At 39.6% G+C, this 72089-nt stretch overlaps 1 protein-coding gene across 1 annotated transcript; it reads left to right on the forward strand.

Moving 5' to 3' along the window:
- The first annotated feature begins 19884 nt into the window (after positions 1-19884).
- On the forward strand, positions 19885-48947 carry LOC127661808 (mothers against decapentaplegic homolog 6-like). Its single transcript, XM_052152704.1, has 4 exons — positions 19885-21437; positions 24768-24824; positions 25531-25608; positions 48199-48947. The coding sequence occupies exons 1-4, from the start codon at positions 20630-20632 to the stop codon at positions 48738-48740; spliced, it is 1485 nt and encodes a 494-aa protein (XP_052008664.1). The 5' UTR covers positions 19885-20629; the 3' UTR covers positions 48741-48947.
- The last annotated feature ends 23142 nt before the right edge of the window (positions 48948-72089 follow it).

Raw genomic sequence — 72089 nt, forward strand, 5'->3', positions numbered from 1 at the left:
TATGTTGTTGTGACATGAGCTCATTACGTTAATCACATGGCCTCATCACGTTGCACGTTGTTCAGCGAGTGCCGTCCAATTATCAACGTGGACATAAAATAATTTTTTATCCAGCTTTCCATAAAAATAGTCTTAACATTTGGCAGTCCATTCAAATAATGAGTAAAGTATCGAGATGCTGAAAATCACCACTGAGTGATTTTACTTCATTCATCACACTACAAATGGAAGGTCAAGTCAAACACTTTGCTCTGTAAATACAGAATTGCATGCTGTGTGCTCTTTTGTATGCTGCAACAGTAGATCATCTGGATATTCTATGCAAACATAAAATGTATATTTGTGGGCCTGGGTAGCTCAGCAAGCAAAGACGCTGACTATCACCCCTGGAATCGCAAGTTTGAATCCAGGGAGTAAAGCAACCAATTGGCCTGGTTGCTAGGGTGGGTAGAGTCAAGTGGGTTACCTTCCCCTTGATTACTGTAAGGTGGTTCTCACTCTAGGTGGGGTGCGTGGAAACTTGAGCCTGGATGCTGCGGTGAATAGCGTGAGCCTCCACATGTGAACTTGCAAAACTTATGAATATTAATTAGGTTATGTGCAGATAATGTCAAACAATCTTTTTTTATTAATAAACGAAGAGTGCATCTGTACATCGGTAGATGTATATTATGAGCGGGGACACATTTGTTTGCATTTTGTTCGGGATTTAACTGGAAAAGAGCACACATCTGGATGCAAAAGAGAACATTGCCGCTGAAGAGGAAAATATATCTCGTTCAGCTGCTGCCTCGCATTCTTTCACCCATCTGTGCTATTTTTAGTTGGTGTATGAAAACATGATGGTATGATACTGAACAGGGCTCAATGCTAAGAATTTTTCTACTGGCCCAGTTGAGCCAGTGCTTCAGATTTTTACTGGCCCTCCCACAATTTTCACTGGCCCCAACACAGAAATGACTAATAGCTGTTTTTACCTCATGGCTTTAAAAAATATGTCCGAAGATAATAATTTTTTGCATATCTTATGTTTTTAATACAATGACCCCCAAGGGCCTGGTTAGCTCAGCGAGTAAAGATGCTGACTACCACCCCTGGAGTCGCGAGTTCGAATCCAGGGCGTGCTGAGTGACTCCAGTCAGGTCTCCTAAGCAACTAAAATGGCCCGGTTCCAAGGGAGGGGAGAGTCACATGGGGTAACCTCCTTTTAGTCGCTATAATGTGTGGTTCGCGCTCTCAGTGGGGCGTGAGGTGAGTTGTGCGTGGATGCCGTGGAAAATAGTGTGGGGCTCCACACACGCTACATCTCCGCAGTAACGCGCTCAACAAGCCACGATATGATAAAATGCTTGGATTGACAGTCTCAGACGTGGAGGCAACTGAAATTCGTCCTCCACTATCCAGATTGAGTCACTACGACACCACAAGGACTTAGAGCGCATTGGGGTTTGGGCATTCCAAATTGGGCAGAAATGTAATCCCATATATGCACTTTACCGATATAAATTAATAAATACATCATATTAAACTCAGCCGTCCTGCTATTTACACATGTGCTTTTAAGCCAAGAGTTTTGTGGAGGAGATGATGGGGTTTCGGTTACCCGTTTAGTCATGCTGTCATGCAGCTTCTGCCCATGTGTAGTGTTTTCACAAGAAGGATCAAAGATTATTCACTGAGTTAAAGATTTGATTATTGGCTGAGAGAACAGACTTGCTACTAAATCGGTTGTGATGTGTGTAATATACAGATGGTAGATATTAGGCCTGATCTGTGAATGAACAATGTGTATATAACATGAAATCAGACAACCCAAACAAGACCAACACTGACTGATATACAAAGAACAAAAACAAAAATACCTGTATGGTCCAGAAATGAGACATGTGACAGGTGTTTTATGAGGATGACATGAAATAGACTTTCAAAAATACATCTTCACCCTGCAGCTGAACAGCTCTGATAATAAGCCTAATAGCCCATAGTGAACTTTCTTCTTTTCATATCAAACACCATTATGATGTCAAATTAATATTTATGTTTTGAAAAATTACCAAATGAAATGTATACTTACATATTGGATATTGAGCATCTCATGATTTCCAGATACGTGTATAACTGGGGTTTACAAAGTTTAATATATCTCATTCTGCGCTTAATCTCTAAAGGCGAATCAATGAAACAAAATGTATTCTCTCGCTTGTTGTTGTTTGCTTGCACTAATGTTATAAATGCAGCACTGGCACGATTGGGCAAGTGACAGTTCTAGCAACTGGATGTGGATGTGTCTTCAGCATATTTTAGAGTGGATTGTATGTTTGCCTCATATCATACCAGTCATAGTACGATTCAAGCTTTGCAAAGGAACTGTTATTGAAGGATGGGGCAGTTAAAAACACTTGGACGCAATCACAAAAAACATGAGTAAACATTATCATTCATGAATATTTCATATGTTATGACTGTGTGATAGATTATGGTGCTGACACCCTGTTTACACCAGGTGCGTCGACACAAACTTTCTAAACCTTTTATTTGTGTTGTTGGCAGTAGTAGAACCACTCCATGCAGCGCAAATTGGAACTGGACATCTGTTGCAAAAGATGCTTCCATGGTAGACAGCATCATTGATTATAATGGGTTCTATTGCTTTCACATGACTCTCACATCCTGTGTAGACAGGGTGTGAGTGTTAACAGTTGTGCTTTAGATGAACAGTTTAATATATTCGGATGCAATGTGTTGGATTTGTGTTATGTGTAAACCCTGACATTTAATTTTATTTTTATACAATTTATTTAGATTGAGTTTCAAAAGCATCTGTGTTTGAGGGACTGCACGATGTTAGCCAATCATAACAGTGGGCATTTAAGTTGAAGTTTAAAGGAGGCACTTAGGTCAAAACAGAGTGTTTCAGACAGAAGGCCAGAGACAGGGTGGAAAACGTATCATATATTATTAAATTATGACTATTTTAATGCAAATAAAACAAAAAAACTTTACTATCATTATCAGTGGACCTCAGAAGATATTAGAAGATATCTCAGAAGATATTAAAAAAAGAGCATTTTCATGTTCCCTTTCAAAATAACAAACTTCAATGCTGGGTAGCAAATTCAAAAAGTGGTGGGGACAAAATTGGCAAGGGCAAAAAGTTGTAGGGACATGTCCCGACTGTCCCACCCGTAAATTACATTATTCCAGACATAGTTAGATTCTGTGTGTCCTAAAAGAGTCAGACTTCTGACAGCTCCTTAACAGAAAGCATGGGAGGAAATATGTGGCATGTGGAATGTTTAGAGGTAATTTTGGGAAAGTAATATAGTATTACAAACCTAAATTTTTGCCAGATTTATGACTCAATCCACTATTCCAAACTCAAAATCACATTTCATCTTAAACCTTTGCTCTTATAAATCTAACCAACATTTATTCAGTCAGTATGTCATAAATCAACATAAAATATACAAATCTAAGATTTTCTGATTTAAGGACTTGGGACTTACTCAGTCCTCAAGAGGAGGTGTTAACTGTCTAGTGCATTTGAGGAGCCTATATCCCAGGCATATCTAGTAGGTTACTCAAATTAACCAATCCCAAGGTGTGTATATGGGGACTATCCCAGCCACAGTCCCTCACTCCCTGGTGTTCCCCAGCTTCCTTCAGTGGCAGAATGGACCCATAATGGGCCAGATCAGCAGGAATGTGATCATGGAGCCTAGCCACTGACAGCCTGCCCCTAGGGGCATGAATTACCCTGACTGGTACAAAGAGAAGAGGACACACGCAGCTTCAGGCCCCGTCTGCCTCGACTACCCGTCTCCACTGCTAGCGAGTGAATCAGATTGCCTCCAATTAAAGATTTAACCATATCTCTTTCTTTTCCTTTTTTTTTCTCAGTCCCTATTTTTCTCAACATGCTTTCTGTCTCATAATATAGACATGGCATTTACAAAGAATAGAATGACTGTACAGTATTGAATATACAGGGAAGGGGAGGGTGGGAGGTTACATTTTTTTCTGTTTTGTGTCATGATTTTGGTGTAGCAGATGTATTGCAGAATCCCCTTAACTCCAGGGCCCTCCATCCCCACTTTGTCCACAGTCCTAAGTGTGTGAGCATGTTTTTCATTACCATCTGTCCATACCAAACTCGCAATTTCCTTTTGAAGAATTAAACGCCTCTTGCTCTTTGAATATATGGTTGCTGTCGCATGCTGGTACATTTTATTGTTGTGCTGTCTGTACTCTCTCCACTGATTTTCTTCATACAAAAGCCTTACATCTACTCCCAGGGATGGGGAGTAATGTAATACATGTAACAGCATTACATATTTAAAATACAAAATATAAGTAACTGTATTCCACTACAGTTACAAATGAAATCATTGGTATGGTTTAGAATAAAGTTACATTCAAAAAGTATTTTGATTACTGTGTTTACTTTGCATTTTATTGTCATTTGTTTCATTCAATATTTAGTCCTTTCAGATGGAAAAAATTATACATATAAATGATTATGTGGTGAAACACTTTCTTATGAAAAATATCTAAAAATCATTCAAACAAGATCAATTAGATTGATCTTTGTGGCAGCGGGGGTGTGGTCAAGCGCCCGTCCGGAGAGAGAGAGAAAGCGGTAAGGGCGCTTACACCTGAGCCAAATTAACACCTGTTTCTAATTCCAGTAAGCATGTGGAGAGTTGCATAAAAGCAGCGACAGCAGTCCGGGGAGAAAGCCTGGGTCCAGAAAGTGTATTATTGTGAAGCTGAAAAGTTTATTATTGTGAAGCTGAAGAGTTCATTATTGTGAAGCTGAAAAGTTTATTATTGTGAAGCTGAAGAGTTCATTATTGTGAAGCTGAAAAGTTTATTGTGTGACGCTGTGAGCACTGAAGTGCGGACATTAAAATCCTTACCTGTGAGTGGAACAACCTGCCTCCCGTGTCCTTCTTATTGACAACTCTCACACTGGTGCCGAAACCCCGGAAAACCGAAACTGGAAGTACGCCCCATGGAGCCCTCCACCCAGTTGGCCGAAGTCCTCCAGTCCCTTGCCGGCCTATATCAAACTCACCAACAAACCCTGCTTAAGCTGCGCCAAGAAAAAGACAGCCGGTTCTTTGAAATTCTGCGAGCCCAAGCAGAGAACCGGCCCACGATCCGGAGCCTCCTCAGCCAGGAGAGAGCCCCGGTCACGACCCCGGACAGCTACAGCCCCCTTCCCCCACTCTTAAAGATGCGGGCGGAAGATGACCCAGAGGCCTTCCTCAATCTTTTTGAGCGAACCATGGAGATCTGGGGCTGCCCACGTTACCAGTGGGCAGCCAGACTCCTCCTATTGCAGTCCTGGTAAGCCCAGCTTGCTGAGCAACAACTGCTGGTAGCTAACCTCCTGGCTTAGGATGATCTAAAGAAGGCCATTTTGCAATGGGTTGGCCACAGTCCATAGCAGTACCGCCAGCTCTTCAGAACCCTGAAGCTGGAGAGGACCGGCCACTCATTTGCGTTCTCCCAACGGCTCCGAGAGGCATGCTGGAAGTGGCTGTAGGCGGGGACTCATGATGTCGAGGGAGTGGTCGACCGAGTGGTGCTGGAACAGCTGATCCGTCGACTGCCAAAGGGAATGGTGGAGTGGGTCTAGTGCCACCGCCCGGCGTCGCTGGAGGAAGCAGCTCAATTACCATCCAAAAAAACAGATGGCCTGGTTGAGCGATTTAATAAAACCCTTAATAACATGATTCATAAGTTCGTGCACGGGTATGCCAGAAATTGGGATAAATGGCTCGACCCCCTGTTTTTTGCAGTATGAGAGGTCCTGCAAGCCTCTATGGGGTTTTCCCTGTTCGAGCTGCTGTATGGGCGGCACACGCGCGGGGTGCTTGACGTCATCCGCAAAGCTTGGGAGGAGGGACCTTAAGATAGCAGAAATGAAATCAAGTACGTTCTTGATCTTAGAACAAAACTCCACACCTTAGGACAACTAACACAGCAGAATTTGATCCAAGCTCAAGAACGACAGAGCCGACTGTATAACAGGGGAACTCAGCTGCTGGAATTTGCACCGGGAGATAAGGTACTCATATTTCTCCCCACATTGAGCTCCAAATTACTTGCCAAGTGGCATGGACCGTTTGAGGTCACACGACGAGTGGGGGATCTCAATTATGGGGTAATTATGGGGCAATGCTCGATATGGGGGTAATAGAGGAGTCCCACAGCGATTGGTCCAGCCCAGTTGTTCTAGTTCCTAAGAGAGACAGGTCTGTATGGTTCTGTGTGGATTATAGTAAACTCAACCTTGGTTTCTAAATTTGATGCATACCTGATGCCCCGCATTGATGAGTTGCTTGATCGATTAGGTACTACTCGTTATTATTTGACATTGGATTTGACAATGGGTTATTGGCAGATCCCCTTGACACCAATTTCCCGTGAAAAAAACAGCCTTCTCCACAGCGTTTGGATTGCACCAATTTGTGACGCTTCCGTTCGGTTTGTTTGGGGCCCTGGCTACGTTTCAGCGTCTCATGGACTGTATCCTCCAGCTGCATTCGGGTTATGCCACTGCCTATCAAGATGACATCATCATCTATATCAATGATTGGCATATGCAGCATCTGAGGGCGGTTCTGAGATCGCTGCGATGGGCGGGGCTCACCACAAACCCCAAGAAGTGCACGACTGGGCAGGTGGAGTTACGGTATCTGGGGTTCCATTGGGCCACGGGCAGGTGCGTCCCCAAAATGACAAAACTGCGGCAATTGTGACCTGCCCGAGTCCCAAGACCAAAAAGGGGGTGAGACAGTTCAGTGGTGGCTCAGTGGTTGAGGCTCAGGGTTACTGACCAGAAGGTCGGGGGTTCAAGCCCCAGCACCACCAAGATGCCACTGTTGGGCCCTTGAGCAAGGCACTTAACTCCAGGTTGCTCCGGGGGGATTGTCCCTGTAATAAGTGCACTGTAAGTCACTTTGGATAAAAGCGTCTGCCAAATGCATAAATGTAAATGTATTCGGACATCACTAGCCTGCTGACTGATCTCACTAAAAAGGGGGCTCCAGACCTGGTCCAGTGGACGGAGCAGTGCCAATAGGCGTTCACGCAGTTTAAAGCTGCACTTTGCAGGGGGCCGCATTTGCATGCACCTAATTTCTCTCTCTCTTTTGTATTGCAGACGGACGCTTCAGACAGAGGACTGGGGGCTGTCCTCTCGCAGGTAGGTGGGGGGAGCACCCGGTGCTGTACATCAGCCGTAAGCTCTCCTTAAGGGAGACAGAGTACAGCACCGTGGATAAGGAGTGTCTGGCCATCAAGTGGGTGGTCCTCACTCTCCGGTACTACCTGCTGGGGTGAGCCTTCAAAATTAAAATTTTTACTGTATTATTTACAGTATATTATGAGTCGGAAATATCATAATTATGAGTTCCAATATTCATTTGTGATATATAACAGATCTTAAAGTCAACTTATAAGTAAGGATAATGACTCAACCTTCATGGTTTGTTGTATTCAAATTAATTAATAATTTGTTTGATACCATGCATCAATTAATCATATGTGTAAAAATGCTAAAGGTGTATTTGCGTATGCTTATCCACTGGTACAAAAGACAATTAACTTTTGCTGTGGTTCATTATGAATTTGTTTCAGTTTGACTTCTTCACAGTTTTTTTTCTGACTTAAATGCATAATAACAAATGCCCATCTTTCCCAACTTGAATGTAGGAGCTTCCCAGGTGCACTTGAAGGTAGCATGTGTTATGTCACTCCCTAATATGTGTCATTTTAATTAAGTAAATTTCACAAAACAAGGGTTTAAAAGTACTAAAAAATATCAAGTTTAATATTGTTGCCTCTTCTTTAAAATAAATATCACATATTACTTTTAACAGTGAAGACCCACTAATTTAGGTCATTTTACATAATTTGATTAAGCAGATTACACTTAACAAAACACACACACACACACACAAGGCTTTAAAAGTACTCAATATATAATATTGTTGAATATTGGGTGTATTTTTTCATGTAGAATTCACATATTACATTTTAAGATATAACAATTATTTCTAGCAAGTCAGTCCTAAATAGTCTCATAAATAAATGCATTACAATATGCATCTAATATCAGTTTTGAATGTCATACAAACTGAGCTTATTTTATTGCTGCAGACAAAACCAAAGGCTTAGAGCAGCTCTTCAGTGACTGAATACTTCTTGTATTCAGTGTGATGCGGGAAAAACTCCCTGTAACTGATCAAAGAAAGTTTATATTTCAGCTGTGCCCTGTTACTAAGAAAGGACATTAATATCTCAGATGCTTCTCTTCAGATCCCATTTTTCTTCCTGATTCCTGGGGCTTTTGTCTGCATGTATCTCTGTTATATTTAATTTGATTTGCTATCCTCTCCTTCTGAAGTGTCAGTCCTATACCAAGCTTGCGTGACCACTGGATTATTACCGCAGGGTCTCCAGGGGTGCGGACACTCTGCCCTGCCGGTCACGGAGAGAGGAGTAGAGCAGGGGAACAGTGTGTTTGTGAACAGCTGGGCCCTGTTTTCAGCCCTCTGACTCAATTACCACCTCCTCTTTGAAGAGCTCTTTCCTTACACACTTTCTCACATGTAGCACACATAAGGGTCAATAGAGTGGACTGGATCTTCAGGACAGGGCTTACAACCCTTAACATCAAGGATAAAGGAGGAGCTGCTCAGAGACACCCCAAGGAAGAAATAAAGATGTGAATAATCCAATGTTATGTGATATTATCTTAATGATTAATATAAAAAGAATGCAACAATGTGTCAATGGCATTACATTTGTGTTTTTTACTTGTAGCAAGGAAATTTATTTTTTATGGACAAAAACATCATCTTAATGTTATTCCTTGTATGCTTTATGCAAAACCCTCACTCTTTTAATTTATCAGCAAGCCGCTGGAATTGAGAAACACAATGATCAGTGCCAAATCTCTCAAGGCTTACATGGTGTTGGACAGAAAACAAAAAATCATTGAAATCACAGAAATCCTTCCCAATGCTTCAGAAAACAGCCTAGAGTAAAACACAAGAGCCTGTGCCTGGTCATAATGAAAATTAAATGTAAAATATTGTCAGAATAAAAACTTTCTCAAATAAACAGGAGGCCCTATAACTCAATGCATGGTGTCATGTTTCTTATTTCCTAGCTAAACTACTACCTGTCAGAGAATAGGTGGGTGAAATGGCTACTATTACCATGAGAATAGGTGGGTGAAATGGCTGCTATTATCGCTATTACAGTGAATGGCGCTTCCACAAATCTTTCAGAAAAGTGTAAAAATTATTGAACATGAAGTGCTGTGCTGCAATAACAGTTTTCTTTGCCCTGTCTGACGTGTTATTAAGTTACAAAAGAGAATGTATTTGCAACAGGTGCCTCTAATACAGAGCAGGCATGAGGGGCTCCATGCTCTCTCTCTCTCTCTAACCTCCATGAACCCGCCAGGGAAATCCGATTCCCGCTTACACACAGGCAAACACCACTCTTACTCGCAGAGCAAGGGGCAGAGGGAGAGGACAGGTGTTTGTCGGTGTGTAAATCGTACTGTGCATTTCTCTTCTAGTGCTTTTAGATCTTAGTGCTGCCTTCGACACCACAGATCAAAACATTCTCTTGAATAGGCTTGAGAATTATGTTGGCATTTGTGGACTTGCATTAGTGTGATTTAGGTTCTATAAAGCAGACCGCAACATTTTTGTCTCTGTAAATGAGCAATTGTCAAATCAAACAAAAGTTAAGTATGGAGGGCCACAGGGATCAGTTTTAGGGGCTCTGCTTTTCTCCTTATATATGCATTCCCTTGGAGATATCATCAGGAATTGTGGAATACATTTACACTGTTATGCCGGTGATACCCAACCCAATGAAATTTCTAATGAAAATTCACAATGGCCAGAAATGTCATTCTACTCAATTCCGACAAAAAAGAAGTACTAATTATTGGACTAAAAACCTCTAAAAAACAGCTAAAATATAAGTTGACTCTCAATGGATGTACTGTTACATCGTCTTCTACAGCAAAGAACTTAGGTGTTATATTTTATACCAATCTGTCCCTTGAAAATCAAATTTCCAATGTTTGTAGAACAGCATTATTCCACCTCAGAAATATTGCTCAGTTATGACATGCTCTCTGTTGCTGATGTCGAAATACTAAGTAATGTGTTCATGACCTCAAGACTAGATGTTTGTAATGCTTTACTGGGAGGATGCCCAGCAAGTTCAATAAATATACATCAATTGGTTAAAAATGCAGCAGACAGAGTGCTGACTAGAACCAAGAAATATGATCATATTAGCCCCATTTTATCCTCGTTACATTGGCTACCTGTTAAATTCCATATTAATTTTAAAATGTTATTAACAACTGTGACAGAGCAGAACTACGTACTGTCCCTTTAAGAATACACCACCACCACCACCACCACCACCATCTAAAATCCAGTACCAGGTGTCATCAATAAAGGCAATATATAAAGGTAACCAGGAAGATGGTTGTTGAGGTAAAAAAAAAAAAAAAAAAAAAAGAAAGAGAGTGAGTAAGCTGAGGTTTTGGTGTGCCAAGCTGTGAAAGGAGAAAGAAAGTTTGCTGCTTTGTACTGTGATGTAGATAAGGACTGTGATTGGAGAAGAGAGGAGACAACAAAGGGACTAATTTGACAAGTGCTCATCACCAGAGTGTGAGGCTTGGATTTTTCGTCACCGTAGTATGCACTTCTTGAAAGTGGAGTGGCATGAGTTAATTTGATCTTCAAGCGCCGAAGAGCTATATGGTTAAGGTGTGATGGTAAACATTTAAGGTCTAATGTGGAAGCGCCAGGTGTGTCCATGATTCTTCTGACCTAACTTTATTCCTGTTTGTCGGACTCTCACTCTGCGTCCTGCAGTATTGCCCACAATCGCCTTTCAGGTACATTGCAAACTCTTCATGACCCAGCGTGCACCTTTCACAAACACTCCTACTGCCTTAACTCTCAACTACACACACACACACACACTTGGAAATATTGTTATGTTATATTTGTATTATTATATTTGTTCTGTTGGGATTTGTGTATTTAATTATTTCTGGTATTTTGTTATTGTTTTATTGTGTGTAATTGGTGGCTTTTAGAGCTATCTGGGGCAATGTATTCATTTTGACAGGCCTAAACTGGTCTGGCACCAGAATTTTGTCATTTAAAATGTATTTAAATTTAGTACAGGGGCCGCCACCATTACACTACATACAAAGCTTTGATTGGTCTAGCTCTGCAGTACTTAAGTGACCTTCTACCACACTACATTCCATCTCGTTCATTAGGATTGTAAAATTCTGGCCTACTATAACTATAGAATATAAACTATAGAATAGTCTCCTTAACACTGTCTGTAATGCAGACACACTCACTCAGTTTAAGTCTAGACTAAAGACTCTATTTAGCCAGGCATACACCTAATTTATTCATAAACTCATAATAAGGCTGCTTTAGTTAGGTCTGCCAGAACCAGAAACATTTTTCATGATCTATAACTTTGCAAAACAAATTAATGGCATCTATGCTAATATTATTCTATTTGTTTCCCTGTCTCAAGGTTATCAGAGCCAGCCGGATCCAGCTCCATTCCTGCTTTGTGTCGGACTTAAATTCTATGTGTCTCTTGAATGATATGACTGAATGCAGCCGGTGCCAGACAGACATCACATTAGTCTGTTACAATGAACTTCAGGGGATGAACTTATGCCAACTCCAACCATAAGACATGGAATACTACATATGCCACTGCCTGAAACTTGAATTAGGAGAGACCTCACCGAAAAGACCTGCCAGTTGAACTGCAATGCCAATCACTGATATCTGCCTGCATCACCTTTGTCTATTGATGGACTACACTCTTATAATGAAATGCATAGCCTATCAATGAACTGCCAACAAAAGCCTTCATCAGCCAACTAACAAAGGACAATGCATCTATGTGAACTTCTGCAGTTAATACAGGATGAACTTTAAAGACATTAGTCATTAATCATAGAGTTACAAAATCTTTGTTTAAACACTGGCCCTTAATACTTACTTGGTTTACTCATTTTAAACATAACTTGCACTATACATGATTAATATTGATATTATATTCATGATGTTAGCCAAAGGGGAACTGGCCCGCACAGTGAGCCTGGTTGCTCCCAAGGTAATTTTTCTCGATTAACCAACATCTTTTTTTGAGTTCCTTGTCACAACAATTGTTATTTAATTATTCATTTTTATACACCTATTTAATCAAACTACACCATGATCAATCTAAGACTTTATAGATATTACTGTTTCATTTTCTGTTAATGCATGATTTTCTGTAAAGCTGCTTTGAAATTGTGTTGTGAAATGCGCTATACAAATAAAAATGACTTGTTTCATGAATACTTTATATTTCAAAGTGGTTGTAAAGCGGTTAATCTGCAAGGAGGAGGTGAGAACCGGCTTGACAATATAAATCATAGATTAATGAAGAAATAAACCAAAACACACAAACGCACACATCTGCCCGTAAACTTTCTCTCTGTCGCACCACCATCTGCAGTCGGCCTTTATCCTTCCCGGAGGCTTGATTAGCCTGAGAACGGACCAGGTGTGTAAAATCACGACCCCTGCCCTCCACCCTGTCACATTCCTCTCTCAGGCTGGGGAGCCCCCAGCATGATATACACCCACCCCCTTTCCCTGGAGGAGGTCATGCCTTTATGCCCTGTCAGCCGGCAGGTCATCCCTGCCTTCCAGAATCTGGGAGGGGACGGGGGTAGGGAAAAATAGGGGGGTACTCCCAATAACAGTGCAGTACCCCCAAACAAAAAAGTAACATTAAAAAGAGAGAGAAAAGGCCACGAAGAGCGGCAGTGGGGGAGAGAGAGAGAGCGAAAGATTAAAAAAAAAAACACTTACTCGCTGGTTCTTTGATATGCTGTAGCTTGGTCCTCGGCCACTCCTCCACCCTCTAGTGTACACCAGCCGCGCCTCCCTGGGCGGATCGGAGGCAGTCCTCCGGCCCCTAGCAAACGGAACTCTCCGCCGTGTTCTCTGGGTACTGAAGGGGTCTCCTCCAGTCCTAGCTGCTGTTCTTCCACCCCAGGCGGTCGGCTAGGAGCCCTATCTCTCCTCACGGTCGGCGGCAGGGAAAAAGTCACTGTTGATTTTACTTCCTTCAAAAATACTAATCAGCTACAAAAAATACCACAACACATTCCAAAACACTTGTCCTGATCCATGAGGTCATTGTGTGCAATATCTAAAGGTTGATTATGAGGTAATTTGATCTAACATTTAATAATTTGAAATATTGCAAATTTTTGAGTGAATGAGAGTCCCTGAAATTTTATTCCATTTATTTTGAGACAAAATATTTATTTGGAATTTTCAGTTTTGTTCAAGGTGATCATGTTTTTCAAACGGTCCAAAAATTGAAAGGGTAAAAAGTGGGTGGGGTGAAGCTAAAAAAGTGGGGAGAATAGATTTCTTATGAAGAATGTTCAAAGTGGGCTCACATTGACTGATCCAATCACAGTGGAGATTAATTAGTTTATAGAAAACTTGAGATGTTATAACATGCAAAATGTGAATGAAATTAACAGGAAATGGTGCACCTTTTGTGAAGTGGTTATTTTAAATAAGCATTATGTTAATGTGTTTCTCAAAAAAGCAACAAATTTGGTTTGGTTGACAAATTTTGCCCTAATTTAGCTTTTTTCAGTCAGAAAGCTTAGATAAGTAAACACAGACAGACAGACCGTCTGACCGACCACAACATTAAAACCACCTGCCTAATATTGTGTAGGTCCCCCTCATGCAGCCAAAACAGCAGTAGCCTGCATCTCATAATAGCATTATGAGATTATATTCTTCTCACCACAATTGTACAGAGTGGTTATCTGAGTTAACGTAGATTTCCCTGTCAGTTCAAACTAAATTCTAGAGACTTTTCTGTGTGAAAATCCCAGTAGATCAGCAGTTACAGAAATACTCAAACCAGCCCATCTGGCACCAGCAATCATCCATGCGATTATCTAATCAGCCAATCATATGGCAGCATTGCAGTGCATATAATCATGCAGATACATGTCAGGAGCTTCAGTTAATGTTCACATCAACCATCAGAATGGGGAAAAAATCTCAGTGATTTGGACTGTGGCATAATTGTTAAGTTCAAGTTCCAGTTTATTTATAAAGCACTTAAAAACAACAAACATTGTAACTGTTCAATTTTTTACAAACATTAATACTAGAATAAAATAGAACTTCCAAAATGTTAAAAAGAACAAACTAATAAAACATTGTAAAACCTACACATAAAACCATTTTAATTCTCAAACAACATTATAGGCTAAAGAGAAAAAATGTGTCTTCAATCTAGATTTAAATATGGGCAATGAGAAAGAAGACCTAACAACAAATGGGAGTGCATTCCCCAACCTGAGGGCCGCAACTACAAATGCCCGATCACTTTTGGTTTTCAAACGGGATCAAGAAATGTAGTTTAAGTAAATCAGCAATGTACTAAGGGGTTAGACCATGCAAGGCCTTATAAACATACAGCAGAACCTTGAATTTAACTCTGTAGCTAACTGTAAGCCAATGTAGGGAAGCGAGAACAGGGGTGATATGCTCTCTTTTCTTGGTACCCGTTAGAAGTCTAGCTGCTGCATTTTAGACTACTTGCAGATGTGAAAAAGAAGATTGAGACAGACCCACATATAAGGTGTAGGGTTGCAGCAGTATACCGGTTTCACGGTATACCACGGTTTGAAAATAGATGGTTATCATACCATGTACATTTGCTTATCTACGGTATTGAGAAATAAATGCAACCGGACGGAGAATCTCACATGTGCTTGCGCATCTCCTTTCCTCCTTGTCTGCCTGTCAGACTCATTAACTTGTGTCACACACACACACACAAATGCAGCGGAGAAAATGTCAGAGAGAAGCGAGGGGGTCTGACATGAGTGTGTGTGTTTGTGTGTGAGTGAAAGCAGTGTTTCTCAACTGGTTTATTCAGACTGGGAACAGCAGGGAAAGAGCAATGCCATGGTTCTCCCATTGAAGAAATTTCAGCGGCCGCCCAAGTGATAGACTATTTAGGACTGCCGAAGCAGATTTAATGATAATCTCGCAAACAGCTAAAGCAGACATGGGCAATTTACAGCCTGCGGGCTGGATCAGGCCCTCCACATGGTTTAATGTGGCCCGCGGCTCATTTATCGTAAAAGCATTTTTATTTTTCATTGGATATTTCAATTAACTTGCATTGGGACATAACTCATGGTTGCCAGATAAGAGACGCAACACCCCCAGTTTTAGATTTATACTTGCGCAAATTGGAAAGATTCCGCCTAATGTTATACTTATTTTGTGCAATCTGGCAACCATGTACGTCTCGCTTTCCCCTTTGAACAAACTTAGTGATCTGTAGTGCAATATTCTGCTCAAGGAAAAGTGTTATACGGCTACTATGTCCATTCTTGAGGCTGCTTGTGATATTTGGTGCTACTAATTTTGCAGGTAAAACTTCTCAGTGATTAAATTAAATATAAAAGTAGATCTCGGCATCATTGACACATGGAGGAGTAATCATTGACATGCGAGCAAAAGCAAACCAAAGACAAATATGTATTTATTATTCGTGCAATTTAGAAATGTTGAAGTCCCTTCGTGCCTGTATGTTAAAGGGGTCATATAATGGTACATGCACTTTTTCAAGTTGATTGTACTGAAATGTGTGTTGGCTGTGCCTGTACACAACCATCCTATTATGATAAAAATCCATCGAGTGTTTTTGTTTTAATCTCCCTATATATTTTACCCTGCCTCAAATCGAGCCGTCACACGGTCGGACGCCCCTCCCAGGATTGTTGATTGACAGCAGCGTTTCAACACAGACCCGCCCTCGCTCGTGAGCGAGCTGTCAATCATAGTCTGTCATCATTGTTGATACACTGGAGCAGAATGGCGCCTAAGCGATTTAATTGTGGTGTTCTGTTCTTCGGTGTAATAAAGAACACAGCAGTCATTTTGATGTTCCTAAATCTGAACCGCTGAAGACGCAGTGGCTGAGTTTTGTTTACGATGGGAATATTCCCCACGAGCAACGTCAATGCGTTCATGTTTGCGCGAATCATTTTTCACCAGACTGCTTTATAAACGAGGGTCAGTATAAAGCTGGTTTTGCTAAGAAGCTGCTGCTGAAAAAAGATTCGGTACCAACTATTTATATTCCCTCTGCACCTCCAGAAGAAGTAAGTGTAACGTTTTATTAACCTTTATATTAATCTTTGCAAATCGCTTGCACGCTTCACAATGAATGTGGCTAATGTTTACACTCAGGGTACATTACGGCATGTTTTCCATAACGTTACGACGTTCTCAATATAATTCATAATCCCACGTTTATAATGAACAACGCGTTATGGTTATTGTGTTATTAAAAACTGTGTACGGAGGGTGAAACTAAACTGAAACTAAAACATGAAAACAATGAAGGAACACGGACTGGATTAACACGGCACGATAAACAGGGCGAGACAGGCAGCAGAGCAAACATCAGAACATGGGAACATCAAAACAGTGGGAACAACGAACGACAAGGGAATGGAGGAACAGCGGGGTTTAAATACAGAGACATGAGGATACAAACGAGAATCAGGTGTGCACAATGACAGAATGGAACATGGTGACGGTGACACGGAAAACACGGGGCAGACAACCAAGGATCGTAACACCTACAGTATATGTTAACTGTTAATAATCATAGGACATTACTTTAAAAGATCAGAGAGCTGATGTTATTTTTCATTTAGTAGTTAATTTAACATATAAACTAACATGCTTTAGTTATAACATGTTGTAGTTACATGCTATTTTTTATCATGTTTTTAATTAGATTTATTATTATAATTTTGTTAGCTTTTAATTAGAATTTTTATTTTCAAAAGGGAGACTTTTTTTTACAATAAAATAAATGGTTTCAAGTTTCAATTATAATAAAGTATTTGCTAATAAATAAATAAATAAATAAAGTAACCCTTCTGTTTTCACTAGTAATTAATAGTAATTGTGTAATACCGTGTATTTGTTGACATCGTGACACCATTGATACCGAGATATTTTCGGAGACGGTTATCATACTGTGAAAATCTCATACCATTGCAACCCTAATAAGGCATTGCAGTAATCCAGCCGGGATGTAATAAGAGCATGAATCACTATTTCCAAGTAAAGACAAAGTACCTAACTGATTATCAAAGTCAGTGATACATAAAGAAGAGCCAAAAGAAATGACCTTAGTTTTATCCTCATTAAGCATAGTTCCAGATAGGCTGGTTTGAGTATTTCTGTAACTGCTGATCTCCTGGGATTTTCACACACAACAGTATCTAGAATTTACTCTGAATGGTGCCAGAAACAAAAAAACATCTAGTGAGAGACAGTTCAGTGGACAGAAATGCCTTGTTGATAAGAGAGGTCAACAGAGAATGGTAAGACTGGTTCGCAATGACATAGACTACAGTAACTCAGATAACCACTCTGTACAATTGTGGTGAGAGGAATATAATCTCAAAATGCTATTATGAGATGCGTTTTGGTGCACTATATTAGGCAGGTTGTTTTAATATTGTTGCAGACAGACGGACGGACGGACGGACAGACAGACAGACAGATAGATAGATTGATTTTGTAAAGTAGATTTAATCCAAAAATATTATTATAAATTAGTATTTTGGTTGGTTTGCATTCGTGGGCAGTGTTATGACTGTACCTGATATGAGAACATTTGTAACAAAAATGTTCCGTGTCTTCAAACATAATTGAAGAAAATAGAAACAATGCATGCTAGTTTTAGGCTTTTTTTCTTCTGACGGATAAAGGTATCTCATGTGAAAAATGTGCATGTTTACTCTGCTCTTTATTTTTGCAGTACAGCAAAAAGTGTTATGGATATCAATGAAATCATTGGCTGTAGGAAAAAAACAATTAGGCTATTTCTTCTTCTATTTTTTACCATTTTGAAAAAACGAAATAATGTTTCAATTCTATGTTTGAGCCCTCATTTGAAACTATTTTTTGTAAATATGTTTTTCATTTTAGAGTGCATAGAGCCCTGATTTGACAGTTAGAGATCTCCGTTAATTGCACATCCTCCTGAAAACTTGATAAATAAGGCTGTCAGCATAACTCCATTGTTAAGACTGTATTTACATAGCTTCTTGCCGAATAAGCGTGTCAAATATTGTGCTCCGATTCTTGGCAGCCTGCCGGGAAATAGAGAATTTATTTCATTCTCTGGCAATTGCAACAACTGTTGATTGTTATTGCTGAACTTTTGCTACTTTGAGCGAGTTAATACATTGAGAGACGACGCCCCGCCCCGGTCTGCTCCTGCGAAAGCCTTTAACTCTTTATGTGTGCTCAAGCGCACATGACACGAAAAAGCGCAAACAAAAAAGTGATTTACAAATGAATTCGCTTCTAACTTTGATTACTATTTTTATATGATTAGGCTACTATCATATTGTAGCCTACTTGACGTTATAGTTGCTTTTAGAGTTGAAGTAGCCACCAACAAGTAGATTGTAACTAGCTACTATCATCATAAAGTCGCTCGTAAGCAGGTTATATCGTCTTCAAGTTTTAATAGGCCTATTTAAGATGTTTTTCAAATAAAAACATGCAAGGATGTAGCCTACTGAACTTTTGGATGGGTTTAAAAGTGTACCGAAACGATTTAAGGATAAGGATATGACAGACTTCACTGATGTAGTCTGTGGTTCTATTGAACAACAACGTCAAAACGTGATGCAAGCCTTACAAAAAAAACTCATTATCAGTATTGGATTCAAAGAACACAACAATAACGCCCACAGTTAAATCGCTCACTGTGTTTACATGAATGTATTACATTTTACCTGCGAACTACTGACATTCCAAGGTTTTGTAGGGATGTCTCTTTCAGTCTGTTGATGCTCTATGGAATTCGCACCCGAATGAGAGACCCTCGCGCCTCATGAGGTCATTCTGTGGAATTCGCGCGCTTCCCGCTCACACAAAAAAAATAATGATCGTGTACAGGTAACGCGCCGCCCGTGTCACAATAACAAAACAACTTCATAGTCTGAATCGGATTTATTTGCCAGATAAGATTGCTTTTACGAGAAATTGACTAGTTGCTTGCAATAGACGGACGTTAAATAAGGATATAGCCTAAGGAGTGGATAGCAGGTCTCAAGTAGGCCTATGCCAACTTATAAATAAAAACTGAATTACGAGAAAACAATATCAGTTGCATGCGACTTTGAATGGTTCGTTTTATTATGCATTGGCAGGACATTATGCAAAGTTCTTATGCATATATCTTATAGTATACTATTTTGTATTTTATAATTTGTACACACCAGAAGAGCTTTAAAGTTTAACTCTAGAGTTTTCCTCGAAGCTCAGATTCAACGGAAATTCCATTGACGTCGTATTGGAAATGTTTGTTGAATATTTATTTATGTTTGAAATTAGTCTGTTTTTTTCTCTGCTGAAAATAAATAATCCTCTCAGTTATGATACGTGAAGAAAAAAGAAATAGATGGATGTTACGCCTTTAAGAGTTAAGAAACTTGAAACCTTGTTTGCGCAACAATCAGTGTAGCTCAGAGCCGCCAAAGTGTCTAGACTAGCACATGATGGTAGTCAGCCAATGGCTCCATCGCTCTCCTCGGGGGCCCTGTGTGTGTGTGTGTGTGTGTGTGTGTGTGTGTGTGTGTGTGTGTGTGTGTGTGTGTGTGTGTGTGTGTGTGTGTGTGTGTGTGTGTGTGTGTGTGACAAGGGGAGAAAAAAAGGAAAAGGGGAGAGAAACAGAGAAAGAGAGAGAGATCTGGGTTGCAGTTTGACCAGGTCTGAACACGGAACCAAGAGCATAGTATAAGTCCAAGGATTGTTCCTTTTCGGCGCACAAGGATATTTTGGGATTGCAAAAAGAGTGCGCTGGAATAGTGGAAAACAACCGGAATTGTGAATGCTGTGAGGATTGCCTATGGATTTAATTCGCTGAGGAGCAGCTTCATTCATGTCACCAGCGCCGTTGTCGAAGAGTGGATCTGAACGTGTTTCAAAGTCCGAAAACATTTGAGAGCGCGCAAGTTTGTCGCTAGCTATTGTAGCTTTTCGGTCGGATGTTTTGCCGACAAATGCCTTTGAAGTCGGTCTCTCCTGTCTTTGAATAATTACTTGCTCCCCTAAAACTTGTAGTGCTTTTAAAATCCAAAATGATCGGATTGTAGGTCCACTTTGCAACAAACATTATTCACATGTACTAGACTGCATTCTTCTTTAGATGAATGCATTTTGATTTCCGTGTAGTCTTGCATTTGTTCAGTGTTTTGTATTATTATTATTTTAATGCAATATAACATTGCGCCTTCAAAACTAATGTGGTTTTGCCACCAATATACGGTGCTCGGCTGTGCACGCGCTGCACAGCGTTCGGCGAACATTAATGTTTCGCGACCTCAGAATAAGTTCTAAATCGCGAAGATCTGAACGTAAATAAGAACACATCTTGAGTGTCAAGTTGTCGTATGTTCAGGACGAAACGTTCAGGTCTTGTGCGGCGACTCTGGAGAAGCCGTTTGATTCCAGATAAAGAGGGGGGCGATGGATATGGCAAGAGCGGAGAGGGGTCTCGGGACGATCTGCTTGGCACCAACCCAGAGAAAATTCCCAAGACGGAGTTCGGATCGATGACACCGAGCGGATCGCCTGGCGTGGACTATGGGGAAGTGTGTATGAGGAATCCCACTGAGAGCAGCAGTGGCTTATCAGGGGGCGATTTGGACCAAAATGGGGGTACGGCGTGTGTCCTGGAGCAGGGAAGCCCTCGGTCAGTGCAGGACAGCGATTATAGAACAGTCACTTGCTGTTTATTTAAAGATCGGGACCATCAATCTGGATCTAGAAGCCCGGAGGTGGCTCAAGGTAAAGAGCAAGGCTCCTGTCAGTTTGTGCTGAGAAACATTGGTTCATCTCGGGACCCCGGTCCTCTGGAGAGTCAGGAGACGAAATCTCGCTCCGTCATGGAGCAGGAGCTCAAGACCGCCACCTACTCACTATTGAAAAGGCTTAAAGAGAAAACGTTGGATACTTTGTTGGAAGCCGTGGAGTCCAAAGGAGGGATGCCGAGCGAATGTGTTATGGTTTCGCGGACCGAGTTGCGGCTGGGCGGCCACATGGCACCTCCTCAGCTGCTCATCTGTAAGCTCTACCGGTGGCCAGACCTGCAGCACACGGCCCAGCTTAAAGCGCTCTGTGAGTGCAAGAGCTTTGGAGCTCAGGACGGTGCGGTAGTGTGCTGCAATCCATTTCATTACAGCCGACTCTGTGGGCCAGGTAAGCGCTCGCTTTCCTGAGCTCTTTGAGGTGAATATGCTCATGCTGAAGTCTGATATTTCTTGTGTACTTTAAAATGTCAAACTGACTAGGCCAGCTGTAATTGCGAATAATACATGATTGGATCATTATATCATCTAGAGTTGCTTTACTTGCCACCTGATATTATATCAGTGGGTGCACCTGAACCTCTGGGTGCACTGAAGCTCTGTTATTCAGTTGTACAGTGCCATTCTTTTATTGCAGTTATTGATACAAAATAGCAGCTTGGAATTGTTGAAAATTCTACTGTTCCATCAAATGGAAATGTAGACTGGCTTTTCAAGATTCAAATATAACTGATACTTTTATAACTGATGTTTTTCTTGCCTTTAATATTCAGTATTTAATATCAATTTACACACACATTTTGCACCTTGTCCCTAAGGTACCAGGCCAGATATTTATATTTTGTGCTACTTCATTATTTACCAACCACTAAGAAAGCTATGCGCCGATGAAATACAAAAATACTTATCTAATAGAAAATGCATGGCATTTTGCACTCATGTCCTCTTACAAATGGATGTATTTATTGGATGTTGCTGAACTGATGATAGGTAACATTTTGGATGCCATTTGTGACCCTGATTAGAGCATGCTGCAAAGTTTATAAATTATCCACTGGCCAATGGCTTATGTCTTCTCCAAATGATTGCCTCAAGTTATGGAGTAAGAGGGACAGATAACCCATAATGGGCAAGGACAGTTATTATATTTAGTTGTTTTAGACTGGAAAACTATCCTGAGGCTCTAACTATGAAAACGCAGGCCTAGCATATCTTAAAACTTTGTCTAAGAGGTTAGGAGTGCAGACATTTTTAAGTCTTAATTTCTATATTTGAATTAGTCAAGCCTTTAGCAATAATATAATTTAGTCAACCAGTGGTTTCTTTCCCAATCCCGTTTAATTTAAGATCACTTGTGTGTGTGGGCAATACTCTAAAGTAGGTTTGTGTCAATGCAAAATCGATATTTTGTGATACTTTTTCTCTTGATATTGTATCAATAGTTTCGATCCATGTATTGGCATTTATATTCAACTATTTGTGTACTCATATCATGTAAACACACAACAAAGTTGGCACACTTACTTCCAAATCATTTTAATGAGCTCACCAAGTGACAAATACATGATGTTTTGAGCTACATGCTCATTATCAGACTTCAGTATATAACTGAAATATACCCAAATTAATTGGAATTGAAACTGGAATTAATTTGTAATCGAATCAAATTATGATATCGTGATGTATTGCAATATATCGAATCGTGACATGTGTATTGTAATACATATTGTATAGTATACTTTAAAGTTTTTAAATTTTAAGTGTTTTTTCATTTGACATATTTTCTTTCAAATAACTCAGAAAGTAGTCAAATAAGCAGATTATTTAGCGAACTGCTCCTCACAGGTTGTAAAATCCCGCAGATTTACGGGCTAGCGTTCATTTTAAAATTCCGTGCATTCCTGTGATAGATTGACAATCCTGTTAGGAAAACACTTGGCAACCTGAGATATTTGGCAACATATGCATCAGTTTTTCTATAATAAATCCTCACATATACTACTGATATTTTAATAACACTAAGAAACTATGACGGCTAAGACTTCAAAACATTTTGCTCAACATTTTATTGGAGTTGCTCAGAGTAGAGTCGCTCGCATGAGGGAGACAGAAGCCCCCTCTTTCTCTCCCCTCTGTTCTCTCTTATTGGGGCAGGAGTGCAGAGACGCGCATAGACAACAGAGCCCTCTCAATCTTTAAACTCCTTCAATGGTTTTGACATCTTTTTTTCAAGGTTAATTTTCACAGACAATGTTAAAGAGAGAAATCCTATTGTTCGGATCTTGCCCTGTGCCTATGTGAGTATTTAATCATGCAAAACATTGTTTGAGCAAACATTTCAGTGTATTTAGCGAGGCCGCCTACTGTTATGCTAAAAAGGCTCAAACACACACACACCCACACAATAAATAATTTACAACAGGATTTGTTTATAAAGATTAGCATTAAAGACCTCTTTAATTTTGTTTTGTGTAGATTAAGGCAGTTTAGGATTTACATGAACTAAAACATGTTTCCTCTCTGAATGGTATCACTTTCAAGTTGCACTTTAAAAGTTGCCTTTTTTCCTGAGGAGTACCCCTCATGCTATTTAGGTGAATGAGTGGCGGTAATATATAGTTTGCATACAACTGGCGCCAGACTGACTCGCTGTTTATCTGTGTGACTGAGTTTAGGATCCTGCCGTCACTCTTAAAGAGGCAGTCCACATTATGCTTTTTTTTTTTTTTTTTGCCTCCATAACCAAAAGGCGAGGTCGTTACTTGTCCAGTGACTTTTTCCCTTTGTGCTGTCAAACTTTTCATGGTTTCCTTTGTTTAGTAGTAGTTTTGTGTTTTACTACAGTTAAAAACTCCATTACCTAACTAGCACAGGTCATTTTTGTATTAATCGTAAATAACAATTAGTGCATATGATATTTAATGGTGAATCATCTCAAAAGAATAGACTTGTACCTATTTATTATTGTATGCTTAACATTTTATGATGAGATGGTTCATGTTTTGAACACTTTCAGATGGGATTTGTCTCAGAAAGACAAAACATTTATAGAAAATATTTATCTAACGATTCTCTCATACTATACCCAGTGCATCATTCCATAGTATTTTAAATACATGGTGTTTAATTGTTTTTTGTTTTTTTGTTTGTTTTTGTTTTTTTAGGTATCCTGTTTAAATAAAGAATTTAAAGTTTTTAGAACGGATAGTGTTTATTAAACAGTGTAATGCAGTTTATGTTGATTTACATAAATGCAATAGAATATTACATTTATTAAACTGAGCTGCTCTATTTTAAATTGCTTTGATAAACTGAGGAAACATTCATGACTTTGTTTGGGTTACATATGTTAAGCAGAGCTGAGGGCACTCCACTAATATTGATAGATGTAAGCATATAAAATTAGCCAAAATGTTGAATAAACAAACATGCAAGGGACAGGGAAATAGTAGAACTTTGTGAATGAGGTGCATTTACATTTTGTGGAAATCTGTGGAGCTTTCTGCAGAATTCTGCATGTGCAGATTCTATGTGGGCCAACAGATAACATACAGTTTCTGTAGAGAAGATCACAGACACCTTGCACTACTTAGTCTTAGTCTCCCAACCTAGTTTGCCCAGATTTTAGTTGTTGAAAAAATTATCTTTTGTTAATTTGGGCACAAATTTTTTCTTCACGTTTTTCAATTCCAATTGTAATCATAATTTTGTCATGTTTTAGAGTCACCCCCTCCTCCATATTCAAGACTTTCCCCCAGCGAAGAACATAAGCCACTGGGTAAGTTTCTGCCTTGTTGTCTCTTTTACATGCACACTGGACCTAGTTACTGATAAAATATGTGCTTATTTGAGTAGTTACAAGGCATATAAATATATGCACATTCTGAGGGAACAGATGATGGGAGATCATTTACTGGCAAATTAAATAAAATAATCTGTGTAACAAAATAACCTGGCCCCTGTGATGAAGTCTGTGCCATCAGTTGTCACCCACTGGTTGAATCCCTGGCTTTACGAAGAGCCAAAGGGGAAGCAAAATGTAGAACAACATGAAGAATTTTAATGGTGGCAATTAGGCACAGTGACCAGCTGAGATCCAGTGAAGGCTGCAGCCAATATCCGGCGGGCCCATTTTCAGCATGCCAATCTGGAGCCGGCCTAGGCTCGGCCCTGTCTGTTGTGAGGGCTGCGAGGGCCTGGCACTCGGAAGGCGAATGGGCTGTGGGATATCCTCTCGGTACCATAGCTTAACATCAGGCACACTGTTGACAGGAGGTGGGGTGGGGAGGAGGTACCATCTGGAACTGATGCTTTGGTGGTTTAAGCTTGGATGGTTAATTGAGAGACCAGCATAAATTGCCTGATAACACATATTTATAGTTGTATCATCATTTTGAAAATTATTGTTGAAATTTAACATTCACAGTTAATCAAAATAAGCTCTATATAAGATTGAATTACTTAGGCATGCCTATTTTCCTCAGATCTGTCAGATTCCACACTGTCTTACACTGAAATGGAGGCTGCCAGCTCGCCAAATGTCACCCAAGGGGAATTCTCAGGTGAGTCTGCTTATTTAAGATATTTATGCTCTGAAATTTAGATTTGAGCTTAACCTCTGTGTTAATTAGTTTTTTTTTGGGAATCTTCATATGGCTTGTGATACAGTTCTCTGACTTGTTGTTGTTTTTCAGTCCATGAGAGCTTCTCTGGTAATATCTTTGTTCAAACAAAAGCTACATGCCTGTAATGGTGAACTTGCACCAGATATTTACTCTTTTTTTTTTTTCTGCAAGAGGGAGCAGTTTTATGCATGTATTTTTCCTGTTGAGGTATTATAAGTTTACAAACATCCTTTTTTATCATATATATTCTGAAACATTATTCCATTTTCCAGGAATGGAGACAAGTCACTATTACCAATCAAAATTGGGTGCCATTATTCCATAGACATACTGTACAGTGGCCCTAAATAGTACTTGGTAAATTAAATTTTACACATCCACTAAAAATCACATTGACACCATTTGCCTAAAAGTAACTTGAATGGTGAAAGTAAAGTTAGTTCTAACAAAAGTCATTAGCATAATTTGTTTGCAGATGCCATTTATTGTGATATTTTGTATTAAATGAAATTTCATTCAAACATTTTTAAGTGTGTCAAAACGTGTCCAGATTTGGGGCTACTGTAGTTTTGTATCAGTTTTAAGGGCCTGTGTAAAAAATCTGAGAAGTGTAGAAAACTTCTAAACATACCATCTGCCATCTTAAGCTGTACGGGTTCCCATGGAGTGCATTTGGATAAATGAGCAAACTTTGCAGGTAATTTGGTTTTTATGTTGTGCTTTGCTCCTCCTCATTAAAGGCCATTAGGAGCAGAGAGAGTGCAGTGGAGATAAAGCTCTCATTGTGAGCTCAGCAAGAGGTTCAGTGGGCCATGTTGGCTGGCCATAGAGCCTGCCTCCCCTCCTCTGTTTTCCTTGAGAAATATTTGAGTGGGATCAAACTGTAATAAGATCCAAGCTCACAGTGACACACACACTCGAGCACACAGTCACGTTATTTGCACCGGCCGATCGTGCACACATGCCACACACACAAAAGGAAAAATCCGAAGACACATGCTCACACACAAACACACATATCAGAACATGATACCCACACACATTCACCCATTCGTTCCTGTGAAAGGGCCACACCAAGAGCAGAGAAGAAACGGTCCTATCCTGTCTCATGATTTGAGACAAAGCACTCTCCTTTAATGGTATGAAATCAACATGCTTCTCCCATAAAACTGGAGCCACACTGTGCATGCGTAGTATGGTGGCTGAAAGAGAAAGGCTAAGGTCTTGTTTTCCACAGCTAGAAATAGCATTCAAAGAGAGAGCAGGTCTTTCCACCCCTTTCCCAGAAGGAGCTACCTCAGCTTGTGGCTTCATGCAAACCCCCCTCTTTACGTTCATGCACCCTGTCACCACCACTGCATAGGCTGGCGACACTCCCTGTGCAAACAAATCATGTTTAAAGTGCTTACTGAGATTTTTCTCTGTACTAGGTCTGTGAGGATTGTGACTTGCGTTTAGGTATATAATCATGCCATTTTTAGTATGCATGCAGGATTTAGTTTGCATGTTACATTTTAGCTAGAAAAGTTTATTGTTTTCCTATGTTGGATTAAAACGAACAGATTAGGGAAGTGGGCTCAGACATGTATAGCATGTATCAAACTGTAAATGAGAAGTGGATTGGCTTAAAAAACAGCTTAGAAAAATGTCAACGCTATATTAGACTGGATTGATGGTTTAGCTGGTGGACCAACAAAGTAAAGCTGAACAAGTAAATCAAATAAATAATCAAGGTTATTAACTAATTTACTAATCATGAAAGTGTCAATTACAGCATTCTTTTTAGGTCTACTCAAGTTATTGCTGTTTTATCCATCAGTAAATTAAGACAGCACCTAAATGGTCATTTTCACATTCGCCTCCTTTAGCTACATCCATGCTAGTACTTTTTCATTTAAAAATGCATAAATTTAGCTAAGTTTACACCTTTCATCCACACTGGAATGAAGGTTTTCTCCACCGAAAACAGAGACTTTAAAAAATGTTCTCCATTACTACATACTTTGGATAACGATCATTTTTGCAAACTGACAACAGAGTTCTTAAACGAAAACAGATTAGTGTGGACGTGGCTTAAGGTGGCGAATGTGAAGTTGACCTTAATTTACTGATGGACAAAACAGCAATAAAGTAATTCAGGGAAAGTTCTCCATTTGTTTTTAATGTGTAGCCTACATAAAGAATATGACATACAGTTGCCCCACAAAAATGGATTTTAATGCAAATAATATTTATCAAAATCACAATATCAAAAAGAAAATAATCTGCAATTATAAACTTGTTTTGAAAAATTATAAACAATTATGTTATAATCATGCAGCCCTACAACATAGCGATGCGCTTTACCAGCAAAGCTCAGCTGGTTAAACTAGTTAAGAACCCCAAAACACACATGCTGTTTTTTTCTGCTGGACTTAAAATATTTTGATGCAAAGCATTGAATTGACACTTCTACAGAAATGTTCAGTAGTCCCGTTCTCTCCATCCTATGGAGTTTAAATTGTTGATACACATTGCTGAATTCCACACAAGTTCCACAGAATTCCATAAGCAATCCTCTCCGAATACAAATCAACATACCCCTATATCACTCTCCAGCACACAACCCGTAAAGTAGAAAATAGAAAAAACAATCAATCTAACAGCGTGCAAGCATGTGGCCATCCACCCACCCCTGAGTCCCTTATCCCCAACCCACCCACATGCAGGAACTAGTAAAGCTCTTAAAAGTGAGGCCAGTGGGGCCAAAAATGGGAGGGAAGCAGATTTTTGCCCCCTAGGTGGGTGTAACTCTTGCTCAAACACTCGTCCACTCTGTCTGACAATAGCAACAGAACACATATCAACAAGCCTGATGAAAAATCTCTGCTGCCCAAGGGCGAGATTTTAGAAAACTTGCCGTGGTCGGAAAATTAGGTCTATGGATGCCTGAGATCTAGGGCTATGTATGTTTTACATCTTTGGTGTCCTGCTGCCTCAATGAGTTTGTTCTAAGCATGCTGTATTAGGATTTTCAGCTTACCCTTTATTGCATTTCCATAATCTCCCCCTGAATGTACTTAGTATATATAGTGAGATCGCATACTGGAATCTGGGCGAATATTTGTGTTTCTGCGATGTCTCTGTGATGTATGTGCACTCCTGTGTTTTTTCTGTTTGTTTTGTCTGTATTTGGTGTCTATAGATTTCTGTTTCGCATGCTGGAATTGGCCATCACTTTTTCTTTAAAAGAAACCGTGTTTGTCAGATTGTGTTTACACTATTGCTATTGATTAAGATTCCGGTATGTTGTCAAAGCATGTGCTACATGTGTGTCTCTAAAAGTGTGCATGTGTGTGTTCGCAGTCACATTCTGGATCTGTGATTGGGTTGTAATTCAGCCCACCTGTTTCCTCGCTCCTTGTTGTGGCCGTGTGGAGATCAGAATTATGCACTTTGAAGTAGGCATTATTGCTTCCTGTATAACTGCATGCATGTGAGTTTGTGTTTCCTCCCAGTATTGGGGTTTTTGTGATCTTGGTGGTTCACAAGCCCCTGTATTCAAGAGTGGTCTCCTCATCACCAGTGCTCTATGTTGACTGAGCATCTAGGCCTTTTGATCAACACGAGACCTTGATGTAAGCCATACTACTGTCTGCAGAACAGTAGAATTGTTTTTCAATAAGTATTATCACTCTGTGATGAGGTATCTGACAGATGTGGAGTGAAAGGCTGGCAGGGGCGTGAAAACCAGTGGCAGTTTACAAATTATTAACAGAAAAGCCATTGATGTGCTACAGCTGAGATGCACCCTGGTAAGACGTCTGGAATTTGTCACCAGATGTGAAAAAGGAACAGGATCTAGTGATAAGCACATCGATCCTCAGTATGCTACAGTTGTCACATGATGTCATCATGTTTCATGTCTAATTCAGATAGTATGTCTTTATGCACTTAAAAGTTTTCAAATAGACTAAAACAATAATAAAATGCTTTAGTCCGACTGAAATGGTACCAGTACGATTTTTGCGAAGTGGGACTAACAGACCTAGATAATGCAATTGTGGCTCAACTTCATCTAGCGTGTAATTGAACCACAATTGGCCTCAGCATTGTGTGCTTGCTCTTATAAACAGATGTGGCATGCGGCATACATTTTACTCTGCATATTACACTTTGTGTCATGTATACTTGATAGATAGATAGATAAGTCTACCTAAACAAACCACTGTAGCTTGATTATATCTGCGCTTGTAAACGTAGTGAGTGAGTGGCCTCATGTTATCATCTTGGAAATTAAAATGTTTATTTGGTGGTATGCTATTCTGAAAATTTTGGGAAAACTGGTGGGAAGGCAAATGGTTGTTGGTAGATGGAAGAATTTTGGAGTGCCATTCTGGAATACGGAGGAGGAGGAATGGCATGGTCAGGTAGAGAATCGTTTGGTGTTCTGTAATTTCTTTCTTGGTGCTTTATGATATTTACACAGCCCATTGCTGCCATCTATTTGAGGTCTATCAGTGCTATCAGTATGTATCTATCAGTATGTCTTAACAATAGAAATGAATGATAGCCTCATTCAACCTGTTGTGAACTTTACCAAACTGATCAGCACTGTAACTGTAAAGTGAAGCCAGTGAGAAGTAAGTATGAAAGGCATTGTTTGCCATGATTCTCAATGGCAAACTGAAAAAAACGGGTGGCATTTCATGCACAAGGAGCCACTGGTTGATCACAGTATTGATAGTACAACTTTGTGTCATTGTTTTTATAAAAATGCCATCTTTGTTGTCATAATTGTGCCAGTGTCTGTTTTTTTTTTTCTGCTGCTAGTCTGATATAAGTGTATTCACACACTCATGTTCTCACTAAATCGTACAGACACAAACAAGCATGGCTTTTTTTTTTTATAAACTGGCAGCACAAAAGACATGCCAGTCGGCATCTAGGTCTGACATCATTCCTGAAGTGCATGGCAAGGACATCTGGAATTGCATGGCACAATTAAGTGAAGTAATCAAAGCATGTGATGGCATGCTGATTACCACTGATTTGATTGCATCCATAGATTTTGAACAGCCCTAAAAGGCACTTGATGTCTGTCCCTCAATTTGAATTTATTAGCTTGTCCGCATGTGTCTGAAAATAGTTGGACACCATTTTGAATTCTTTTTGCTGTCAAGGCCTAAATCATTCCTATTTGGTACAATCTGGGCTATTATAAATGAAAATTCATGTCACTTATTTACTCACCATTATTTTATTACAAACCTCTGAATTTCGTAGTTCAATAAAGCAAAAAAGGAGAGTTTTGAGGAATTTTCACGTTGCTCTTATACATGCAATTAAAGCATAGTAACCAGGGACTGTAAAAAAACACCATAAATGTACAATAAAGTAGTATTTACACTACATTCCATGTCTTCTGAAGCCATACCGTACAATGGCTTTGTATGAGGAACAGATCGAAAATAAAAAATTTATTCACAGGAGATCTTCCCTTTTGCTGTAGCTATCAAATCTTATTAGAACTTCCGCATATTCAAACTTCGAATGCCTTTGAAAGACATGAGGGTGAGTAAATTACAACTTCTTAATTTTGGGTGAACTATCCCTTTAAGCCTCTGAACCTGAGCAAGATCATAATGAAAACATTGACATTTTGTATGCAATGTGAAGGCTGTACTAATCTGCACTTTCTCCATTGCTGAGGAAAACTGTGATGGTGGGAATGACATCAACTGGATTACATCATGAACAGCAGAACTATGAATGATGAATTATATAATTTAAGGAGCCTGAACAGCTCTGCAGTGGAACTGTTTGAATTTTAGCCATCCTTTCCATTCTTTTTTAAAACTCATGCCAGTCTATATTATTCGATTATAACAGAAAGACAGAACAGTTCCACATACACACCCTACCCTGCCTCTACGTCAAAGTCTATATGTTACCTTGCTAGTGAAAAATAAGCCTCAGTGGTGTAGACAGAGGGGCCTTATATGTGTGGGGGCCACCCTTTTGCCCTCCCCCTTATATTCTCTCACCTCAATAATCCTTATATCACTCTCTCCGCAGTCTCTCTTTCCCTCCTTTACCCCCTCTCCCCCATTCCCGTTGCCTGGCACGGGGCCTCAGGTTTCCACCACAGTCCCAGAGCCTGCCCATACTCCCCCAGGGCTCCGAGTGCTCCAGGATACGGGATGTGGAAATAATGTGACTGGAGTACTTCCACCCTGCCTCCAGAAAATGAGGTCCTGCGGATTGTTTATTTGAGGGGAAGGAGGCCTCAGTCAAACATCCTGTTTTAAAAAGCTTGCCTGGGTTTTGTAGCGCAGGGGCTGCTCAACTGCCCCTTTGATGGCAGGGGGAAGCTGAGGAATGTTAAAGAAAAGGCCAGTGGCCTGGAGGTGATGGGTTAGAATGTGTTTATATGCATGTGTGAGAGAGTATGTGTGTCTGTTTGGCATATTTTGTTGATTTGTGGCATTGATTTCAGTTTTATTTTGACTGAGAGATGCAGAGCATAAATATATATTCCACAAACACAGGCGGTTCTGTGCTGTCATGGCTATACCATACGGCTCTCCTTGAGTGTGTGTTCCTGTCCTGAATGACTGGCTTCCTCTTCCCCTTACATAACACACATAAACAAGGCAAAGACATGCTCATCAACCAACAGAGGACAGCAGAAATAGTCACACACCTCTATTGTATCCCACAACAGATTCAGAAGATTTGAAAAAACTGATTTTTATCGTCATGTTTTTTAAGTCCAAGTAGGATTGTATCGTGATTATGTCTTTGTCTATATGTTTACATATGTGGGTGCTAGGGCTGGTGAACATTCATATTGATACAGATTTCCCGATTCGATTCACAAGCTCTCAATTGGACCCGATTCTGATTTCAATTAAATTCCGATTCATATGGGTATTTTTCAGTTAAAATGTCAAATGTTTACATATTATGTCTTACATATGAAAGAAATTCTCTCTCATGTTATAGTGTTACTTATATTAAAGTCCTTCAAACTTTTATGAACTATATTAACTAAAAATTTATGTAAAACGTATTATTTTATCATTAAATTTGTATAATTTTGTTCACATTTTAGCATTTTTTTATTTTATGTACACATCCATGTATCCCATTAATAAATAGCTATGTCTTAAATTATATGTATATATATATATATATATATATATATATATATATATATATATATATATATATATATATATATATATATATATATGGATATACAGTATAGTTACAATGTTTAATTTTTACATGCATAATTTGTACTGTTTTCAAGAATCTACATTGATATGTAGAACAAGTGCTAAAACAGCACTGTCTCTTTAAGGACTGTGGAAGTTCAGAGAGCGTCTCACAGAAGGCTTTTGGTTGAGAACATATTAACGAGAGTGGAGTTGCATGGCTTCTTTACCGTATCTGTGCTATGTTTGATTGAAATTAAATGTTACAGTTTTTTTTCATCAACAACTGAACAGAAAGGGTATTCAATTAAACATTATTCAATGACAAATGGATTACGTGGATCTTGTAGTTTTACATGCATTACACTGAACAAGTCAAACCAAATTTCTACACACAGTCAAGGATCTTGGAGCTGAATTTCTTCGGCAATATACTACTCAATGACTGTTGAGTGAAATCTGAAAATTTGCCAGCCAGTGTCTAATCAGGATTTTTTTTTCTGCGTAGCACGAAATTTTGTCACATATGCGTTTCACCAAACACGCATTGTAAAGGGTTGTCACATATCGATCTTGGGATTTAAGAATAAAGATTGCGATGCATCGGAAAATCTATATTTTTACCCAATCCTAGTGGGTGCATGCAACTTGGCCACCGAAATTAGGAATTTGACTTTATTTTTCAGGGATATTAGATTATAATTTTCCTTTTGGTATTCTACATGTAGTTTGTTATAAATATATCAAGATGTGAAGCATTTTGAAGAGAGAGAGTGAGAGATGGAGTTGGAGCTTTTTTGGAAGAGCTCGGTAGTACACAAAATCAATATCAAGAATCACTATTTGGTTCATGGTTGGCAATATGATAGTAGCTCTATCTTGTAACTAGTGTGGCATTTGTTTCAGTCCGGCATATTTTGACCTCTCCTTGGCTAACAGAAATGTTGTTTATCTAGTGCACTGTGAATTTGCTCTGAAAATAGGTCAGCAGACATCATCAGAAACTTTAAGGATGCCTGTTCAGTATTTATTTGTCCACTAATGGCAGTAATATCAGGTATTGAATGAAAAGTAGCATTAGAGTGTACGTGCCAGAAGTGACGTCATCATCCAATTTTTGTCACCTTGCACACTTTTGCATGTGGTGCATGAATCTCCTTAGTCATTTACGAAAATACAAAGGTACATCACCTATACTGAACACGTTTAAAAAATGCAGTCCCTTTGTACAGGTTAAACTAATCAGTTCCTGACTGACCCCACCCCCACCCATGGAAAATAATGATGCTTTGGGAAGGCTGGGGCAAGCCATCTATCCTCTCCCTCCACCCAGCACGCTGCTGCGCCTGCCTGCCTCCTCCAATAGAGCCATTCATTCAGTCCAGGCCACGGGGTTAGGGAAACAAATAAAGAGGCAGCCATGCCATTAAAAATTTATGGAATGTCCAACTGTTAGTTTAGTTTCAGTGAGCCTCCTCTCAAGGCTGCGGAAGGGGGAATAAAATTGTGAGTGTCACTGTAAAAGCTTTTGCTGGTCTCAGCTGGCCCATGCCCAGGGTAGCGGGCCGAAAAAGATGGCTGAAGTGGATGCAAATGTTTTTATTTTCTGACCAGTTTCGGTGACCCAGTAATTATAAATTCCTGAGCCTGGCACCGGGAGGGGACGGGACCTGATTTAGGCCTGCGGTTTGATTGCCTGGCTAAAATAAAGTAAAGAATGTTTTCCCCCCTTCCTCCCCAGAGGAACATTGACAGTTGTGCAGGGACCTATGGCAGTCAGTATTTTTAAAACTGGGAGAGCCAAAGCATTCCTCTGGCCTGTAGAATGCACTGTGTGGATTAACTGCAGGGGCCCATGAAGTCCGACATCCTTACATTAACCTTCATTAAGAGCATGCATGGAGAAAACAGACACTGTGTGTTTTGTATGTGTGGTACAATGGAGCTCTAATGTTTAGAGATGTGCAAAACTACAACTACACTATTTTCGGTCATCTACCTGAATGACTTGTTGACTAAGGGATATAAGAAATAAGAAAGTATGCTGGTTTCAGGTTCACATGATCCTAGACATTGCATTTCTAAGGGGGGCTTTTACAGAAGACACATTCAAAGACAGTTTAACAGATGATCATAACAGAATGATCATACATTTTTAATAGTTGGTCTATTTTTAAATTGACGGAGTTTTGAAAATTCAATGATTACTGTGGATGTAAAAACTGTTTAAAATGTGATGCAATGCTAAGACACCCATCTGCATGTTAGTGAATTAAAGGGGATCAATTTAAAGACGCCACAATTCTGAGGGTTTGATCGTGGAAATTGTCTTGCAACTAAAGATCAACCTGAGGCCAGCATGCTATTTAAAACCCTGCCACTAAAATATCAAACCTAAAAATAAAGTAAATGAAAAAGTCTAGAATAAATAGTCAACCTCACTAATTGACTAAATGGTTGTTCAACAACTAGTTATCCATCGTGATTCATCCCTACTAGTGTTTAAATATTTCTTTCTGACCATCTTTCTTTTATGACCAGAGCTTTTATCTGTACGAGCTTTTTAAGAATAGTGTAAGAAATAATCAGATTCAATGTGTTGTTAAAGTATTTGACTGTTTGGATTTACCACCAAAACTTAACATCCACAGAACGACACTTATATTTGTCTCTCGGATGCATTGAATGTGTCATGATGTGGAAAATGTTAGTGTTTGTCTGCCACGAGCCTGTGAATGTGTTGCAAAAGATGTGAAGAATGTGAGCTGCTCTCTAAAGGGATTATTTGGAGACAAGCAGGTATGAGCAGGTATTATACCATAATAATTGTGATTGGGAGCCTGCAAAGATGCAAATTATGCGTCATCACAAATGGTTTACTTCTGTGATTTGGTACTATTGCATTCATATCAGCAGTGAACTGTATTGGAGTCACATGAACCGTACCTCAGACCACCTTTTCAAGCGGACCCGGGTGCAGTGCGCAGGTGTGCACCAGGATTCGGAAAACAGTGTTCACATCATCTAAACAAACCAAACTTTGACGACATTCGAACTTGGGTGGGCACCAAGAGTGCTAGTGTGAAAGCACCCTTAAGGACTTTGCACACCAGAGGTGACGCAATATTGCGAAACGCAGACAAATGGTACTTTCACATTAAAAGCGTGGCAAATGATCGCCGTTAGCACATTCACGCCTTTACGATTGGTGCCGCTAATCAACAAGCAATTTACAAGCAAACAGTAGGTGGTGCAAAGCACATTTCAGCTGGTGTTTCCTTTGCCCATCATGGATTAGAAGAAGAACATCCCAGTATGAAAGACAGAGTTCTCTAGCTGTTCGAAAAAATAAAACTGGAAGGAATTTCAAATTAAACATTCAAAATCCTCTTGGCTCACAAATCTAAAGGGGCACACGTCCCCTCAGTCTAAATGGGCATGATGCCTCTGGTCTGTACCACAGTCTGAGGGTTGATTAGAAAGTATCGAGTGTAAAAATAATATTAATTTTAAAACAAATGTTATCAATTGGAACAAGATGATATCTTATTGCCATTTACAGTACATCTACCTGTGTTATTTGCATTTGTTAAAAAATCTGCATGTTGCGAGTTAAATGCATTAAATAAAATGCAAAGTCAAAAATGCAGCAATATGAAATACATGATGAAGACAATCTACATAAGTTCAGAAGGTTTCATTAATGGGGTGCAAGGCAGTGATGCAACAATACCATTTAAATGTTAAGAGAACCCATATGAGAAAAACATTTTATTTTATTTTTTTTAGTTTCTAACACATCCTCAATGATGTTTAGTGCATTCAAGCTATATATTTTATTTTTTATTTTTTTATTTTTCAAGTTAACCCACAACCTTGATGTTGCTAGCGGCATAGTCTACCAGGAACAAAATTGCATAGTTGTTGCAATATAGTGAGCTCGTTCTTGTGACTAAAGAAGAAGCTGTTTTTCTTTGCATTTAAGAGCCCTTGATCCCTATGCTAATGACTCCAAAACAGATAAGGAAAAGAGATACAGAGATAGAGAGAGAGACAGGCCTGGCGATCAAACTGCAATCACTCACTCTTTCACTCACTTAGCCGCAGCGCATTCTCTGATGTGATTAGTAGTATGACGAAACACACTGTACCTGTTTTAGTTTGCTCTGTTGGTCAATCTAAACATGGAACAAAAGACTCCCTCAGAGACACAAAATGGGATTTGTGAGCACCGGAGAGCAAGAGGAACATTAAGTTGATCGACACTAACTTGACCTTTTCTATGTGTCCATAGTTTGGTCTCTCTTACTAAATGCAATTACTGCCCTCAATAGGGAGTTTGTGCCATACCTCAGTGGCCCTTATTGAGGACTTTGAAAACCCACAGCAAACAGGTCTATTAACTTCTGCTTATTGTGGTGTACTGCAGAGTTTCGAGCGGTTTTTTGATGAAAAATGTGTCTGTGGTGTGTCTATTAAAGTATGTGGTTTTGGTGTGCTTCAAGGTTCTTTCACCAGTCTATTGGCTTCTGTTTTTTTTTTTTGTGTGTGTGTGTCCATCTCACTTTAGTTTGACATAGCCAAACTATTTTTATTCAAGGCCTTTGAATAAACTGCAAATTGCCAGGTCCTAATATTATAATTTGGTTCTTTTGATTTTGGAGTATGAAAAATGAAATATATATATATATTTATTTCATTTTTCATACTCCAAAATCAAAAGAACCAAATTCAGTACCAGTACATGGTACAGTACATATGGTCATAAATGTAGTCTATATTTTCTTTAAATACAATTATATATAATTATTATTATTATTATCTGTATTTATTTGAGGTTAAATAAGACTAGGACAATTTTTGCCCAGTTTCATGAGCATATCCCAAGTACACACATTTTCACGTGCATAACTCTTGATTGATGCCACTAACTTTGCAAACTTGGGCAAATCCAGTGATATTTCGTCCTCAAAGCACTCATGGCTTCCAGGAAGACAGATAAAAAACCATCTGCATCTTAACTCCAAAAAGTTGTCTAAAGCCAGCCAACCAGATTAGAGCTTGCCAGATTCACTGTCCGGTTTTGTGTGCAATATGGATCAGATGGTCAGTGAGCAGACTGTGGGTGGTACAGTACATCGGCTTGCCATCTGAGTCTGAGACTAGTCTTGCTAAGTCTCTTTTCTATCTGACAGTCTTTCCTAATGTGAACCATCTACTGTCTCTCCATCTATGTTGACAGTCCTGATGTACCAGAACTGTTATCTCCTACATTTTTAATGGGCAAACATAAACAGTTTACTTTGTTTTAAAAAGCAGTTGTGTAGCTACCCCATGCGAGCACGGCTTCAAGCTTTTGTGTCTGAAACAGAATGCGAAGACGGCTTGGCTCCTGTCACGATGCATTCACTTGAGTGTTTATGATCTACTGGACCAATCAATATTGGGCCATCGTCTGAGATGAGAGTGTGTCCATCACCTTGTAGATGTGCTGTATCCAAATACATAGCTTTCACCTTAAATTAACCTGACCTCAGGAACTGTCTGAAATGCTAGTGTGGCTCCCACTCTGAAACTGTACCTGCTGCTTAACGTTCATCTGCCAGAGCCCATTTCCCCATTAAAGTACAGCAGCTTGATATCTTTTATGACAGCAATAGTTGCAGGAAACTCCAGTTCTCTTTGATAAATTACACTTAATAGATAATAATCACTTGAATAATAGATTATCTTTGTTTTCTTATCTTTATTCCTTGCATGATCATTGTTAAAAGGTGTTTTTATAGCATGATGAAACCTAAAGTTCTGTCATCATTCTGTCATCATCATTCTGTCACCCACTCTCATAAAGTTCCAACGCCGTATGACATACTTTCTTCTGTGGAACAAAGAAGGAGAAAATCTGAAGGATGTTGACACTGCTATTTTTTTCTATACAAGAAAGTGCATGGAGAATGAGGCTGTCAGTCCCTAACACTCAACCTAACATAATTTGTGTTCTGCATAAATAAATAAAGCAATTTTGAACAGAATGAGAGAATTTAAATTTTTAAGTGTACTATGGCTGGTAACCAAAAGGTTGAAGGTTCAAACACTTGATTGTCACATGTAATAAGTGTACCGCACATTGCTTTGGATAAATGTGTCAGCTAAATGACAAATGAGTAATTAGTGAAAGGGTCTCAAAGTTCATTGGATCTTTATGGCTCACACTATTGACATTTTCATGGCTTCTTAGATACTGCCGAATCTGCCTTTAATTCAGCCTGCTGATACCGAAAATCTTTCCCATGTTTCCCTAATAGAAGCAGCAGCCGTTTGGTGTTGAGTGTGAGCTGTAGCTAGTCTGTATTTCTGAGAGTTTGTCTTTCACACTGCCCTTCTGTTCTCATGGTAAAGGAATTTGGTTTGGATCCCCCAGTCCTTCTGGCTAAGTTTTGCCTGTGGAGATCAGTACACAGATCTGTGGGTCTTCACACCGCTTGTTTGTGCTGTGGAAATCACTGCAGAGGCCCACCGATCTTACCCAGGAAGACCGCATACTTGTTCATGAGCTGCTCTGGACTCAGATTGCCCATGTGTTAAAATGTTAACACTAGTGAGATTTTCCTGCATTTTTTGAAGCTATGGAGGGAACTAGAAGATAAAAAACCACACGTGCCCCCTAAGAGCTCCCCAGAAGCAATAATAATTAAATTGCAAAAGTGGTGTACATTTAAAAAGAGTAATGGACCCTTTTCACATTTCCGGGTTTGAAACACAAAAATAAACTGTAGTGTGTTAAGTTCTACAGTATATCAGTGAATGGGAGGCCACAGCAACTTTAAGTTTTGCTTTCCCATTCGCTACAAAAGCAAAATAAAAAATCTGCTATTTTCCACGACTTCAAAAGAGGAAAGAAATGGAGTAAGAAATAAGATGGATTTCGTTATCTTATGTCATTATAATTTAAAAAATGGAAAATATAAGTGTTTGCTAGATAAGGAATAAACATGTCATCACAGTCTGTGAAAAGGGTCCATTCACATGTCCAAATCAATCTAATCTAGTCACACCTTTTGCACCTAATTTGATTTATAGGAAGAGCTCACCCAAAACTATTGTTTTAAACACATTGTTTTTCCCCATGCAACACAAAATGAGTGGACCCTCTTTATATTAAATGTCTTTAACTATAATGTATTTAAGAATTGATACAGTGAGCTTATTATGTACATACATGTTGTTGCATTGTACTTGCATTTAAATCTGTCGTTACACTGTCTAAATGAACCCAAAACCCTAACCAGTACCCCTAAACCTAACCCTACCCCAACCCTTACCCTAAACCCTAACCAGTACCCCTAAACCTAACCCTACCCCAACCCTTACCCTAAACCCTAACACCCACCCCTAACCCTTCTCCAAAACCTACCCATACCTCTACCTTAGGAGCAACTAATGCAAATCTTGTGAAAATTTTGCAGATCAGAATTTTGTTACACAATAAGTACATTGTATTTTATGTGTTTTAATGTTAGTACATAGTTAAAGACAAAAAATATAACGTGGGTCCAAATGAGTTATTATGTAAAATGACCAAGCTCCGCTTTGAAAGTAAATGCATAAATGGATATGCAGTATTTGCTTGGTTTAATTCAAAATTATTTATTTTGATTTTAAATCAGGGCCCACTCACACTGTAAAAAAAATCTATACCAGTGAGCTAAAACATCATAATTTTATAATAATCATGTTTTCTATATAAAAGACTTATATATTTCTAATAATATCTAGACACCAAATAAATCTATCATTTAAGGCATCAAGTAAGCCACAGCCACTACTGATGCCCTCTGAAAAATGTGCATGACGCTTGAAAATGTTTCTCTCTTCATTGATTTATTATCTCTGTTTGTTGGTCAGTATTAATACAATAGTTCCTTCTCTCAGAAATGAGAGCGAGAGGGAGAACAAGTTGCTGTATTTTCCATATATTCCATTGCTTTCACTTCTGACTGTATATTGTCTCACCACTTTACAGCCTTACAATTGCAACAAGGAGCCTGTGAAAATAGCATAAACTCACCAATGTAATGAAGTAAGCAAAAGAATGGAAAAGAGCGAGAGGGTCAAAGAGAAGGAAACTCATCTGTGTGAGAGTGCAGCCCCAGTTAGTGCGTCTGGCTGATAAAGTAGTCTTTGATGGCGGAGATAGCACAGACGCCAGCCTAAATGTGGCCCGTTAGTGTATTATAAGTTGTCCTGTAGTGATAGTTGTCTAAAAAATCATAGCCATACCAAAGAGAAGCGGGAGGGAGGGAGGTACGTTGGCATTGTTTCACTTTTTTCCCCGTTCTAGGCAAACGTAATTTCATAGAACTGCTTTTCTCTCTGACCTCAGTACAAAGAATGCCCAGACCTGTCAAGACTGGCGTCAAAAGATGAATTCTGTCCACCATAAAACTTCACTGTACTCTCTCTCTCAATTTCTTCTGCTCACATAAACACTCTCTGTCTTTCTCCCCCTCTGCCTGTCAGCCCAGTGGTACAGTCTAATAGCTGGAGGGAATCTAATCCTTGGCACAGGATAAGAGATTTAGACTCCCCCTCTGTTCCTTCCCCCCTCTCTCTCTCGCGCACGCTCTCTCTCCCTCACTCTCTCTCTCGCTTGCTTGCTTGCTCACAGTTCAGTTAACTTCAAGAAAGCCTCACTGCCATGTATGTTAGGATCACATTATTTCCAAAGCAACAGTGTCTCTCTCCCTCTCACCCAACCCCAACCCCCCACCCCAACAATGAGTTACTCTTTTCAGAATTCCCTGGATTGGAGGGGATGTAAAAGACAGAGATATGGGCCTGTAGTTGGTGGGAAGAGATGACAAGCTGCTGTTTTTATGTCTCATTACTCTGGTTCTGCCCTATGGACGTGTGTGCTTACCCCAAAGCTCTTCGTTTCTCTCTGTTCTTTTCTCCTTCCTGCATGGTGCTTTTAAAAAGCATTTGTGGATAATCACATAGTATTGCCATAGAAATTAACTTCCTTTTGTGTACTTAATTACCCCAACTCACCTCCAAATACATTTTTTGGTGGGGTGTGTATGCAAGTAGATCCTCCACTTATGTCTGTGTGACTGTCTGTCTCAAAATCTCCTTTTTTTCTAAATTGTTCCACCTCACACGAAGTCTCGTTTGTGTGCAGCCAAGAAAATGTAACGTGATTCATTGTTTGAAATAGAATATGATCAATGTACGGTCCACATTTTGTCGTGGCATAATTCATATTCTTCCATTCCTGTTTTCATTTTGCATGTAATGCATTGCGTTCTCAGGTTTTGTGTTCTCTGAACACAAAGTTTACTGTTCATGCAAACCTGTCCATGTCGCTTAAACAGGCTCCTAAATGGGCTTCTTTTTGAATGAGTAGAGAGATCAGATGAGGTGAAGTTATTTTACCTTAAAGGGGATAGTTCACCCAAAAATGTACTTGAACTATGACTTTCTTTCTTCTGTGGAACACAAAAGGATATGTTAGGTGAAATGATAGCCTCATTTAACATTAACTTTCTTTGTTTGAAAAAAGATTGACATTCTGCCAAGAAAGTCACACAGGTTTGGAACAACACCTAACATGGTAAAACAGCATATAATACTTGTGTTAAAAACAAAAGACTCAAAACAATAACAGTAATATTATAAAAGGCATACTTCCTTGTTTATTTATGGTCAGTTTAAAATTGCTAATATAACTGGCACATCTTTTGAAATCGGCAACAATTTGCACTGTTGCATGGCAACCGTAAACAACTGTTTCACATTGTGCCAAACAACAGCACTTAATCGCAAGTTTATCCTCGTCTTGACTTGTTTGGGAATTATCCTGGTTTGAATTTTAGCATTACCCAGGTTTCTTTGTCACACTTGTAAATAATATTAAGCAGTCCTGCCCACTGATAGCCACACAAAGTAGGCTATACCATCATACCATCCAGCCCTACATAGAGTGTTTTTGGTTTTTGTAATGGAAATGTGGCCGTCTGGTCTGAGAACGTGCTGTGAAATGCATGTTTACCTTACTGATTGTGTAGCACATCCACCAGAGCATTATGCACAAGCCCTGAAATTCAAAGGAAATACCTTTCTGGCTTTCTAGCTGAGTGTGTGTGCAGGTTTTGTGCATTTTGTGCTTTGTAAAGGAGTTGTTCTTTGTCTGAAAACAAAATGGAGACTAAATCAAAGACTTTAGACCTCTGATAAAGTAACCTTTAGTCCCACAGCCTCCTTCTTAAGCTCTTACTTTGTGAGTCAATACGGCCTTCGCTGCTGTTTGATCTCAGCTGCCTATGCCCCATGTTTGCTTAGCTTTGAGCGATTTACTACTCTAATATAATCTTGACCTCAAGCAACTGTTCTCGTCTCTCATACGCTAATGCATTTTCGACAAATTTTGCACCTGTGGGCTGTTTGCATACTGTGAAATGACACACACACTTGAACTGTCACCAAAGCTACTCGCTGGTTGGTGAAGGCCGATACCATGGAGGAACAACTCCAGATATGTAATTCCAACCCCATAGTTTTCATTCGATAGGGCATATGTGCAGCGAGACAGTGTGTTTGTGAAGCTTTGTGTTTTTCTGCCATTCTGGCTGAGCTCTGTAAGAAATGAGACTAGAGTCTGAAATGAACCATGGCTCTGGGCAAAATTGCTACATAAAGTGGCAAAATTGCCCCAGATATTTCAAATGTTGTGGCAAAAATGCCCATGTAGTTTTGTTATCTAATATTTAATACATTTCATTATACTGTATTATTTTCTTCTAGGCCTATCTATTCATGAGTTCAGTGCCTCTGCAGACACTGACCACATTTACATGCATTTAAGAAAACGGTTTAATCAAGGGTGAACAGATCGGATAACAAGCGTCATGGAATGGAGCCCAAGAAAAAGTCAATACAGCAGAAAGAATTCAACATTTCTCAGAGTACAGTGTTAAAAGCAAATACACTATAAACTATACCCATTTATCAAAGGCAATAGAATACATTGAAGTTCCCTCAGTATGCTCAATGTATCTTTCAATGTAATAGTGCAAATATGCACTCTTACATAGGGATGATCCTGTAAGAAGTAAACCTTACTATTGCAGCGCAATTCTGCTGCAAGTCTTGATGCAAAGTTGAGAAAACAAACACAGCAACAACTCTGGAATATCTGGAAATAATGCAAAGCAAAGGAGAATAAAGTAGAAAAGTCTTCTTTGGATGCCATGTTTGTTATTTACACAAGCGTCACAGAGAAATTATATTGCTGTGGAGAAAGCTGCTTACTGATTGAGACACATGTATACAGGAGTAAAGTATACAGGGCATGTAAACCGTTACAATGCTTTCTCGCAATTAGTCACTTTCTGGTGTCCATGTAAACGTATTCACTGTAGTGACCTGTAACTGTCTAATATTGTGGTCGCATAGGATAGTGTAGCTCAGATAGCTAATAATAAGTGGTTTTTGATGAGAAAAAAATACAATCAGCTCTAAAAACACAACTACTGCATAACTGAAAATTCTACAAAATAAATCTAACATAGAAACCAGAAAATTATTTAAAACCTGTTCAAGCAGAGTGTATGTGTTATGACATCTTGTCCATTATTTACAGCTACTTGGTTATTTGATATTTTTTTAATAGGATTTTATTATTAACAGCCATAATTGTTCAGATTATATTGTGTTTTTTAGTTAATTCATTAAATTGAAGTATTAAATATAAACACACGCTTTGTGTTATATATGGTTACAAAATATTTAAATATGCACTCATAAAAGTAAAAAATGCCACTGAAAATCAATTCCAGGAGGAAAATAATGCCTCTTAATACACATTTTTTTTTTTTATTAATTTCTGACACTGGGCTCTCGTTGTCATCTTCTCAAAGCCTTTGACAGTGTGTTTCTCTGAAGAGACTGACACTGGTGGAGACAGTTTTGAGAATATAATAACAATAATAAAACACTCTACCTTTCTAATGGGCAAACTGAGCCTTTTGAGAGGTGCTGGGGTTAAATGAATGCAGAATAGTGTAATTGCTCCCAGCTTTTGTGTTCCTCCCTTTGTGAAGTCTGTAGACTGTAGAGTTTTTGAAGCGTTCTCACTTAAGTGAGAAGAACACAGTTACCACTTTGTCTGCCATTATTATCAGTACTAAAAGTGACAGTTCCACAGGGCTTAAGTGTTGTTAACTAAAGCAGTGCTGAGTCATTAAGGTACATGATTTTAGACAGCGGTTGACTTTGAACTAACACTTACTCACTGCCGTTGATAACTTAAATGAGGTTTATTATACTAAAGTGCCGTGATTAGAGCTGCGGTGCCATCCGTCTGTCTCTCTGTGTCTCCCGCTCTGACTAAGAAGGTATTTCCAGCACTGGCAAACTATCAGAGGCACTTCACTGACTCATGAGTGAGGCCTCCAGGGAAAGGGAGCTAGGAACTCAGCATCCTGCTTGTTTTGCCCCTACCTGAACACATGCACGCACACACAAACATGCTTCCATGCATTGCATTGATTATTAACATTCTGTCTTGGACCAAACTTGTTCCTTGAGTTGAAGAGCACAGATAAATAGCCAGTTAAAATGTAGGATGATATGGAGATGATAGACATTGTACATTATGAAATTTGCAGAGGGCAGCCCTGCTGGAATATCCAGCTGAAGATGATGTGTTTTGTGACATGGTTGCTGGTTTCTAGCTGGTCTTAGCTGGTCCAAACAATTCATTAGCTGGTTCATCAGTCACAATGTTCCAAAAACCAGCTTGACCAACTTAATCTCATGATTAACTGGTAGTTGGTTTGTTGATTGTCCAAGATGGTCTATGAGCTTGGACCAGCTAGTGACCAGCTTGGACCAGTTATTGACCAGGTTTCAGCCGCTAATATCTGCTCATATCTGGTAGAAACCAACTACCATGTTCCAAACCCCAGCTTGGCCACCTTAAGATGAAATGACCAACAAGTAGCTTATTGGTCATGTCATATTAGACCAGCAACAAACAAGCTATTAGCAAATTACCAGCTTGGACCAGTTAATGACCCATTTGGACAAGTCAATACCTGCTTTGACATGCTTGAAACCAGCTAACATGTTCTGAAAACCATCTTGACCACCTTAAGTCCTATGACCTGCTGGTAGCTGGCTTGATGATATGCCAGAAACAAGCTACTATGTTCCAAAACACATCTTGAGATGGATTTTTCAGTAGGAAGTGCAAAAAAAAAGAAAGATAAAGCTGAAAAACAGTGAGATGGCACCAGTTGGTTAAGAGTTTTCAGATACTAATGAGTTTGTCCAATTTGTTCTCTTCTTTTCCTGTGTCTGTTTCCACTGATACAGTCACACGGTATCGCTCAGGCGAGAACAGCCAAAACACACACTGCTCTCTCAAACACAAACATTAGCAGATATTCTTTTCAACTCTAATATACTTAAAACTCATGAACACACATGTATAATACCCTCAGGAAAAGGGCTGGTCTTTAGGCTGAGCATTGTTTGCTCCCAAGCTAAACATTAAATAGATTATTAACCTTTAATCTTTGCACCTCTGTTTAAACCCACAAAACAGGCAGTGAAAACTCCACCACCCTCTTCTGTCTCTCTCATTCACATTAGGAAGGGATATTATATTAATCATATAATAGCACTTCCATGTTAGACAGTCATGTGAAACTTCCTGTTATATTGTTTAATTTGTTTAATCTGTTTGATCAGGTATAAGTTTAAATTCAGCCCTCAGTGGACTATTTAGGTGCAAGCATGCGTTCCTATTTCATTTCCACTGACTTAAAGTAGAGCTATGGACTTAACATAAATCCTTACATTTTCAGCACCACTAGCACCATAAAAACAGAATCGCACAAATAATATTGTTTTCTAACATGTTTCGAACACTCTCTGTGTGTGTTGAACAAACAGAAATTTCTGCCCCAAACTAACTGCATTGCTGTTACCACTTTGAAAACACAGTTATAATGATTCAGCAGCAGTACCATTATATTCCATGAAGTGTCTTTTTTGGATGCAGTCTAAGAGGAATGGTTTCATTAGAGCATTCAAGCAGGAAAAGCTGCCTTGCCAGCTCAAGGAGGATCTAAGGTACTCCGTAATGTTAACATGCAGGGGGCCAGTGCAAAGGGGCCATTTTAGTGGGAAGTCAGTCCTAATTCCACTTACTGTATGCAAACAGTTGTGCTTGAATGGGCATCAGTTGTCATATGTAGAATTTTTAGATTTTAGGTTTTTATGTTATTCTGTAAGGTAGGCATTCTTAACTCTCAGGGCCAATTTTTTGGGTCTTGCTTCTACGGCAGATCTTCAATGCATTGGTTAATGGGTCTGGCATTCGTTAGTCCCTGAAAGCACAGCAAGTGAAAGGAATGGAACCATAGACCTGGCCTTCAAAATTCCCTCTGCCAAATGCCTCTCAGGAGCAAAATAATGGCATCACTCAATGTGCAAGTTAATCGGAGCTGATAGCGTGAAGCTGGAGGGGTCAGGGGGTCACAGGCTTGCGCTAAGTTGTCAGGGAGCTGAAAGCTGTCCCCAGGCCCACAGCAGGAGAGACTCTCCTTCTCCTCCCAAGCCATCATCACCATCACCCACCCACAGGAATGTGAAGGAGAAAGGAGGGTAGGGTGTGGGAGTGTGTGGGGTGGGGGTTTGTGGGGTGTTCGCCGGATATGAGCTCATAGCTTTTCTATATCCCGTTTTCCACAAATGTTTTCTCCCCGGATAAAGAAAGAGCTGGCAGAAATGTACACAATGTGCGGTGCTAGATAGTGTGGAAGCATTTATGTGCTTGTGTGGCTGAGGTAGACATGCATTCAGGGAGTTGTAACTCACTCAGTGTTTGGCACTGCACACAGTCCACAGACAGACTACCACTAAAAGTGAATTAAATGAGCTGATTTGGAGCATTTGAGGCTGTTCTTTGAGAGCTGTTTTTCATGTATGCATTGCAGATATGCATTTCTCAGAATATTATTACTAGGGATGTTTGCTTAAGGTTTTCTGTCTTTGTTTTGGGGGCTTAAAATTACAAATGTTTCTTTCTCATCTTCAACTATGCTGATATGATATAAGAGAGAATACCTATAATGAATTAGGTTTTGAGGTAGTGCCCTCTTGAGGTAGTACATAACAGTGCAGCATTGAAATTCTCCACATCATAAACCTAATCTAACTGCAGTCTTACCGGCCAGCAAATATTATTATCCCATTTACTTGATAATGTTGTGGGAAATATTTGCAAGTGACTGACACTTTCTCTTTCCTGTTTCAGATGCTAGCCTGTCACCTGATGCCCCCAAGCAGAGTCACTGGTGTAATGTGGCATACTGGGAGCATCGAACACGGGTGGGCCGCCTCTACACGGTGTACCAGCCCGCCGTCAGCATTTTCTATGACCTACCTCAAGGTACAGGCTTCTGCCTCGGGCAGCTGAGCCTGGACCAGCGCAGTAGCACTGTGCAGCGAACTCGAGGCAAGATCGGCTACGGTTTGCTCCTCAGCAAAGAGCTGGATGGAGTCTGGGCCTACAACCGCAGCCAGCACCCCATCTTCGTCAACTCTCCTACTCTGGACATACCAGGGAGTCGTAGCTTGGTTGTTCGCAAGGTGATGCCCGGCTACTCCATCAAAGTGTTTGACTATGAACGCTCATCCATGCTCAGGCAGGGGGCAGAGTCTGAGCTGCTAGAAGGACCGTATGACCCGAACAGTGTGCGCATCAGTTTTGCAAAGGGCTGGGGCCCTTGTTACTCCCGCCAGTTCATCACCTCCTGCCCCTGCTGGCTGGAGGTCCTCCTAAACAACCACAGATAACACACACACATGGACTCACTTACATTGAGAGACTGTTGGACTCCAAAAACCATCCCAAATATCATCTACTTAGATTTAATATAAAGTTTTATATATTATAAGAAATATATATTATACTTGTAAATAGTGGAGTCATTTTTACGATGTAATTATTTATGTATGGTGCAATGTGTACATGGACAAGAGGAAAAAAACGGGAAATGCACTTTGGCTTAAATATATATATATATATATATATATATATATATATATATATATATATATATATATATATATATATATATATATATATACGTATATATATATATATATATATATATATATATATATATATATATATATATATATATATATATATATTTAAAGATAAAGAATCTTTCAGTTTGAAAAATTATACAGCAAAAATAGGAAAAGCCTGATTTTGGTGTATAGTTTTCACATACTATTAATATCCAGATGAAAAGCTAACACCATTCACACATTGATAATAAAGTATTCGCATAATATTGCTTTGCTTTCTGTCTCTCACTTATTAATTTTTCACTCATAAGGATCACTTGATCATAAATGATTACTTGAATTGAAGTGAATGAGAACTGCACTGTAGACGGTCATCATCGTCTGATGTCAGGCTTTGTATTTCAACATCATGTCCTCAACGTTTCTCAGTTGTGACTCAAGCATGTCCTCGGCTGTTGAAACAAAACTCTATTCCTGTGGAAGATGAAAAATAATACAGAAATGACAGGCTTTTGAAAATTGGATTTGAGCAAACAGGATCTTTGGGCATTGGCTTTCATTTCATAAATTGTCCAAACCTCTGGAATTAACAATTTTGTTGATGCAATGTTATTTTAGCCATTAATCTTCCTTTTTACTCCAAACCCAAACTCACATCCACATGTACCTCTCAGTTAGAAGCCCTGGTAGGTTGAGAAGCGGTTGTAGCCAGAGTTCCTTGAGGTCCTTGAGAGCCTTGTTGGACAGCTTTGAGGAGGGAGGAGGAGCTTTATGAAGAGAAGATGATTTATCCTCAAGCATGGCTTCCTCCTTTCTCAGGCCTGTGCTTTTGTCCCTGCCGTTCCAGAAAGTCCAGTGTGCATGCCTCCTGAGCGAATAGCCTCCACAGCATGGTCAGTGGTTTTTGGGTCCAGCTGCGCTTCTGCCTTCTGTGAGAAGAGGAGGTGGTGGCGGCATCCGTCCAGTGCATTGATATATCTCCATGAAGGCACATGGCAAAACCAAGACCTTTAAAAGAAACTATGCATACAGGCCAGAAAAACTGCATCCGAGGTGGATGTGGTAGGGCTGGCTTCCTTTCTAATTGTTGGTGTTGGTTGTCAGAGTCACTGGGGGAGAAGAGGAGGGGGCTGTAGGCTAACGTGCCAACAACAATCTGTTTGAAGAAAACAACAATCTAGTAGTGCAGGCAAACAAATGCTCTCCTGCCACGAAATAAAATGCTGTTTATTCAACAGTCATTGACTGTAAAGTTTACAGTACTGTAAACAAGGAGATGTGCAACTGCTGGGAGTACAGCTGGATCACCCAACTAGAGTTGAGTCAGTTAACATTGAGCACGTTTACTTGCACGAGTTTACACCAATTATGCTTTATAATATGACACATGATGATGTGGTCATGTAAACCACCTTCACCTAAGGTTGGAAATGGTTTAAGCAAACAAACAATTGACACAGGTAAATTTTTCCCCATTAGCCTGATTTCACATTACATGTAAACACCTTTACTGTTCTTACCAGCTTATCGGAAAAAAAACGTCACTAGGGTGACTTTTTCCCTACACCACCAAAATGTCACCATAGGATCATATTTTAAATGGCAATCTGGTACTGTGTTCAACACATTTCGGAGTATTCCTTTTACCCAGGGCTAGAATTAAACATTTTGTGATTTAAAAATTCTGTCATAATTTTTGCATTGCTTTATCAAAAAAAAAAAAAAAATGTATTTGCCGTGGGACATAAAGGGAGTTTTCAGAATGTCAAGAGTTAAAATATGAAAAGCACCAAAAAATTTATCATAAAAGTAATCCTCTATTTGTTTGCTTCAGATTCCATATTCCAGGTCTACTGATGCCATGTGATCTACATTAAAGTATTATTTTAATGATCATTGTTCCTATCCACCATTACTGTTAGATCCCTACACGCACTCAACATTTAGAAATTGTTGCTTCAAGAAGCGTAACGACAGATTTGACATCAGTGATGACAAATACTATTGTTTCTCATGTGTTGTTTTACCTATTACAACATTCAAATGTTTGGATGTATATTCTTGAATTAGATTAAACCCTTTATACCTTAATTAAACCCTTCAGTTTCACTCAGGGATATTGTGTGACTTTGGAGGGCTTTGAATGCCGCAAGGAGTCGTTTGCAATATTTCTATAGTGTTTTTTGTATTTGTTTTGGAATAAATGAATGTGACTGCATCACATCAATCTACTTGCATCTGCTTGTTACATCTTGTATATTGTTGAGAATTGTTTAGGTGTAGGGCTGGGGTTAGGTGCTAAAAATATCTATATAATAGTGTAATGTAACTAAAATTAATGTATCTGTCTTAGTTTATAATTGGTTAGGGGCTCTAAAATAATGATATGATAGTACAATGTAACTAATATAATGCATTTCTATGGAGTTTGAACTGAGGACAGACCATTCTGTCCATGACATTTTCATGGTGGATTTAAAACATCGCTATGGTGATGTCTCGCAATAAGCCTGAAGTGATCGTGTGTGTGACTGTATATGTTTTGACGTCAAAAGTAGTAAATAACCCAATGATTTCAAATTTCGTGGAAAGCGGTTTTGTGGTATTGATGGATTTTTGGAATTAGGCGGGTTTTGGTATATTTGCATACAGGTGTGGATGTAAACGCACTCACTATCCTTGGATGTGGAGGAGGTATTGCGAAAAAGGCTTTGCCATCTCACACAGAAACCAAAGCTCTTTCTCCATACACACCGTCTGCCGCCAGCCCCGTGCCGAGTTCAAACAGCCCCGAGGAGTTGCTTCTCTCCCTGCAACTGGGGGCCATTATCTTGCTCCTTTGTGTCTGCTTTATGGGAAGAGGGCCCAGATCACCACTTGGGGAGGAACTGGCAGACTATTATATTGGGGCAGGGCTAGAGCCAGAGACACATAGTACACAGATTACACAAGGCACCTCAGCGGGTACAAAAGGGGGCCTAATTAGACCTGGCCTGGTTGAGGTCCAGAGAAAAAGAGAGATATAGGCAGGATGCACATCCAAGTACCAGGCCTATGAACGCGCCCTGTTCCTCTTACTTGTGGGAGCTCTGTAACTCTATAGTTTGGAGTGAATAAGTGAGGGACGAATGAGGGAAGAAAGAAAAAGAATGAAAGAGAGGAAGGGAGGAGAAACGGAAAAGCAGTGTAAGCAGCTTTGCGAGTGTGCCGCTACCTCAGGGATGGTATTGATTAACAGGGTTTCAGAGCGCTGTCGCTGCCAAAGATGTCTTAAGCAGCTATGAGCTGGTGTGGTTCAAAAACCACGCCATTTTGTATGCCACTGTAGTGTTCAGTTTCAGTCTTTGTGTCTTGCAAACTACTGTACAACAAATCTTTAATATTTGTTGTACATTAATCATTTTTAAAACTTTTGGTTTACAAAGAAGAATCTTTAGCTTATCATACTATTGTTGGGCGACCCAGAAAAAAGTTTTATTGCTCGGAGGTTGCTCTTTCATTTTTTTATTTGCTCTCCATTTAATCTTACCATCTTAAAATAACAATTTAGTTATTAAAGAGGTCTAATTTAAAATTTTTAAAACTCCTTAACCTTTTCTTAACAACTACAGTACATTATACACTGATGCAATATAGTTTCTGAAGTCTAAAAATATTCACACAACTTTCTTGTGAGTGTGTATGAATGTGCTTGAGTGTCTTGAATATGCATCTGACTACTTTTTAAAGCATAGCTTGGAAGCCTTGTGATTATGGCATGCTTCTTCCCAAACCCTCAATCAATTCCATGGTCCACAGAGTTCAGGATGCAAATCCCTCCTTGGGTCTGCTCTCCTGTTGCATACAGGGTAATTACTGTAAACAATAAAAACTGACGTTTTAGTTGAAAAGCTTTCATAAAGGGAACTGAAAGTCTATGGAATGCTGACCTCCATGCTAATAGTTGCCATACATGTAAATTAATTGGATACAACATTGACTAAAATGAAAACACTACAATTCTGATACAAGGATACAAACCTGAGAATGCTGTCATTGTATGAGAGCATGATCTTGAATGCTGCAACCTTTTTGTTCATGAGTTTTCCCATTGACCATTCATTTTTGCAACTTTTTTCTAGGTGCAGAGAGTTGTCCTGAATCTTACAGATATATGTACTTTATTTAAAGGGTTCCCACAGAATCCAACCAAATTTGTCTTTCTATAAACTAAACAATGCCTTTATGATCTGTTGCCAAAGTTTAATTTAAAACAATTTGATTTAATTTAGTCTCAGTCATGTTTCTGTAGTTCTGTAGTCAAGTATGTTGTTTTAAGTAAGAACAAAGGTGTCTAAATAACATAATACAAAGCTATAAAATGACAATTTAATAATAAACCTACATAATTTGATCTTGAGAGAAATGTTCATTTTAACATTTCTGACATTTGATTGCAGATTTTTGGCAAATCTGAGCACATTTTGAGATATTGTTGAGAACTTTTCTGAATCTAAAGTGAAGACAGATTACGAGGGTCTTTTCTCAGGAGTAAAATCTGAGAAGCAGGATGCGGTAAGCAATTAAGACATTGTTTTGTATGAGAATCTATTGAGATTAAAATTATCCCATTTATTTTTCTTCCCTACATGTTGAACTAAATGACCATTTCTCCCTAGAATTTTCTAAGATTGTAATACTTTCAGTGCTAGATGTTTAAGAAGAATCTCAGATGTAAAATTATATCAAGGGGTCAGGTTTATTCTTGTATGATCATGGTTACACCACTCCCAGGTAATTCCCTAGGTTGTTATCAGTGTTTTTGATGATGTTACCCTGGAATGTGTTCAGATGCTGTTTTATTGCATGGCGTCAAATCCTGTAAATCAGTCATTTTTACACATTAAGGAGGAAATTTCAAAATATTGCTGGTCTCATCGTGCACTGAGGTTAAGCGGATGCCGCAGAAAGAAGGCAGGGTCCTGGTGAACTAGATCGCGTAGACGAGTCAGATGGTCCTGGCCAGCCAGCACGATGGGTTGGGAAGTGAAAGCCATGCGTCCAAGCTCCGTAAGTGGGGACACCAGGGGGATGATAGTTTTTTAAGTACCTAGCGGGCCTTCGCAGTGGGGCGAAGCAGGTAGTGTCGCATCAGGAGGCAAAAGCTCATCCCGAGGCTTTGGTGCTGAGAGAAGATGCAAAGCACTTACCTTGCTCCACACACCAGCAGGGGGTGGGTTAGTGATTGAGGAGGCGGTCCCGTGTAGGCATCCTCTAGACTCGTCAGAACCGGACGGCCGGGGGACAGCAGTCCTGGGTGCGGAGGTGAGGGGTCCACGTCCAGGGTGCCGGGGCTGCAGGAGTGTGGCACTGGGTTACCGTGAGAATGGCATTTGAGGGCCGGATGGCCCAGGGAATGAGGAAATCACTCTTTTATTGAGAATGTGGGTACCACAGTCCGAAGGGGGTGCGGCAAAGGAAATAAGGTTTGTAAATAAGGATTCTCCTCCCGGCCCTCCACCGGGGGATGGAGTAGTCTGTTTACCAGCTCCAGAGCAAACGTCCCGTTCCCTGGGTCGTCCTTCTCAGGAGCGCTTGGTAGTATTCCGGGTCTTCAAAGACATCCGCGAGACGGGGGGCATGCGCTTCCTGCGGGGCACTTGACGCTGTGGCTGAGAGCTGGGCCCAGGTTGAGGCGGAGTTGCCTTGCATTTGGAAGCCACAGGGGGATGCCCTCTGTGACCAGATGGTGCACGGCCCGTGCTGGAACGGTGGCAGGGCATGATGTGGGAAATGGCCTTCATCTGTTTCTTCACCGGCAAAAACTGCTCGGCGAAGTTGTTGACAGTGCCGCCGAATAGGCCAAGCTGGGAGACGAGGGCATTGAGAAAGTAGGCTTTGTCTACCTCCTGCATCTCGACCAAGTTCAGCCACAGGTGATGTTCCTGGACCACGAGGGTTGCCATCGCCTGCCCGGAGGGCGAGGGCAGTTGCAGAGCGCAGTTCCTGCAACATGTCGGGGTCAGGCCTACCCAAGTGCAGTTCTTTAAGTGCCTTGGCCTGGTGAACTTGCAGGAGGGCCAGGGCATGCAGGGCAGAGGCAGCCTGTCCGGTGGTGTTGTAGGCTTTGGCGGTCAGTAACGATGTCATCCTATAGGCCTTGGAGGGGAGCAACGTGCGATCCCACCAGGTGGTGCCGTTTTCCGGATACTGGTGGATTGCAACCGCTCTGTTCAACTGGGGGACCTCTGAGTACCCGCGGCCGTCCCGCCGTCGAGAGTAGTGAGAGCAGATGAGCGAGGAGGTTGGTTGTGGGCAGTGAAAGGTGCCCTCCGTGACCTCGTCAGCTCATCATGCACTTCCGGGAAGAAAGGGACCGCATATCTATTCCCTGAAATCTGTGAAAAAGTTTGGCCATTAATATTTTGCAGAGAAGTACATTGGGCATTATCATGATAATATCAGCTCAGTCAAGATCAAGTTGAACACACATAGTTTTTAATGTTCACCAACTGCAAGTGGTGAAATGCCTTGTGCTGTAACCATGAGCTGCTTTGGAAAGCTCTGCTGCACCAATTTTTCTGCGTTACTCCCTCCCTCCCCGCTATAATTGCAGGGTAAAGAGGGGCCTCACTGACGTACACACAGGATTTATTTTAGTGAGTTTCCACAGAGCTTAAAAGAATGCCACAGCACACCCTCCAAAGATACACACACACTCAGAGAGTTTTGAGTCAATAAATGCAATAAATACAAATGTAATCTCATTCCCAGCATGCACTTATTTTAGAATATACACTCATGTACCTTAGATAAGTTTCTGATAACATAAATCAAACGATACATCCTCATAGCCTTCACCTCAGTCATAGCTCTCTTTAGGCAAAAAACACACAATAGACCTTGTGCTATTTTGCGGTTTGATTTTGGCCTTTCACCAATGTTAAAGATGGATCATTTCCAGGTTTGATCATTTATTGTCACTGCACATTTTCATTGACAATATTTCCTTTATAGGGCTTCCTTGTCCTCTGTGTTAGCACAAGCACTAATACAATAGGCCAACCTTGTAAACTACTTGGGTTTTGCTAATTATAAAGAGTAATACATTGTCTTTTGGTCTTTTTTTAATGGACCAGATATGTGTTTTCTCCTTTTTTCTCTTTTTTTCAACACAGTGCGCCTGACTTCACTAAAATATTCCTTTCAGTGAGATTTAGCCATGACAGTGGGCTGTGTCCCCACTCTTGAAACCTGGCCAAGACCCCCCATTTTTAGAAGAATGCGAAAGGCATTCCTTTTTCAGTTAACCCCTACAAGGGGACAAGACTCCATTCAAATGGAATCAGACTTAAATTACATTGTCGTTCCTTCTGTTTTTTAGAAAGAAGAGGTGAAGTTTTTCATACAGATACACTATATATGTGTTCCACCACAGACAAGAGTAGTTAAGAAGGTGAATGTTTTTGTAATTTCAGTTGTTGGTACCAGTACATTTTCCACAAGGTAGCTATCAACACAAATGCTTAAACCACTTTGCTATTGAAAAATTGGAAAAGTTATAATTATAGTTATAATAAAAATACTGTATATACAAGTATATACAGTATTTGTAGGACTTTGGCATGCGTATTCGTGTACAGTATGTGTTCAACTATGACTGGTTCTAAACTTCTGCTTGGATTGTGGGTAAAGACAAAAAAATATTGCTTAAGGCTGCTTAAGGCTGTAAAAGTGATGTCATTCTTTTATGCCCTCTTCTGCTGTGTACTTTTGTCACAACATTCCCTTATGTACACCCAAGGCATAGTATTCCGTGATTTAAAACTATGCAATGCTACTTTAATTTGGGGTGAACAAGCGGCTTTACTTTTATACTTGTCTACCAACCTGTCCCATCAGCAGTAAAGAGACCATTTTTTTCCAAGGGGGCCTATTAAACAGAAAATTTTGAATGTTAGCAGCCTCTTTCTTTCTCTTTCTCTCCCTCTGTTCTCCCTCCTAATATGTTCCATATTGTGAGTTTAAATAGGGTGGACTCAGGAAATGCAGTCACACTGGCTTGCCTTTCCAAGATTCCAGGCTGAGGTTTGGCCCAGTGTGGTGGTGGTTCTGCGGGCCTGGGCTCCTTGGCAGGCCTGTATCGGGTTTCCTCCTCCTGGGAGAATAGGTGTCCACGTCGCCTGTTTTGCTGGTTATATGCAGAGTGGTTTGTGCTCTATTTTATTGTGCTTTGCTGCTTTGCAAAGCAATCCTTTTGCAAACTATTTGCAGTAATATATTTCACAGAGCAATTGAGGCTGTTATAAGAGCTTGCGTTATGCTCATTAAAGTCTACAAATTATTTTTGTTGCACAAGGTGTGAGAATTCTGTCGTAGTGCCAACATTGTGTATTGTGCGTATGACTGTGTTTGCTTATAGTTACTTATAGTTGTCCCCAGAAGTTTGTTAACTATATATACAGTATCTCACAAAAGTGAGTACACCCCTCACATTTTTGTAAATATTTAATTATATCTTTTCACGTGACAACACTGAAGAAATGACACTTTTCTACAATGTAATTTGCTGTCCCCTCAAAATAACTCAACACACAGCCATTACTGTCTAAACTGCTGGCAACAAAAGGTGAAAATGTCCAGATTGGGCCCAAAGTGTCAATATTTTGTGTGGCCACCATTATTTTCCAGCACTGCTTTAACCCTTTTGGGCATGGAGTTCACCAGAGCTTCACAGGCTGACACTGGAGTCCTCTTCCACTCCTCCATGATGACATCACAGAGCTGGTGGAAGTTAGAGAACTTGTGCACTCATGCAGCCCCATCACTCCCACCACCAAGCTTGACTGTAGGCAAGACACACTTGTCTTTGTACTCCTCACCTGGTTTCTACCACACACGCTTTACACCATCTGAACCAAATAATTGTATCTTGGTCTCATCAGACCACAGGACATGGTTCCAGTAATCCATGTCCTTAGTCTGCTTGTCTTCAGCAAACTGTTTGCGGGCTTTCTTGTGCATCATCTTTAGAAGAGGCTTCCTTCTGGGATGACAGCCATGCAGACCAATTTGATGCAGTGTGCGGCGTATGGTCTGAGCACTGACAGGCTGACCTCGCACCCCTTCAACCTCTGCAGCAATGCTGGCAGCACTCATAGGTCTATTTCCCAAAGACAACCTCTGGATATGACGCTGAGCATGTGCACTCAACTTCTTTGGTCGACCATGGCGAGGCCTGTTCTGAGTGGAACCTGTCCTGTTAAACTGCTGTATGGTCTTGGCCACCGTGCTGCAGCTCAGTGTCAGGGTCTTGACAATCTTCTTATAGCCTAGGCCATCTTTATGTAGCGCAACCATTCTTTTTTTCAGATCCTCAGAGAGTTCTTTGCCATGAGGTGCCATGTTGAACTTCCAGTGACCAGTATGAGGGAGTGTGAGAGCAATGACAATAAAATGTAACACACCTGCTCCCCATTCACACCTGAGACCTTGTAACACTAACGAGTCACATGACACCGGGAGGGAAAATGGCTAATTGGGCCCAATTTGGACATTTTCACTTAGGATGTACTCACTTTTGTTGCCAGCGGTTTAGACAGTAATGACTGTGTGTTGAGTTATTTTGAGGGGACAGCAAATTTACACTGTTATACAAGCTGTACACTCACTACTTTACATTGTAGCAAAGTTTCATTTCTTCAGTGTTGTCACATGAAAAGATATAATAAAATATTTACAAAAATGTGAGGGGTGTATCACTTTTGTGAGATACTGTGTATATATATATATATATATATATATATATATATATATATATATATATATATATATACTCACAGGCCACTTTATTAAGTACTTTATTATACACCTACATATTCATGGGATTATCTAATTAGCTAATCGTGTGGCAGCAGTGTAATGTATAAAATCATGCATATATGGGTCAGGAGCTTCAGTTAATGTTCACATTAACCATCAGAATGGGGGAAAATGTATTTAGTAAAGTGATTCAGTGATAGACTATGACATTTTGAGTATTTCAGTAACTGCTGATCTCCTGGGATTTGCACGCACAACAGTCTCTAGTGTTTACTCAGAATGGTGCAAAAGACAAAAAAACAGTGAAGGGCAGTTCTGTGGACAAAAGCACCTTGTTGATGGAAGAGGTCAACGGAGATTGACCAGACTGGTTCTAGCTGACAGAAAGGCTACGGTCTATACAATTGAAGTGAGCAGAATAGAATCTCAGAATTCACAACATGTCAAACCTTGAGGTGGATGGGCTATAGCAGCAGAAGACCCCTCCGGTTCTGTCATCTTAGAACAGAAAACTGAGGCTGTAGTGGGCATACCATTTGTGTACCTCAGCAGAAATCCAGATTTTTCAGACCAGACGATGTTTTTCCAATCGTCTACTGTCCAGTTTTGGTGAGTCTGTGCCCACTGCAGCCTCAGTTTCCTGTTCTAAGCTGACAGAACCGGAGGGGTCTTCTGCTGCTGTAGCCCATCCATCTCAATTTTCGACGTGTTGTATATTCAGGAATGCTTTTCTGCATAGGACTGTTGTAATGTGTGGTTATTTGGGTTACTGTCACCTTGGACCAGTATGGCCATTCTCCTCTGAACTCTCTCATCAATAAGCCATTTTCATCCACATTACTGCCACTCGCTGGATGTTTTTTGTTTGTTGCACCATTCTCTTTACAATCTAGAGACTGTTGTGCTTGAAAATCCCAGGAGATCAGAAATACACAAACCAGCCCATCTGGTACCAACAATCATGCCACAGTCTAAATCATGGTAATCATGCTTTTTTCCCCATTCTGTTGGTTGATGTGAACATTAACTGAAGTTCCTGAGCCATATCTGCATGATTTTATACATTACACTTTGGCTGATTAGATAATCGCACAAATAAGTAGATGTACATGTGTACCTAATAAAGTGGCTAATGACTGTATGTGTCTATATAATTATTAATTATATAAAAGCAATATAATTCTTTGATATATTCTCATTTAGATGGTTTTGTAAGCATGTCTGTGTGTTAGTGAATGAGTTACGATAATGCCATGTTTTCTGTACACTCTGCATTGCATTTCCTGAAGATTCCAGCCTTTGAGTATCTGGAGAACTTCATGAGCACTTCAGCAAAGCAGAGGAGATCAGAGATGTTCTGTGAAAACCTCCCTGCTCTGCTCCAGTTAATCAATCACAGAGCCTGGTTTGCACTGCCAAACATTTGACGTGCTTCTTGCAGGCAAATCAGACAGAACAGCGTTGTAGTTCTCATGTCTTTATCTCACACAGTATCTCCCACAGAATTGCCCAGGGGGAAAATGCCTCTTAAATTTAAGTAATATTCTTATTGTGGTTTTGAGTTCTGCTGTTTGCAACTTTAGTCCAGTGTGTGTAGAAGTGGAAAGGGGACTTTTGAGGCCTAATTTCTCAGGAAAAAAGATGAGTGAATAGATTTGGCTTCAGCTTAGAGGTCAGGTTACACATTCCAGGGGTGCACACAACTGCCTGTCTCCAAACTAAAATACCTGTATGCATTTGTGGATAAGAGTGTGTGTGTACATACTAAGCTAAAGAAAAGGAACAAAGTTGTCCCCAGAAGTAAGTTGGCGATACCTCCCTTTGGAGATGTCTTCTTTTGGAATAAAATTATTCATAAATAAAATAATGTAATTTATTATAATTCTAAAAAAGTTTTCTTTTAGTGGTATAGGGTTATGGTAAAGTAGTAATAATAAGCTTTATACAACACTTAATTCCGGTTCTTGATTCTGATTGGATGAATGGCATTCCAAGAGTGTTGACTGGGATGCATATTTACGGCAGTATGTGGCGACAAAGGAGTTTCTTTATTGTTATAAGTGAGTCACTCAATCATTGACTCACACTAAAAAACACACTGAAACGATTGAAGTAAACAAGAAAGATTAATTCACCTAAAACATTTATTAAAAAAACTGTTATTTGTTTACAAATGAAGCAGTGCAGAGACAGGAGTTTTGCATTTTTGTTTGCTGTTTACAGAGTCTAGAGTTATCACAGAGACCAGTAAGATATCTCAGGACACTTATTTCAGTAATATCTTTCAGGGTGTAGGAACATTTTTGCATACCTTCCCATGAAAAAAAAACGCTTACAGCACCTTTAATGTTTTGGCTTATTTTGGAACTATTTTTGCTGGCAAAGAAATGTACTACAAACTAACTGGCCAAATTTTGTCTCAAGCGTTACATTGTTTAACATTATATTATAACAATAGAAATGTAATATGCCCACATTTATATAGTAAGGTAAACATGTGTGCACGTTCATGTTAATGTCATTTTATTGGTGCATGTAAGCATATCTTAAACAACAAGATAACTCCATGCTGTGTTCTACATTATATTGACCCAGCTCACAGTATTATTTTGCATAAATCCATGGATGCATTTTTCTGGTTTCCACGGCATTTCATTCCAGATATGATATCCAGCATATAATTACAGTATTGTGAGAGCAGAATTACCGGGTATTAGTGTGTGGAGGGCTTTAGTCTGTGGTCCAGAAAACTTTAACATTACTGTGGGAGAATGGAGCTGATATGAGGGCCAGGCTGCAGTGCAGACTGTGGAGAGGGGTAATGAGAGAGGAGCCCAGAGGCAGCCACTGTAATTGGGCTGTAAATGTCCAGAGAGCTCCAGGGACCAACCCCCGCACACAGACTTTCCAGATGTTGAACGCCCTCTTCAATCATTCTGATATCTGAGTCACAGTAGCCACACACATACAGAGTTTGAATCGTGTGTCTCATTTTAATAACGAATCTTCATTTTAATTCTCCGGGCATGGCTTTTTGTTTGCTAAACAGTTCTGCCATTTGCATAAAACAATTGATCAGTGTAAAGAATTACTACAAACCAGGAAATTGAATGTTTGGTTTTCAATTTCATGGAGAATTGTTTATAGATAATAACTCAATTGTCCCAGAATACCAGTTTTGTGGTAAACATCTAAAGACATATACAAAGTATCTCAAACGGATTTCATTAAGTAACATACTCACTACCACATGTTTTTGGTACACAACTGGAAGCAATAAACAATCACATATGAGAAACTAATTGAAGGAAGTAAACAGAAAGTGAAAAGAAAAGAAGAGAAAGAAATAGCTCTCTTTTAGTCTAATTTGCTGAAAAGCTTGTGCCCTTAAAATTCTGAGGAATCCAGTTAGAGAAACCGTGTGTATGTGTGTGTGTGTGTGTGTGTGTGTGTGTGTGTGTGTGTGTGTGTGTGTGTGTACGTGTGTACGTTTGTAAGTGTGTGTGTAAGTGTGTGTAAGTAATTGAAAAAGAGAGTGCAGGACTAGGCCCTTCCACACTGTGGCTTTGATTAAGGCAACGATGTTGTTTATTTTACTATTTTCTGACTTAACTGAGAAAAACAAGGGAGAGGGAACTGGATGTTCAGCAGAATGACGCTTTTTTATCATCAACATCAGCTGATTCGCTAGTGGTTTATACAATTATTTACATATGTCTTTTGTTAGATGACACAAGCCTACTTGCTTTGTTTTACATGACACATTGTTACATAACAAAAGAATTCAATGCTGAAAATGTCCAAAAAAGGAAATAAACATAGTTTTGTACTGAAGTAATATAATCATTATTTATTAACTATAATGGTCTGAAGCATTGTTTACAGTAGTGGATCTTAAACTGGTGGGTCATGACCATAAAAGGGTAGCAGACTGCATGGAAAATACAATGATAAATGCAAATAATAAAATGCAACTAATCATGTATTTGTTCATAGTTTGGATAGCAAAATGCATTAGCTTATCAACCTTTTAAATGGAGGATAAAACATTCCATATTTTTTGCAAGCTTCTGATGTCAAAGTTTAGTATATGACTCATTCTACATATATTATTGTATTAGAAATAGATTTAAATTGTTTTATTATTTCTATCGCAGTGCTTTATCTTGATAAGAGCCTAGTAAATCTGCTGTTGCGTACATATTTACAAAATTTTAAATATTCCTTTTCAGCCTATGTCATGTTAATAATTTTGTGTATTTTTGGGCCTGTGCAGTTCACGATGATATAAATACATTTTAATCTTTGACAATTTTGGTACCATGTTGGGGTGCCACATGAATTGAGTTAATAACCGCTTGAATACAGTATGACATAAGAAACAAAACTGCATTACTATTCTGACCCTATCACCTCCTTTAAAAACATGTTTTACTCGATCTGCTCCCTGACTCCGTTCTCAGTTACTTTTGTATTTGTGTCATCTTGTACCTACAGTGACACCTAGTGGCTTGGATGCAGCATAATTTAAAATCAATAGTTTCAGATGCAATTGTAGAAATGTTTTATTTACATACAGCCATGATTACTTTAATGAATGAGTGACAGTGTCAAATAACAGGATGGTTACTGAGATTGAGCGAGTAGTATTCAGCTGGTCTTGTGATTTTAACATGTGCGGACCCTCTCCATGTAGAATAAAACAGCTTATATAAGGTTATGACTGGAGTTCCTGCGCACACTAACAGTCTAGGGTCACATACTCATTCTTTATTATTATTATTATTTTTCACATTTAAAGATAATAGTAAAGTTATCAAAACTATGGAAGGACAGAAATGGAAATATAGGAATTGTGTTGTTTCTAAAAAATAAAAAATAAATCCAAAATAAATGAAACCTATGTTATATTTTAGCATCTTCAAAATAGTCACATTTTGCATAGAATTTTCAGACATGTACTCTTGACATTTTCTAAACCAGCTTCTAGAGGTATCACCCTGGCAGGCTTTTAAACAATATTGAAGGAGTTCCCATCAATACGGGGCACTTATAAGCTTCTTTTCATAATTATTACAGTCCAAGTCATCCATTTTAAAAACATTTTTTTTTTTATAAAATGTTTGTATTGTAATTAAATAAGTCAATATGTTGGCACAATTATATTTTTGTCTGTAAATGAATTTCAAACATTTAAGCATATGCCTTTAGATCAAAAGATTTTTAAGATCATGAGAATCATTTCGGTCAAGTGACCCCAAACTTTTGAACGGCAGTAAATATTACAAAATTACAATTCATGTCTTTAGATGTTAAACTTTTTTAATGAGGAAAACATTACCATTAACTTTTATGTTTCCTATTTGGGTATGAATTTCATAAATTTGAGTGCAGAAAAAATGACCTGGGCCTTCAGAAAAAAAGAATTCTGTTAAAGGCTTTAAAAGGCCTTGGCAGCACCATGTGTTCATGACCTGCCTTATTCCTGAGCTGCTGTGTAACCTAATCCCCCGCTCACATTCCTCTCTCTTTTGTTTGACTGCGTTTTAAGCTTTTGAGGCTGCTGGAGCTCCTGACTGCTTTGCTTGTCTTGTGCCATCCTACTGCAGGCTGTTTAAGGCCTTAATCTGGACCTGTCTTTCAACTCTGCCCTGTTAAGGCCCGAACTGATTGACTATGAATGCTAAATTCTGTCAGCACCTGGGAGTAAATAAGGTTTGAGGGATGGAGAGGGGGACAAGTGAATGAGACAGAAAGAGAGAGAAAGGTAAGGTGAAGGAAAGACAGAGATACTCAGACAGGGGATTTATATGTGCTGCATATTTACTGACAGAAGATTTTACTGACACTATCCCTTTAAGTTATAATTTAAAAAAACAAATCTGGCATATGATACTTGCACATGTAATTGCATTGCATGTATTTCAAGTGTCTGGAGTTTGTAATCGGCTCTGGGCCTGAAGCAAGCCTTGAGGTTGTTAAGGAAGATTATTGGAGGAATATATTACATGTCGTTGGTGGAACTTTGCAGGCCTGGTTTAAGAGAGAGAGAGCAGCGAAGTGTTTCCATCTGGCCCTTTCTATGGTGTTTTAGTGTCCAAACCTAACACACACCCTCACAGATAGATTGATGTCTGTAGAATGTATACCATTAAACCCACAGGTTCACCAGGCAGCTAAACCAATATGTGCAACCTTCTTACAAACCTCAAAGAAAAACTCAATATTCAGTACATGAAAAAGTAGTGTCCACAAAACACCTGTTTTGTGGTAGTGTCATGTATCATAAAAATGTGGGATGTTCCTGGTCTGGTTCTCAAAGATTCCTGTGGGGAGATTTATGTAAGCACCCTTCCTCTCGCCTGTGGCTAGCAGGTACGAGTGGCGGCAGTCTGTCAAGGATGACGATGCTGGCCATGTTAAAAAATTCATTAACAAAGCCAAAAATTCCCATTAGGAATGACCTTACAGCTACAAGAGAGCAAGTTTAACCTCAGGCTTGACAGCGGCATGTACAGATGTGTTGCTTCGAAACACACACAACATCGTGCTTGGCATTGCGGTATGTGAGCAAACCATTACACAGCCAACACAAATCATCTGATAACATTAGCATCTAAAAAGGTCTGAATGGCGTTATTACAGTATTACATTATTTTCCTCAAGGCTAATGCAACAAAACAATGCAAACTTGGTGTTAGTCACAGCTGTCATCATTAAAACAATTATAGAATTGAATCAAAATGATGAAAATGATTAAATGAAAAGCCTCTAAAAGCCTCAAACACTGTTCAAAGTAGATATATTTATTGATTTATTTTAGTTAATAATCTTGTAACTGTGACATTCTGCACTGTTGACAGGTGTTTTCTTCTGCTTGTATGAACAGCATGAAGCAGTGCAGATTATTAATATAAATGCAGTAATAACTGCCCATAGGCTTCTCCAGAGTCAGTATAATAGCAGGCGCCTGAGAAGAGTGTGAGAGAGAGACATAAGGGCCTCTTCATTCTTTCTAAGAAACTGGCATGCTTGGGCTTGCCGCTGCTGTTTGGAAAGTGTGCAGCCTGTCTTGCTAACACGCTCCTCTTCTGTTCACATAACAAGCCAACCGTAGAGCAGGCAGTTTAGACCAACATCTACAAGACAACTGTGCTGAAGTGTAGCCCACATAAAGTCAACCCAATTTTTTGATGGTTAGGCAACATTTTGCATTTAAGAACAAAGTGGGATAATTGTATGACAGATATTATAATTTTTGCATGTTTATTTCTAAGTCGCAGGAGAATTAATTCCCTTATTTATTTGCCTACACAATACACTTAAGTGTGCACTTAATTTTTTCCTCACTATAAAGGTTTTACATGGGGGCCGCCATGTTGAGATCTCATGACCAGCCTAATACTGCTAATTTTATTTTTGTATAAGCCCCCTATTATTGGACACTTTTAATCACAGAATAAATTAATCATGGCTGACTTCGAATAGACCATTTCTACAGTGACATTGGCAACTGAAAAATGTTTAACCCAATCTCATTAAAATTCCTTTATTTAATTTTTTTGCAAATTTTTGCTAAATTGTATTATAGTGTGTGGTTCACGTGTGGCGCTAAAAGTGAGTTAAATGCTTTAATATCAACTACCCCGAAACCTAAACTGATAGTGTTATAAAAGCAAATGTGAGAGGAAAAACAGATGAGGTTTTTAAGGTAAAGGCTCTATTGAGTTTAAAAAAAAATAAAAACGTAAATCCCTATCCTAAACATAAAAGCTAAACCTCACCAATAGTTTCATTAAAGCAGTCTCTCGCTTTAATGGCCCTGCACATGGTGAAGTCAGGAAAAAGTTGAAGAAAAGAACAAACTGACCTCCCTACCCTAAGCCCTAAACCTAACCCTTGCTGATAGTGTCATAAAAGCATTTGTGAGAGGAAAAACAGATGAGGTTTTGAAGGTTGATACTTTATCGGTTTAAAATCAACAAAACTTACCTCTCTACCCTAAACCTTAAACCTAAACCTCACCTACAGTGTTCTAAAAGCAAATATTAGATGAAAAAATAAAATGAAAAAAAGGTTTTAAAGGGTAACATTCTATCTGGTTTAAAATCAACAAAATTGACCTCCCTATCCTAAACCTTAAAAGTAAACCTCACCGATAGTGTTATAAAAGCAACTGTGAGATGAAAAACGCAATTGCTAAAGCAACCACATCATTTGGTGGTGCTTCTATGACACTTTGAGCTCATGTGTAGTCTGGCATGCTCTTTAGGACTTGTACCTCAGTCGCTTGCATCGCAAGTGCAATGCTCTATCAGTGGAGCAATTTGATCACATTTGAGAAAACTTGTAAATGTAGCTACAGTATGTGGAACAGGGACAAAAGTAAGTTTTTACTCATTCATAATCTGCCTTTTTACTTAGTATTTGTGGGAAAGTGAATAAAAGGCATTGTTGCTCAGGATGGCACACTTATTTTAGGCTGCACTGTGTGTAACCCCACCTGGGCTTTCTAGTGAATTTCTATTAATTTTCTGCTGTCTCATTTAGAATTCTACAGTGCTGGGGGAATTTTGGTGCTGACTTAATTGATGTCACAGTGTGATATCTGATGAAGTTCCTTATGCTGACTAAGTCCACTTTATAAAATGTCAAAGAGCAATTTCTATTTTGTTTTGACTGGACAAATATTTGTGAGTCCATTATGGGGCTACACCTACAGACACCAGCTTAGGATACAGTAGGAGTTTGTTTTCATCCTTTTTATCTTCTTTCTGCCTCTGTCACTCCCCACTCTCTCTCACTTGCTCTAGAGTTTTTAATTTCAAAGTGCACTGTCTGACAGGAGTAAGTTAGGAACAAGGGGGCTTTTGTTGGATCTTTCTAGAACCATCCAGGGACAACAAGAGCTTGTCTACCCTTGTTCAGTGTGAAAGGGAGATCCAAGGAAAAAAACAGTCCCGAATGGAGAGAGGTTCTTCTGTGGCACACAAAAGAGATTTTTCTCTCTCTGTCTGGTTTAGGCATAGGTTTGAAACAGAATAACTTAATTTCACATTGTCGGGCCAGACAACAGACAACGGCTAACAAAGGTCTCCTTTTTTCTTAAACCACCCCACCACTTTGTTATTTTCAAGATCATGACTTCTAACAGCATGGAAATGGCTCTCACCTTAAAGGCCTTTTGATGAAGAGGGGATGGGTTTTACAGTGGTTAAACAGTGCCCTGGCGTAATATAGATGAAAAGAAGGCTTCAGCATGACTGATTAAAACTATAGCTTAAAAACTAAAGGGTTAATTTAACTTGCAGGCATTACCCAAGGATGTGGTTTGTATTGTTTTGTATATTTCTCAACTGCTAAACAAAACTCTGTGTAAGACATAGGAAGTTGCTCTGTGCTAGAGACACACTGGGTGCAAAAGAAACATCCTCACATTTTCAAAGATCCTCAGGGTGTGTTGCGTCAGTGTGGTGAGGAACTGAATAAAAGGTTTACCTGCATCCCCCAAAACATGTTCAGAGTATGTGCTCCTCTATTGTATTATTTATTGTCTGTAATGAAGATCTAAAATCTCATGTCACATCAGCTGTATTGAGCCTTGGTTATCCGAGTGGTGCTCAGCTTTGATCTCTGAAGTCACATTTCTATTCAAAGTTCATAAAACAAAGCAGGAGCCAGTGGGTTGGAAAAAATATATGGTTAATTAAATGGCCAGAAAGTTTAGATCCATGCTTCCGACCCATGAAGAAAATTGTTTTCAATCTCAAACTTAATTTCCATAATGGTTAGCGGTCCATAAAGGCATTAAATGCATAGTTAATCTAAACATTTAAATCATGTCATCATGTACTCACCCTCATGTTGTTCCAAACCTGAATTACTTACTTTTTTCTGTGGATTACAAAAGGAGATGTTCGGCAGAATGTAAGTCTCCATTCACTTTCATTATGTGGAAAAAAGATGCAATTGATGTAAATGGTGATAGAGGCTAACATTCTGTCTAGCATCTCCTTTTGTGTTCCATGGAAAAAAAGAAAGTTGGAACAACATTAGGTTGAGTAAATGTTGACAGAATTCTCACTTTTAGGTCAACTGTACCTTTAATAGAGGAATGCTGGATTTCCTCCAAAGAGGAGAGTTCCTTCTTTTTCATAATAATGTAAATTGACTTATTTGTATTGTAAACATTTAACATTATCTCTAAGATTCAGTCCCTTTAAAAGACTAAAAACAAGATTACAGAGAATTATATTTATTCCCACCTTTATTAAGAGACTGCAAATTAAGTAGCAGACAAAAAAGCCTTCATCACCCCAATTGTAGCTTTGAGAATAAGATTGTGGTGTTGATAGATATCCTAATAAACACCATGATAGCATAAAGAATGTATGCTGGATCCATTGCTCAAGGTATTTCTCACTCTAAATGTTGCAGGTAAAATATTTTCATCAGCTCTGAGAAAAAAGTAATTGTTGCTGGAACATGTATGATGTATATATAATGCGAACAGCAAATCTGCTTTGAAGTGCCTCCCAATACAAATCTTGAACAACTTAAGTGCAAAGGCTCAGTAAAGCTATTATACCATTCCTATTGGATATTAGCACCAAAGAGCTGGCCCAGTGAGGACAGATGATTACAATATATCATCAGTGTTGCCTGTAATTTATTCCTATTAAGACTCATTGGCTGTAAACTCACTGTGTGATGGAACTGTGTTTATAATTTCAGAGCTGAATCTCAAAAGGTTAGTTTGCCCAAAAATGAAAATTCTGTCACCATTTACTCACGCTCATATCTTTCAAAGCTTGTATGACTTTCTTTCTTCTCTAGAACACAGAATTAGAACAGAATTTTTTACAGTATTAAGTTATTAAGTATTAAGTTTATAATTTAATTATATAAATGACGCTACTGCACCGTAAACAACAGTTTTAAATTGTAAAATATACAGGTTGTTCTGTAAAGTTGTTTACATTTTTACTGTATTTTTTACATAATTAGTCTGGCAACCACAGCTGCCAGTTTTTTGTTTTTGTTTGTTTGTTTTTGTAAAAACAATGGGATATTTTTTTACTGTGTACAATATGAACCAGTCCAAGTGTAAACTTGGTTTGATTAAGTACAAGTGTTTTTTTGGCAAGGCAGATAGGCTATAAACTCCCTTTGATATGGATAGGAGCCATCATTTACTAAGCCCTCCGCTGACCTCTGGTGTGAGCTATAGATCCAGAGGCATTATAACTGACTGAGCATGAAGGGGAAACGGACAGGAGTTTTAGGGGGCTGCTGGCCAGTTGATACCCCAGATGTGCAGCTCTGTTAGGGGCTGTGTCTGGCAGTGGAATTATGTTTGTACCATAAGGGCTTACCCTGAACAGGCCCTGCTGGTCTGCCGATATGACAGCTTCTTTTACATTCAAGAAATGACTCTATTGTAGAGAAGATGACACTTGAATAATAGTGGAGATGGGTAAGTTGTCACGTCTAGATGTGTTCCCCGGTCATGTGATCATCCTGTTTCCCTCCATATTCATGAGTCTTGTTTTCATTTATTTATAGTCTTATAGTTCTAGTAGTTCTAGTTCTAGTTGCCCTCATGTTTTCAATTGTAGCTTGTCAGGTATTGTGAAAGTAACTTTGTTGTTTTGTTAGTCAAGTTATAGTCAAGTCAAGTTTATGTTCATTGTTCATGTTTATGTTTCGTTTAGTTCACGTTTATAATTAGGGTTATTGGATTCCGTTTGTAAAATAAAACTGAACTTGGGTTCATCTTCACATCATCATCATCACCTCTCTGCCTGTGTCTAGCATTGTTACAAAATACCTGACCGCCAACCATGAACCCAGCGGTTGACTCCTGCACCTACGTCAGGGGAATCGATCCCTGAAGGAATATGTGGGGGTCGTCTGCTCTCTGGCCAGTGAGGTTGACTTTAATGTGGTCGCCCTCAAAGACTCCTCATTAATGCCTCTCGGTCACAGTTCCCTCAGTCTGGTTCAATATATCAACCTAGCCCTGCAGATTACTTGTTCTACATTTACTATGGGGTCGACAAGCCAATGTCCACGCCTGCGATGGCCAACGAGCCAATGCCCACGCCTGCCACGGCCAATGAAAATCTTTTTCCGTCCCAGGGCCAGCTTTGTCAATCTCGTTAGTCCCAGAGACAGCGTTGCAAGCCTCGTCCGTCCCAGAGCCACCGTTGCCAACCTCGTCCTTCCCAGAGCCAGCATTGCCAGCCTCGTTAGTCCCAGAGCCTGTGCTGCCAACTTCGGCATCCAGGAGGAGGAGGAGAAGAAAAGCTTTTGTTTTCAAGTCTCTGCCCATGTTCATGACCACAGAGGTCGTCTCCGAGTCTCTGCCCATATGTATGGCCACGGAGGTCTTTTCCAAGTCTCTGCCCAAGTTCACAACCATGGAGGTCATATCTGATTCTCTACCCTTGCATACAAACACAGAGGTAGTTCCTGGGTCTCTGTTTACACTGACCCCAGAGATCGTTCCCGAGACTACGACAACAGAGGTCACTCCCAAGACACTACTCATGTTCACGACCACTGAGATCTTTTCACAGTCATCCAGGACACTTAGTCTCAAGCCTACCCTGGATCTGTCTTCTTTGGCTTTGCTCCTTGAGCCAACTACTGCTCCGCCTGCCCCGGTTTCGTCCCTTGAGCCTCCCAGGGCTCCACCTTCCACGACTTTGCTCCACATCATGGCCACCAAGCCAGAGTTCCACGTCATGGCCGCCAAGCCCGAGTTCTACATCATGGCTGTCAAACCCGAGTTCCGCATCATGGCCACAAAGCCCGAGTTCCAGCCACGCCAGAGTCAGCTCCAGGCCATGTCACAGCCACTCCAGCGTCAGCTCCAGGCAATGTCACAGCCACACTAGAGTCAGCTGCAGGCAATTTCACAGCATGCCAGAGTCAGCTCCAAGCCATATCACAGCCATGCCAGAGTCAGCTCTAGGCCATGTCACAGCCACGCCAGAGTCAGCTCCAGGCCATGTCACAGCCGATCCTCAGTCTGCTCCAGGTCATGTCTCAGCCGAACCTCAGTCTGCTCCATGCCATGTCTCAGCCAAGCCCCAGACTGCTCCATGCCATGTCAAAAGCAGGCCTCTGCACCATGGTCTATTTAACTGTTTCTTTGCTGAAATGGGACAATATGGGAAAATAATGGTGTGAGGCATATGAGTGGGGGTGGGGTTATCAACAAATATGGAAAAACTGTCCTCACCTTTAAGGCCTGATCTCATGAAAATTCTGTAACTGTGGCGACACTTTTGCAAAATAATA

The sequence above is a fragment of the Xyrauchen texanus genome, chromosome 21, assembly GCF_025860055.1.
Source record: "Xyrauchen texanus isolate HMW12.3.18 chromosome 21, RBS_HiC_50CHRs, whole genome shotgun sequence".
In the NCBI taxonomy this organism is placed as follows: Eukaryota; Metazoa; Chordata; class Actinopteri; order Cypriniformes; family Catostomidae; genus Xyrauchen; species Xyrauchen texanus.

Coding starts and splice junctions, on each gene's coding strand:
- LOC127661808 (XM_052152704.1), top strand. CDS start 20,630: ATGTTCAGGACGAAACGTTCAGGTCTTGTGCGGCGACTCTGGAGAAGC. Junction 24,825..25,530: donor CGAAGAACATAAGCCACTGG/GTAAGTTTCTGC, acceptor TATTTTCCTCAG/ATCTGTCAGATTCCACACTG. Junction 25,609..48,198: donor CACCCAAGGGGAATTCTCAG/GTGAGTCTGCTT, acceptor TTCCTGTTTCAG/ATGCTAGCCTGTCACCTGAT.